The sequence below is a fragment of the Aphis gossypii genome, unplaced genomic scaffold, assembly GCF_020184175.1.
Source record: "Aphis gossypii isolate Hap1 unplaced genomic scaffold, ASM2018417v2 Contig00302, whole genome shotgun sequence".
Taxonomy (NCBI): domain Eukaryota; kingdom Metazoa; phylum Arthropoda; class Insecta; order Hemiptera; family Aphididae; genus Aphis; species Aphis gossypii.
The window spans coordinates 55,683-116,903 of record NW_026083059.1 but is presented as its reverse complement, the minus strand read 5'-3'; the positions used below and the strand labels follow the sequence as shown (position 1 = coordinate 116,903).

The 61,221-nt window shown below is 28.4% G+C and overlaps 3 protein-coding genes and 2 pseudogenes across 3 annotated transcripts; 2 read left to right on the top strand and 3 right to left on the bottom strand.

Annotated features, from left to right (window-relative positions):
• Window positions 1-33,736: 33,736 nt before the first annotated feature.
• On the top strand, window positions 33,737-36,162 carry LOC126553686 (putative nuclease HARBI1; annotated as a pseudogene).
• Window positions 36,163-36,698: 536 nt separating this feature from the next.
• On the bottom strand, window positions 36,699-38,187 carry LOC126553685 (uncharacterized). Its single transcript, XM_050208821.1, has 5 exons — window positions 37,981-38,187; window positions 37,687-37,892; window positions 37,334-37,429; window positions 37,138-37,260; window positions 36,699-37,023 (listed from the first exon to the last, which is right to left on the bottom strand). The coding sequence occupies exons 1-5, from the start codon at window positions 38,185-38,187 to the stop codon at window positions 36,801-36,803; spliced, it is 855 nt and encodes a 284-aa protein (XP_050064778.1). The 3' UTR covers window positions 36,699-36,800.
• Window positions 38,188-50,135: 11,948 nt separating this feature from the next.
• LOC126553684 (uncharacterized) lies at window positions 50,136-51,159 on the top strand (annotated as a pseudogene).
• Window positions 51,160-58,556: 7,397 nt separating this feature from the next.
• On the bottom strand, window positions 58,557-59,445 carry LOC126553679 (uncharacterized). The gene is made up of 3 exons (XM_050208817.1): window positions 59,277-59,445; window positions 59,112-59,216; window positions 58,557-59,050 (listed from the first exon to the last, which is right to left on the bottom strand). Exons 1-3 carry the CDS (start codon window positions 59,443-59,445, stop codon window positions 58,572-58,574), a joined length of 753 nt encoding a protein of 250 aa, XP_050064774.1. The 3' UTR covers window positions 58,557-58,571.
• Window positions 59,446-59,490: 45 nt separating this feature from the next.
• Window positions 59,491-60,181, bottom strand: LOC126553680 (uncharacterized). Its single transcript, XM_050208818.1, has 4 exons — window positions 60,173-60,181; window positions 60,005-60,115; window positions 59,640-59,950; window positions 59,491-59,586 (listed from the first exon to the last, which is right to left on the bottom strand). Exons 2-4 carry the CDS (start codon window positions 60,084-60,086, stop codon window positions 59,518-59,520), a joined length of 462 nt encoding a protein of 153 aa, XP_050064775.1. The 5' UTR covers window positions 60,087-60,115; window positions 60,173-60,181; the 3' UTR covers window positions 59,491-59,517.
• Window positions 60,182-61,221: the final 1,040 nt, after the last annotated feature.

The following is a 61,221-nucleotide window of genomic DNA, read 5'->3' as shown; positions in this document are numbered from 1 at the left end:
ATTAATCTCTATCTGAATAGCATCACTTAGTTATAAGTGATGTCATTGCGATACAGAAGACAACGGGAAACCACTGTATTATTTTTTCCAAACATTAAGCAATGAAGGACAACCATAAGAATAGGAAACAAGACGATGGGATTCGGAACCCGGAGTCCGGCAGGGGGAGACAGAGCATGGCTTCCCAGGTCGTCAACTAGCGAAATCCATGCCAAAAGATCAAAAGTAAAACAAATCCAACTGAAATTGGAACTTGGAACGTACGAACGTTGTTAAGGCCTGGAAGATTTGAAGAACTTAAACAGCAAATGAAACTATATCAGCTTGATATTCTAGGAGTGTGTGAAACTAGATGGGGTGATAATGGAGATTTCTGGAGTGACGACTTCAGAATGATACATAGCGGAGATAAACAGGGAAAAAACGGAGTTGGAATACTATTAAACAAAGAATGGGATTGCAAGTACAAAATACCTATCATGTGAATGATAGAATACTACTAATACAATTGATGACATCCACAGTAAACATGATAGTCATTCAAGTATACTTTCCAACCTCGAATAGCGAAGACGATGAAATCGAATAAGGGTATGACTTGCTAGATGAACTGCTAGGAATAACTCGAGATAACGATAATGTAATTATTATGGGCGATTTCAATGCAGTAGTAGGGGACAAGACAATCAAATAATAGGCAAATATGGTTTAGGAACAAGAAACAGCAGAGGAGAAAGATTAGTCAATTTTTGTAAGCAGAACAATTTTTCAGTTACTAACACAATGTTTGAAGTACCGAAAAGAAGACGCTATACAGTATACATGGGTAGCACCAGGGGATACTAATCGTTACCAAATTGATTATTTACTAATAAAGAGTCGTTTCAAGAAGCAAATAATGACAAGTCATAGTTATCCTGGTGCAGAAATAGATAGCGACCATAATCTGGTAACGATGAAGTACAAAATAGCACCCATGAAAATTACAAAGCGACCCAAACGTAACATATGGAGAACGTAGAAAAACTTAAAAATGAAAAATCCAGACAAGAGTTCCAAAACAAAGTTTATAACAGACTGATAGCTGCTGGTATTGTCACTTCATGGGATGAAGTAATTAGCAATATTCGACAATCTGCTGTGGAATCAATTGGATTTAGGAAATTGAATCCAAGGAAACCATGGATCACGAATGAGATAATGGATTTAATAAAATACCGCAATAAATTAAAGAAGACTGATGATGCGATGTATAGAATAGTAAAAAACCGTGTCACCAGAAGTGCAGAGATGAAAAGGAGAAATGGATGGATTTAACATGCGAAAATATTAAAATGAATATGACAGCAAATAGAATGGATAAAGCATATGGAATTATTAAAAAATTATCAAGACTACCGAAGCCAAGAAGCAAAATTGTTAAAGACAAGAATGGGAAATTGATTCTAGAAGAGGGTGAAATAACGTCAAGATGGAAGGAGTACATAGAGGATCTGTATAAAGGACTGAAAGGAGAAGATGACATGAATATTGAAAATATAATTGAAACAAACAAAGAGGACGTAGGGCCATTTATAACAAAAGACGAATTCGTTAAGGCTCTAAGGGAATTAAAACAAGGAAAAGCGGCAGGAGTAGATAACATCCCAGCAGAATTATTAAAAAATGTTGGGAATGATACCGAACATAAGCTATATGAAATTACTGAGAAAATGTATAGGGATGGCAACATTCCGAAGGACTTTGCCAAAAGCAAAATTGTACTAATCCCAAAAAAAGGAAATTCTACAGAATGCAACAATTACAGAACAATAAGTTTATTAACACACGCGTCAAAGATACTTCTTATCATAATAAAAAATAGAATCCAAATGAAGATCGAAAAAGAGCTAGATAAAGATCAATTTGGGTTTAGACAGGGAATTGGTACAAGAGAAGCAATTTTAGCTTTAAGGGTACTTACGGAAAAAAGGCTAAATGTAAACAGAAATACATTTATAACTTTCATTGACTTAGAAAAAGCTTTTGACACTGTCAACTGGGCAATATTGATGAACTCTATGAAGAAAACACGAATAGACTGGAGGGATAGACGAATAATAATGTTACTATACAAAGAACAAGAGACCTTAATAGAGGTAGGAGAACATGGTACTACAGCAAAAATTAAAAGAGGGGTAAGACAAGACTATTCCTTATCTCCCTACTTATTCAATATATTCGTGGAAGAAATCATAGACAAGTACCTATAAAAGAAACTCTAATGGAATAAGCATAAATGGAGAAAAGATCCGCTGCATACGATTTGCTGACGATATTGCTTTAGTATCTGAATCAGAAAAAGACATGCAAAAATCTTTAACCACACTGGCAAAAATACTACAAGAATACCAAATGAAAATTAATGCGAAAAAAACAAAAACAATGGTGGTGACTAAAGCAAAAGAAATCCCAGTAGTGAAGTTGGAAGTGAATTATAACTTAGTAGAACAAGTCCAACAATTTAAGTATCTAGGAAGTACGATTACAAGCGACGGTAAATGCTCAATAGAAATCAGACAAAGAATAGCTATGGCAAAGAGAGCATTTACACAAAAACGGCAGTTACTTACAAACAAAAAACTAAATATAAATATGAGGAAAAACTTTGTCAAATGTTATGTGTGGAGTGTACGGGTGTGAAACTTGGACTATTAATGGACAAGACAAAAAGAAGTTAGAAGCCATAGAAATGTGGATATGGAGAAGATTGTTAAAAATCAGTTGGACAGAAAGGAAAAGTAACGTAGATGTATTAGACCAAGTAGGAGAAAAAAGAATCTTATTAAACACCATAAAAGAAAGAAGTGGAAAAATGTTCGGTCATCTACTTAGACATAATTTGTTTATGACAAACATATTTGAGGGACGAATAAATGGCTATAAAGGAAGAGGCAGACCGAGGAAAGCATACATAGAAGAAATGATAAATAAGCTGGTTGTAGTCGATATACAGAATTGAAAAGATTGGCTTCTAATAGAGAAGAATGGAAAGCCAGATTTGCAACGACAAGGCAAGGCCTTTAGTAAAGAAGAAGAAAAAGTTTTATTTATTTTAGACAAATATAATAATTGTATATAATTTACTTAATTGTTAATATGTAAATCTTATTTACTTATTATGTAGGTACTGGCCGAATAATTAAGATCTGGTAAATAAACACACTCATATATATTATCATTTATTGTACCTATATATTATAACAAAATAAATAAATAAATAAAATATTATGCAATAAATAAACAATGTACCTAAGATATAATTGAATAATAATTCAAGCTATAAGGTAAACTCTTATTGTGCCTACTTTACTTAAATTGTGTAAATGTATGTATAAATATCAATATTAATGTAAATAGTTAATCATAATTAAATATTTTAAAAACTTGCAAATTTTATAGATTTTTATTTATTTTAAAAGAATAATAATAATAATAATTTATTAGGATGGACTTAAATAATATAATTCTTATATTATAATTGGCTAGAATTAATAACTGAAAATAAACACCAGTTTAAGATAACAAGAATTTCTCAATTTCTCACCCGGGTCAAACAATATTGATTTAAATTATTTTAAAAAATTAACACGTTTATGCATCATTTATGTATAAAACAATTGGGTAGTAGATAATAATAATTTATTAATTATTTGATATTCGGTAGGTTTATCAATGATGTGATTTTTCTTAAGTCAATTATTTTACAACTTATCTTTTAGTTTAAAATATTTTTCATATACATTATTTGTATAGATTAAATCTATAGGGTTCTTGATATTGATTATATAACTAATAATATGTCTACTCTGTTGTAACTATGTATTTATGTTACCTTTATCATTTATAAATTAAAATAATTCATGTTTTAATAAAAGATTCTGTGTTGAATTGAATGTAAGAATCTTTTGTTAATTAGAGTATTTTAGAAAAATTTAGATAATATTATTTGATATTAGTTTATGTACAAAGTGTTTATTTCTTTATTTAAAAATGTAAAATACTATACAATTAAATTACTTAATTGAAAAATTATAAAAAATATACACATTCAATATTGATTGAGATCTAAAGGGCCACAAAAAAAGAAAAATTTTCATTCAGTATACACAAGAATTTCTACTTTAATTTTTTTCTGGAAATATGATCTTTCGTATCATCAAAACATTTCCAAACATAATTCATTATTAGATATCAAACAGAACGCTGTATAATGGCCACTGGGTTATCTTATTTTTTTTTTGTTAGAACCACTAAGTGCTATAGCGCCTCTTAATTTAAAAATTCTATTCCGTATTGTTATTCCCTTTGGAATATTTTTAAGTTACCATGTTATTTTCTCTGCATAGTTCTGTTTGACTTTTTGTACTTCAGCATTGACATTGCTTGAACTAGTTGATGCTGTAAGATAATTTTGTTGAAGGCATAAAAAAAATATCTATTTCTTGTTGTAAGTTAATATCCCCATCAATAACAGGAAATAAAATGATAGTGCCTTCAGATTTTCTTTCCTGATCAAAACATAAATTATTTTAACAGCGGTCTAACCTTAGAAATGAAGGTAGATTTTCTAGTTATTTTTGACACATGAAGCTGCTGTGTCTTCTACATCAATCAAAGTAATATCTCCAATCAACTGTTTTGATCGTGTTATGTAATGCAGAGCAAACAAATAGATCCTATTTCTGTAGGTTTCTTTAGTAGGTTTGTTAACAATCATTGTTAATATAAATTGAGCAGTTGCATTTGTTATTTTAATTTTTAAAATTGATGATAGAGTTTAATTTCTGCTGCTGCAATAGAACTTTATCATGACCTGGTACAAATAAAGGTTTATTATTGAAACTGGGACCATTTTTCAGTAACGCTATTTCATAAATAGGTCCTTTTTAATTTAAATTAATATTGTCAAATCCTGGTTGCTTTTCTAAAAATGATTTTGATGAACGAGACGACTTTGGTGCCAATTCTTGGTTTTTCCAATGTTCAATCGCTGTTATTTCTTCATTTGATTCTACATTACTACATGGTAAACATATTTCGGATTGTTGATAATCGTCATTTTGGACATATTTGTCTATGGCCACACATGAAACTAAACCACTTTGCATTTCATACTTTGAATTGTCTTCATAACTTGTTGTTGGGACATATTTTTGTGACTGTATAATAAGATGATCGCCCCTATAATAATCAACTAATTTTTCAACAAAGTTATCTACTCTAATCGGCATGACTTCATTCTTAAATACTCTATTTTTGACATTATTAAAATTGCTTTCAATTCTACTACTTGAAATGGTTTTTTCCCCGTAATCAAATATTCCAACCAAAACACCTGACCAGTATGGGAAAAGTTTCATAGAGTTAATCACAAGAGGTACTAACTTTGGAATGTATTGTGCATTATCAAATTCTCCTTTGAGAAACCATTTGAGTTTCACATTTGGCTGAAATAGCCTTTGCCCAGTCTTTGAATGAACTCAATAAATCAGAATTATTTAACAAATCATCAGCTTCTAATAAATCTTCTTTAACATTGTGGTTTTCTAACTCATAACTTAATGCATCTAAAGTGGTATTACTACTGATTAAAGACTGTAGAAATTGTTTGATTTTGGCACATGGTGTAATTTCTTTTAATCCCTTTTATGAGTTACTTATGATTAGGCCATCATACTTGCTTAAAGCTATTATAAAAAAAGCTTCTAAAATTTTTTCTGCTTCTTGCATTGATGTACAAGTAATAAGAAGCCTCATTGGTCTACTAAATAATTGTTTAGTGCGTTTGTGTTTTGAAGTCTTTAAATGTTTCCACTGCGTTATTAGGTGCATAAAGTGGTTTACGTCACTTCTTATGAAACATGATGGTATTTCTATGATTTTTCCACACGCTAACAAAAAACACACTTGAATATACTTTTCTAGCGAACCATACTGTGTAAATGCCTGGACGGTCGCTGACATTAAGGTCAATGACTGATCAGTTACTGATGTTATAGGGGGTTTTACTTCACAGCGTAGCCACCTTTTCAACCACATATAAATAGAGACATTGTCATGTTCCTCAGACAACATTGACATTACTGTAAAGCTTTGGTCCTGAACTCGCATTATGCCTTCTTATAAAAATATTGAATTGCTGTAAAAATTATCATCAATTTTTATTTTTTTTACATACACCTCCTGTTGCATCAAAACTGATAGTGGTCTGGGTTGTTTGAATATTGTTCTCAGTATATCTTTAACTGTAAATTTGTCCAGAAATGGACAAAAAATTTGTCAAAGCCAATATTTCTAATTGCATTATCTTATCTGTCACTGTGTTTTATTATTTTTAGAGCAATTATAGGATCTTTATGATGTCTTAATGATGCTAGTGCTTTGCTTTTTGTTTGTCTAAGAAAAGCCAAGCTTGGTATTTGAGCAGCCATAGAATTACCTGAAAATATTAAAAAAAAAATAATAATGATTTAAATTACTTTGTTTAATTAGGTAGGTGCTATAACGTTTAATTTAATTTTTATTGACTAAATCAGCATTTCCCAACCCATGAGCCCAGTTTAGCGTGGAACTAAGCCGTGGACCATATAATATTGACATTACTAACATATTAATTTAAAATAATATTATTAAATACATAATATTATTTCTGATTATTGATAAATAATCAATAATAACTACAATAATGTACTATAGTTATTCTAAAAAATAAATATAGGAACAAAATAAATGGTGATAGTGATTCAAGGCTAATGCCTCAGTTTTATAAAAAATACTAAAATATTAATAATAGTATTTGAATAAAAAAGTAGGTATTGAAAATACTTTTAAAATACTAGGTATTATAAAAATGTATTTTATGAATACTTAAAATGTATTAGAACACAAACACAAGTATTTTTGTTTTAATTGTATACTATATCATAAAAATTATATGTATAATGTATATTGTAGATGGTATATTGGTATAGGTATCTATTATGTTACTTCTTACTATAGATTTTAATAAATTCACAAATATGTTAACATGTCTCACTGTTTAGAAGTAAATTCATGTTTATACAATTAATTTACATATATTTCAACTAATATTGATAAAATTATTAGATTTTTTGTTTTAGTACTTGAAAAATTCCAATACGAATCCCTTATAAAATAGGATGTGGCATTTTTTTTTATTTTAAACATTTTTGTCAAATTTTTGTGAAAAATAATAGAAAGATTAATAGAAAACATAAAAAAAATATGCAAAACATGCGACATATGTAAGAGAAATAAATCTAGAGGCTAAGCAAAATATGGACTGATGTCACAATTAGGACCAGCAACAAAACCATTTGAGATAGTGTCAATTGATACAATCGGTGGGTTTGGTGGTCAAAGATCAACGAAAAGATACCTCCATCTTCTAGTTGATCACTATACAAGATATGCATTCATACATACTTCAAAAACTCAAGCTGCAAATGATTTTATAAAAATAGTTCAAAATACACTAGAAATAAACAAAATAGATACAATATTAACAGACCAATATCCAGGACTCAACTCTAAGGAATTCAAAAATTTTTTGGAAGGACAAAATATCAGACTTATTTATACAGCCTTAAATGCACCTTTTTCAAATGGCCTAAATGAAAGATTAAACCAAACAATAGTCAATAAAATAAGATGCAGAATTAATGAATCTACAAAAAAGAAAGCTTGGACAACAATAGCAAGAGAATGTGTTGACAAATATAACATAACAGAACACTCAGTAACAGGTTTTACACCAAAATATCTATTAGATGGGACTAACACAAATTTGCTACCTGAGGAACTAAAAGAACATGAAAATTCAGAAGATTGGAAGAAAGATAGGAAAATAGCTTTAGATAACACTATTAAATCTCACAAATACAATAAAAAACTCTTTGAAAAAAACAGAAAAGAAAATGAATTCAATACAGGTGATTTTGTATATATTGAAAATGGAAATAAATTAAATAGAAAAAAATTGGATGAACTCAGGATTGGACCATTCAAAATAATAGAAAAAATATCAAATACCATATTTAAAATTGAAATAGGAAAAAGAAATGAAGAAACAGACTATTCCACATAACAAAATTAATACCAGAATAAGCAATGACTAATAAAAATTCTCATAAGAATTTTCACAGTGGTTGGGGGAGATGTAAAGAAAATACATTACTAATATTATTATAATTATAATTTATTATCATTATTATATTATTATTATTATATTATAACCAAACCGGGATAAGATGATAAAATTGTAAAATTGATAATAATAATAGATAAGGATTTTTTTTTATTGTTATTCAAGCAAATTGATTTTAATATTGTTTTTTTGTTAATTGTTAATAATAATTAAGAGTGACAATAGTAACATAAATTGTTGTTTTTTTTGTTTTCACAGGTAAGTTTGTAATTTTGTAAATAATGTAAATAATAACCAATAAATAACTTGTTTTCATAGAGAAACCAAGTGTTACTACTATCTGATAAAGAATTTAACATCATTATATATATATATATGTATTTTAAAGATTAAAAATATGTATTTAAATAATTGGTTATAGTAAACATGAAATAGAAACGTATAGTCGAATTTCCTGTTTACCATGACACGTACGTATATTTTGGGGGACTACACCCAAATAGTTTAATATAAAATGGGTTTTGGTAGTAACTAGTATTAAGAAATAGACATAGTTAAGCCTCACTCACGCATAGACCGATGATATTGTTCTATATTTAACAATACATCGGGCTTGCTTTTATTATATACATTGTCTCAGTGAATAAATAACTTTTAATTCAAACTTCCTACACATACGACAAAGTGGACTTCGTCGTTAAATCGTGCTGAACCATCTTCACCAAGACCGGTTCACTACAACTAGAAGCCAGTATATTTTTTTTCAAGCATCTCCACGCTAACAGAAATGTAAGTACTATTACTTTACTACTATTAACTAGCTTTAAATTAAATATTTACTATTATAATTTTCCACTATAAAAATGATTCCATTTAATAATGGTATTTTACATAATTTGCACCACAAATAGGTTCATTTAAATACATATGTAATTTGTATCAAAAATATAACATGTATTTGCGTTACATAAATAAATAAATTTTTTTTTTTTTTTTTTTACACCACGTTAAAAAACGAAATGAAATATGTAATTTGTACCAGCCCTAAAATTGAGTATAGTACGAAACATTTTGAATAGTTCAAAAAGATTAGTGTGTAGTACAACATTTAAAAGTATGTCATTTATTTTTATAATAATATGTATAATTTTATATCTTCACATTTTTTTTTTCCAAACCACATATACACAGATACATCGTAAACAATATTTTGTGTTGTTACGTCTTATACACTTAATTATAGTTATTATTATTTTTTGTTATAATCAGCTTAGTTATAGTAAATGTACGGTATATACACGGAATATATTCTGTGGTATATATATATATATATATATAAACAAAAAATAATTACTAGCTTTTTCTTACAGAGTTTAGTTGATATAAATAGTTATAAATTATTATTTTTTTTAAAAAAATAGTATAATATACTAAACAAGAATTTACTTATTTAATAGAGTTTGTTTTACTTATTTATAATTAAAGTATGATTGATTTTATATATTTTATGAATTATTGCTAAACAAAAATTTACTTACAGTCCGGCTCACGAAAAGTGAACGTTGATATCAGCGATCCCCGTGGCCGTTTTCAACAAGTGATTATCAAACCCGTTTGCCGCGTTTTTTTAAATTGTTCATACCACTATACAACATATACATTACAATAATATTAAACACATTTATGGATGTTACAATTAGGAAAAGATGCATAAACTATTTTAAATACCGATATTAAACATTTAAATTCCAAAAAGAATCAAAATTTAATCATACAAAAATTTTTTAAGAAACACAAATATAATATAATTTAAATTAAAGTAGGTATATACATATTACACAAATAAATTATATGTCGTCTTCCTCATCGTCGTCATCACTACTGCTGTCACCTGGTCGTATTGTGAGAATAATAGGTTCTAAAATTACTTCTCTATGTTTTTCCTTTTGATAATCTTCGTCCTGTATTCTTTCGGCATGACGAACGCAATTTACCCAATTTTCTTTTTTAACCGAATCTATTGCTTCGTGCATTAATTTTTCAACATCAGCCATCTTAAATGTTGTATTTTTAGATGCAACTTGTCCCTTAACTTGTACCCATATCATTTCGATTGGATTGTACTGACAATGATAAGGTGGTAACCGTACAACTTCATGTCCCATTTTAAGGGCCAATTCATCTAACTCGTATTTTTTTTCGGTTGGTATTAAGACATTAACTCTTTCACGAAGCTCAGAAACTGTTTCAAGTGGAGAAAAATCAATATTTTTTTTTGGTTAACCATTCTTGTATATCGGCTTTTCGGGCATTGCTTTTTGGAAAATTATCTTCCAACATTGAGTGGTATGGAGCGTTGTCCATGACGATGATACATGATTCTTCAAGGGATTGCAACATTTGTACGAACCAAGATCTAAAAACTTCAGCATTCATTTGATTATGGTAGTCTTCTGTATTGCCTGATTTGCTACGAAAAATTAATTTTGCTTCCTTAATAAAACCATAATGACTTGAACCTGCATGGCAAACAATGAGCCGACCTCCCTTACCGGTAGGTACTTTTAAACCTTCAGTTTCATCTTCATTTTGCCATATATACGTTTTAGAGTGGTTTTGATTCACCCAGGTCTCGTCTAAGTAAATTACAGGACGGGAATCGTTATTTTTTCGGAGTGTACACATCGTACGCAAAAATTTACACCTCAAGGCAACAATGTCGTTTCGCTCCATTAAAAATTTACGTCCGTCGTTACATTTTTTATACGTAAATTTTAATTTTGTCAACAATATTTTCATGGAAGCAAGACTACCTTTATAATCAAATTTTTGTTGGATAGAATTTAAAATTAATCTTGATGTAGGATATTCACCTTTTTCATAAAATTCATGCACAGTTCGTCGAACAACATCGTTATCGAAATCGTCAAGTTCTGTGGCATACTTTTTCCGTTTATACATTTTTCGCGGTGAGATAAATGACGGTCCAGGTTGTGACGAGTCTGAGACATCGTCAGCAGTAGATGATCCTTCTGCACACACTCGTCTTACTGTCATAAGAGATACACCACACGCGTCCGCAGTAATTTTTTGAGTCTGTTTAAAATATTGTTTTAAGACCTCGTCATCTGAAGTAGCCAGATTTTTTAAATAATTGTATACATTAAAAATAATTTTTTTGGTTTGACTACGAGTGTCATTGTTTTTAAAAGGCATTTTAACGTTAAATAATTAAAAATTAGTATTAATTGAACAAACTATGTATAAATGGTTATAACACCAAAAGCAGACCGAAAATTGTATCACTGTTAACTAAACACAAGCGTTCACTAAGTCGAGCTCACGAGGAATGACAATTGTAATGTTAAACAAAATACCTAGGTTAGCCTTTAAAAAAAGGTAAAGTAGCAGCTGCTAACATAAAAGGAATGTCTATTGAATATTTGAATATGGTTCCGCCAAAACGAATCATGGATCATGAGACGGCCAGCGATAGGTACAAAACGGAGAACCCCTGGATTCAACAACATTTGGGCACCACCCATCGACCTTGAACGTTCACTTTTCGTGAGCCGGACTTTATATATATATACATTTTATTATAATTATAATTTTAATAATGTGAACAATGTTACAAATTATAATTTTAGTAAGAACAGATTAGATAATGCCCCTTTTTTAAATTTTATTTGGTGTGAATTATAAACTTGAAAAGTGGTACAAATTATTTTTTTTAGATGTGGTGTAAATGAGATAAAGTTTTTACATTACCTTTTAGATTCTGAACGAAGTGATGAATGTATTGATTTTACAATGATGGGTGTTTTTTTTTTTTTTTGTGTGTCTGTGTACAGCATAACTAGTCGAAATAATGCTCCAATTTCAAACTATGGGGGTGGTTTCCGATGTAAAAGTGAATATCCTTGGTGCATTATAGAGGTAAAAAGTTAACATTTTCCAACAGTTTTCAAAAAAATCGAGAAAAACAAAAAAAAAATGACGGAAAAACGGCAATTTTTACGCAAAACCAGTTTTCGACCAAATCGATTTTTTTTTATGGTTGTAATTCAAAAACTAATCACTGAAAATACTTGAAATTTTCACCAAATGTTAATGTCAGCGGTATCTGTATATAGTTAAATTTTCAAAAAATTTTGACTTTTTTTGAGTTATTTATAGACCACTGAAATTTTCGATTTTTTTGAGAAATTTTTTTTAAAGTGTCGATAAAAAATTTTTGGATGACCAAAAAGTTTTGAAAATTTAATACAAGGTTCCTTATGAGATGTTTTTATTGTAGCTAAAAAAAATTAAAAATCGTTAGTCATAATTTTTTTTTATAAGAGTTTATAGTTCAAATTTTTACGAAATCTGTAGAAAACGCAAAAATTTGCAAGTAATTTTGAAGTTGAAAAATCATAAAATTTTTTTCTTTTATAACTAAGTTTTGAAAATTTAGTACAAGGTTCTCCATACATTTTTCTTCAAATATCTGTAAAAAAAACTCTACCGGATTCAGACAAAAAATTTTTATGAGTGTTTGAAATTTAAAGTTTTACAAAACCGCGTTAAATAACGGTTTAGCCTCAAACGATTTTGATATTTGTTGTTTTTCAAATAGTATTAGTCGTAAATACTTAAAAATTTTACCAGTTATTTAGATTGGCATTTTATTTACTTGATTTAATTTTCAAAATATTTTGAGTTTTTTTGAGCTATTTATAGACAACTGAAATTTTCAATTTTTCTGAAAAATTTTTTTTGAAGTGTCGATAAAATTTTTTTGGCCCAATCAAAATACTTGAAAATTTAATACAAAGTTCCTCATAAGTTATTCTTATAGTGATTAAAAAATTATAAGAATACATAGGCACAATTTTATTAGCATTTGAAGTTCAAATATTGACGAAAATTCGTCAAAACTATGAATACATGCAAATTATTTTGCAGGTATATTTCATAAAAATTTTTGTATAAGTAGCTAAGAGTTGAAAATTTAATACAAGTTTTTTCATAAGTTTAACTTACAATTATTATAAAAGAACTTAAATTTTGTTGTATTCAGGCCATTAAATCATAAACCACCTTTTTCACCAACCACTAGAAATTATATCCTAGGCTGACAAATCATCTTCGTTCAGAATCGTTTTTCGTATACAATGATACCTATCATTGTATTCAAATTTAACCTACCCTAGTCCGAGGTCAACCCCACCTCCTAATGTACAGCAGAACGGTACCCACTTTCCCGCTTTTTTTTTATATTTAAAATAAAAAAATAAACGAATAAATATTTACCTATAATTTCAGATTTTTTTTTTTTTAAAAAAAAATGGAATCTCCTCAAATCGTATACCTCCGATCTTTGATAGAAGATTACATTTGAAAGTTTTAGAAAATGAAAAAAATGTTGATCAAGATGAAGAAAGAAAAAAAATAGATATAAGAGCTTTAAATAAAAAGATTCATAATTTATATAAACAAAAAATAATAAATCTAGTCGATATAGACAAGTTGAGAAATGAAAAAAGAAACGTTTTAGATGATTATAATTTTTCTTATTATATTGGTGAAAATGTAATAGACGTATACGTTATCGTTCTTTAATTTTGAATAATCAACTAGAAGAGAAGATTTAATAAATAAATTTGTTAAATAAATCTATTTTTTTTTTTAACCTAATTAAAGCTAGTTTATTTATTATTATTTCTTTAATCTATTTTCCATTTTTTTTTTTTTATACACCTACTTGTATAGAAGTATTAGTTTGTTCACAATAGCTTTCCAAAACATAAAACAAATGGATTTACTTAACCATATCTTAATTGAAATTCATCGATTGGATGAAGAATCGATGATAATGATGAGAAGGAAGTACAAAGTAAACATGAACAAAGAAAAACTATAATTTTAATCAAAAGAAAAATTAAAATATTAAGATATGAAAAATACTTAGCTAAAACACTTTTACAAGATATAAAAAAAATAAAAATCTTAAAAGAGAATATAATAATTTGAGAAATGAAATATTACTTGTTAATAAATATTATGATTTGTATGGTTATGTTAGATTTCGAAAACAGACGTTAGCTTATCATCTGCATAGCGATTATTGTACATTATTGGATGATCTAAATTTATTAACAGAATCTTTTTGTTTAATCTAAAATGACTTTTTTTTTTAAAAAACAAAAACGAAGTACTCATTGTTTATTTAAGAATTTTATTATTGTTATTTTTTTTAAAAAATGTAAAACAAAAAAAAAAAACATACATTTATATATTTATATATATAAATTTAATGTGTTTTTTTTTATTATTTCAGTCTCATTATGAACAGAAAATAAATAACAAAAAAAAACAGCGTATGAACACGATTGGAAGTGGACTTATTGAAATAGAAAGATTTAGAAAAGGTTCAAAAACTTTCATAATTAAGAACTGTGAAAATTATATAGATTACAAATTATTTTTTAACTATATTTTACATGAGTTAATTTTAAAGTTAAGACAATCGTGTATTAAAACGTCGATCAAATTTAATTTACACGTTGACGCTACTTACACACGTCCTATAACACATGATAAACAAGATGTGGCTTTTAAAACTTCGAATGTTATGTATTTAGCATGTAATTCATCCGATTTCGCTAGTTTGTTAAACATAAAGTTTGATAAAATATTAGCTGAAGAATCTGAATTTATTGCTAAAGGTTCAGGATGGACACTTGTTTCAATAGATGGGTTACAGTTGAGAATCAATTTAGTAAATCCATTAAAAGGAGGTGCATATTTAGATTTACCTAAATTTATACGAGAAAAAAAGGCTATTATAAACGTTAAAAATAAAGATAAATACTGTTTTAAATATTCTATACTAACCAAATATGATAAGCGTTCTAATAAATCACGATTTAACCAAAAAATATTTTAATTTTCTTGAAAAAAAGAGGGTTAGATTTTAATGTATTGATTTCCCAACACCAATAAATCAAATAAAAAATTTGAACGTTTAAATAAAGTTTCAGTTAATGTTTATAGTTTAAATAATAAAGGTACTATTTTCCCTCTATTTATAAATAATAAAGAAGAAAAAAATCATTTTGATTTATTTTTTGTCAATAATTATAAAACATCACATTATTGTTATATTAAAGATTTTTCAAGATTTATTAGAAGTCAGAAAACTAAAATTGTTCTAAATTAATTATTTGTAAGAGGTGTTTTACAACTTTTGGAAATAAACCATGTAAAAGTAAACTTTGGGGTGAAACAGGATTAACTGAACATAAAAAAATGTGTAGTAAGAATAAATTAGGAAGACCGATAATGTTTGAAGAAGGAAAAGAAAATAAATTCATATTTTTTAAAAGTTATAAAAAAACTTCTAGAATACAGTTTAAAATTCCAACAAACATAATAATTTATAGAGGTATTGATGCGGCAAAAAATTTTATGGAAAATATGATTGATATTTCAAAAAAAATAAATGATATTTATCAAATTAATGTACCAATGATTACGTTAACTGAAAAGGAGGAAAAAGAATTTCAAATAGCAAAGGTTTGTAAAATATGTTTATTATCTTTTGAAGAAAATGAATATATATAAGTTAGAGATCACTGTCATATTACTGGTAAATATAGACAATGTATTGGTTTAAATGTAATTTTGAAATAACCAACCCATCATTTGTTCCAATTTTTTTTCATAACTTATCTTACGATAGTCACTTTATAATTCGAGAACTTGGTTTTGATGATAAGAATATACATGTTATTCCAAATTCTGTAGAAAAATGTATATCTTTTAGTAAAGAGGTTGCTCCGAGATTTAGTATAAAATTCGTTGATACATTCCGTTTTATGGCCTCCTCATTAAGCGAGTTGCAAAAATTTACTTGAAGATAAATCAAGTTTAAAGAAACTTTAAAATTATTTTCTAATAAAACATTTGATTTAGTCACACGAAAAGGGGTTTTCCCTTATGAGTATATTGATAGTTGGAGTAAATGAAACGAAACTCGATTACCTTCAAAATCTGCATTTTATAACTCTTTAAAAAATGAAGAAATTAATAATAATGATTATTCTCATGCTAAAAAAAATTGGAAAGTATTTAATATTAAACTTTGGGTGAGTATAGTGATCTTTATTTGAAAACTGATGTCCCATACTAACGGATGTGTTCGAAAATTTTAGAGATTTATGTTTATCTACTCTTAGTCTAGATCCTGCTCATTATATGACTGCTCCAGGATTTGCTTTCGATTGTATGCTTAAATATACTAAGGTTAAATTAGAAAAATTGACTGATTATAACATGCTTTTATATTTTGAATCCTCAATCAGAGGGGGTATCTGTCAATCAGTTAAAAGATATGCTAAAGCAAACATACCAATCATAAAGGTTGAACTATAATCCTAATGAATCAATTTCATGGATTACATATCTTGATTGTGTAAATTTATATGGAAAGTTGATGTTAACTGAGCTACCTTTCAAAGATTTCGAATGGGTTGATGACTTGAACATAGATGTTACTAAATTCCTGATGATTCAAAAGTCGGATATATATAGAAGTTGATATTGATTATCCTGAATATTTACATGAAAAACATAATGATTTCCGTTTTTTTTTACCTTTAAACGAATGTCCTCCAAATTCAAAAGTTAAAAAATTATTAACTACTTTATCATCAAAAAAAAATATATATTACACTATAAAAATTTAAAACAAGCAATTGCTAATGGTCTTAAATTAGTAAAAATTCATCGAGCAATCAAATTTTCACAGAGTAAATGGATGGCCTCATATATCGAACTATGTACGAGAATGAGGAGAGAAGCTAAAAATAGATTTGAAAAAGATTTTTGGAAGTTATTAATTAATAGCGTTTTTGGTAAATATATGGAGAATGTTCGAACTAGAGTTTCTTTAAAACTGGTTACTTCAGATAAACAAGCAAATAAATTGATGATGAAAAATACTTTTAAAGATAGAACTATATTCTCTGAAAATCTTATGGCTATTCACCAACATAAGGAAACTATCAAATTCGATAAAGCAATTTATGTAGGGTCTGCAATTTTAGTTGTCTCGAAAACATTTATGTATGATTTTCATTATAATGTAATGAAAAATAAATATAATAATAAAATACGATTATTGTACTCGGATACAGATTCTTTGGTATATAATATTCGAACATTTAATTTTTTTGATGATATTAGATATGATTTATTTCCGTATTTTGATCATCAAACTATCCAAAAGATCATTATTGTTTTAGCGAAAAATATAAAAATCAACCTGGTTATTTTAAAGATGAAATGGGAGGAAAAATTTTAAAGAATTTGTTTCATTAAGACCGAAATTATATGCTTACAAGACTGAAAACAACGATGAGGTTAAAAAAGCTAAAGGTGTAAAAAAATATGTAATAATCACATATGTATTTTAAAAATATATAGAAGTATTAAATGAGTACATAAACCATATCCTCTTGATAATAAACAAACTTGTAGAAACATGAATTTTATTCAATCGAATAAACATGTTGTTCATTCTAAAACAATGAATAAGCTTGTACTAAGTGGTAACGATGATAAACGTTTTATAACAAACGATGGGATTAATTCACTAGCATACGAATTTATAAATTAAAAAAATAATTATTCTAATATTCACTATGTTTAAGAAAATCGATATTAAGTATTTCTAAAAAAATTAATTTATCATCAGTAGGTGTTTTTTCCACGCTATCCAGTGATAATAATTATTTCTAAATTAAATTATTATCATCAGTAGTGTTTTTTTCCACGCTATCTAGTGATAATAATTATTTCTAAATTAAATTATTATCATCAGTAGGTGTTTTTTCCACGCTATCTAGTGATAATAATTATTTCTAAATTAAATTATTATCATCAGTAGGTGTCGTTCAAAGTGAAAGGAAAACATTATATGAATAACTAAAATAATTAATTTAATACTGTTTTTTTTTTATTTTTTTATAAAAAGTAAAATATATATAAAAAAAAAATTATTTAATAATATCTTTCGATAATATCCATGAATTATGACTGGAATCAAAACCCATCCATTTAACAAGCATTTTATCTTTAACTTTTTTTATAATACGTTCAATTAGAAATGTGTTCGGAAAATCAGTCAATTTAATTTCTTGCTCATAAAAACCACCTAGAATTATATTGTTTGATCCATCCTTTAGCTGATAAGTTATTGGTTCTGTATGTAAAACTTTTGAAACTGTGAAAATTTCTGTTGTCCAATTTGGTGTATATCCTTTACTAAATATATGCTTATATTTTGATATTCTTACTTTATCATTAATTTTAAATTTTGGTTTATAATGTTTTATTTGTTTGTATATTTGATTTGATTTTACTTGTATTTATTCTAGCTTCATATGGTGTACATTTAATTGATCTATGTTTTGTATGATTATAATTATAAATAATTTTTGATATTTTGTTATACCAATTCCATGTACCTGTTGCAGTAAAATGTTTGTATATATTATTTTTTAGAGTTTGTATAACACGTTCTCCAATTGAACACTTGATAACGCTATACGTACTATTATGTCTAATTTTATTTTTTTTCATTAACTGTTGAAATTGATTATTATAAAATTCTGTACCATTATCTGTTTGTAATAATTTTGGATTAGCTTGTTTTAATATATTAAACATACCTTTGTACATTCTTTTCCTGTTTTATTATTTTCAATGATTCTACCCATACATATTTCGTGTATGTATCTATAACAACTAAATATACTTAAAACCAAGATTTTGTTTAGAATGAGATTGCATATCCATTAAATCAGCTTGCCAAAGGTCATCTTTAAATCGTGTTATTATACTACGTCTTGGAAATACTTTTCTTGCAGGTCGATGTAGCTCATTAGCTAAACCCTCTAATGTAGACATTAAACTATAATATTCCTCTCACGTAATTCTTCTATAATAGATATGATTTCATTATTACACCCAGTATTACCAGCATTTTGGGACGATGTTAAAAGATTTAATCTAACAACTAATTCATTTGGATCATCATAATACTAATTGTGTATGAGGTATTACATCTTTATATAAACCAGATCCTTTCTTAACTGACGGTGATAAACTAAAGTTAAATAGCTGATCAGTTGGAGGTTCTTCAAATTTAGAATTAATCACTGAAGAAGAAAAATCAAATGGTTCATTTGATATGGCTGTATCATTAATAATGTTTCTTCGTTTGCGCCTGAGCTAGATAAAAAGTTATCAAATTCTTTTAATTTTAATTGAGAAGGAGTTTTAACTTTTGTGTTATTTATTTTCAATACTTCCTCATTTAATTGTTTTTCATCAATTTTCATTCGATCATATAGAGGTTTTACAACGTTCATCCATTTGAAATATCTTGAGGTTTTAGGTTTCCCGTCTGCCTTTAAATAAACTTTACTTGTTTTTAGAATATTATAATATGATTCCATATCTTCTATCGTCATATTTTTTGGTACTTTCTCACATAATAAAGACCAAAGTCCTTTAGTCCAAGGGTAGTAATTATCAAGCAAGCGTAAGTTACCATGATCAAAAGTGACAGGAATATCTGATATTTTAAGTTGATCATTAACCGAATCATAATGCATGCCATACGATTTATCATATCGCTGTAATTTAGGATTAGAAATTAAAAAATTATCGAACGATGAATTTGATTCGTTTTCGCTATCTCCATCACTAGTGATCAAGGTATTTTTTTTTTAGTAGTGTCAGAAATAAATGAGTGTTTTTTTCTGGAATTGAAGTCAATGGTTTGAGTAAAGGTATAAATGTTTCGCGAAAATAGTTATCAGAATCTATAACACCACGCTTCATGTTCATTATTTTACGTCTGATATTTTTTTTTGATAATATCAAATTTTTTAACAAAACTTTATCTTTATTCATTGAAAATAATGAACTTAATATATCTGTTTCCTTCAACTAAAGATAATACTATGTAGATTTTGTCTATATTACAACTATATTATATACTTATTTTTTTTATAAAAGTATGAAACCCATCTATATCTACCTTCATTCATTTCACGTGTTTTATCAATAACCATAAATCCGTAATCACTATGATTCCAGCAGAAATGAGAAATTTTCCGAAATTCTGAGAAATCCATATCTGCTGATGAATGATCATTGAATATATGTTTTAAATTTGTATCATCCTGTTTTAGAATTATTAATAAATTTGAATTATCTCTTACCAGTTGCTTCGGAATTTTAGAATATGTTTGTGCTAAATAGAATACAGAGCTAGCACCTGAATGTCTACACATCCGAAATATTCTCTTATTATCGACTGCGGACCACATAAAACATCATCGAAAATTATTACAGAATTCTTTTTAGTTAAATTCGGTTTTATAACTTTATCAGCGTCTGAAAATATAAAAATGTTAGCACCTTTTATATCATCTATTATTTTTTTTAATAAAACATATTTTTCTTGATTAGAAGTTTTTGAGTATAAATAAATATTTTCAAATCTTATTCCGTTTTCATGAGTGATTAGATTATACATTATATTTGTTTTACCTGAACCACTAGGACCGACTATAATAGCACGTATAGTATCAGGTAATAACGGTCCATGTCTTGACGTTTTTTTATTATTTGAGTATCAACGTTCGAAATATCTAATTTATCTTTCTGTTCAATCAAATCCATTTTTTTTTCTTATAAATACTCTGGATCTTTTAAATTTATAACCAGTGAAAGATAGTGTGCTCAACCTGTAAGTAGAAATCAAATAAGACTGGTGAAGGTTTTATAAACTTCTTTATAAATACTGAAATAAAGTATGATGAAGGTTAAACAGAAAATAGGTATGAGTTATAAAGGTAAACATAAAAGTAATAAAAAAATAAAAAAGAGAACACTAGCTGCAAAAATGGAAAGGTTAAGAAAAATCCTAATGGTAAAAGATTGATTTAACACCAGGTCAGACAGGAGGTGCGATTCCTCTAATTCCTATTTTCGCAGGGTTATTAGCTCTCGGAGTTTAATGTCTGGGAGTGCTAGTGTTTATAATGCAATTCAAAATTCGAAAAAAAAGAAAGGTAGCGGATTGAATTTAATCAATAATGGATCAAGGAAAAAAAACTGATAAAAACGTTACCTGACAGACCACTCACATCTAGAGACATTATAAAATACATTGTAAAGTTTAATATCAATCATTTCAGAGGAGTCTTTTCACGAGATGACTTACCTAAAAAACCACGAACAATTGAATGTGGTATATTAAACTTAGACGTATCTTCAGGTGATGGAAGTCATTGGGTAGCGTTTTACAAAATTAAAGATAGGTTGTATATTTTGATAGCTTCGGTGATTTCCTCCACCATTGAATTACAAACTATTTCAAAGGAAACACGATTATATATAACTATTCAAATTATCAAGATTTTAATTCATTTAATTGTGGACATTTATGTCTTGAATTTTACAATGTATGAATCAATTACATCAAGTTTAACTGGTAATACGACTACATTATCTGTACATTATTTTCCAGCAATTGATGTGTACGATGACTCGGAAATTGCTTTGTTAAATTTACAAACATATAACACATTTCCAAACATAAATGAAACTAATAACCAGTTTGAAATACATTTAGAAAACCCCGATCGTTTACTAAATAATAATAAATTTCCAACCTGTTATATCACACTGAATAAGGGGTGTTACGGTATTAAGGATATTAAAAATCAAATTTTGACACAAATAGATGACTTTTATAATGATAACGAATACATTGGAATAAAACCAACAGAAAAAATAACTTTTGATATCGGGATTGATAAGTAGATTTTAGGACAACCATATTCAGTAATGGTACAATACGTTGTAACGTAAAAATAGTATAGGACCTTAATTGGGATTTGAAAAAAAAAATTATGAACCACACTTGCAATAATACATTGATGGCCATCATTCACAGAAAGGGTAAATTTGAACAGTGTTAATTCAATAAAAGTAATGTGCAATATAGCTCAAGGTTCATTCAATAACCATATGCCTAGTCGTTCAATTTATGAGTTTTCCCCTACTGAGAACATAGGGACGAAGCTGATTCAATTTCCAACTAACCTAATATATTATAAATTAAATAAAACAAATATCGATTTAATAACTATACAATTAGTTGATCAAGATCATAATCCGATAAACAATTTAGGTGAAAAATTAGTAATCAATCTACATATTAAACGTTACGGATCTTAAGATGGGATTAAAATTTAATATAAGCCCATTACAAAAGATAAATCTTGCTAGTCATATAACTAAAGCGTTACCGGTAACATCGAATAAAGTAAAAAAAATAACAACGAAAAATAAAACAATTTTAAAGGCTTTAGGTTATAAATTAAAGCAGAATGCCAGAAAGTGATATTTTAGATATAAGTTCACCGTTTGAAACCGATTCTAATATTACGAAAATCGAATATCATTCATATACACCGTATACAACTTCATTTAATAATAATGATGAAATACGTATATCAATCCAACAAACAGATGTTTATCCGTATCTGAATGAAAGCTTTATATATTTAGAAGGTCAAGTATCAGATGCTGGAAAAGTAAAACTTACTAATAACGGTTTTTCCTATCTCTTTGAACAAATACGACTTGAAATCAATGGAATAGAAGTAGATAGTACACGTGTACTTGGTATTATCAGTTCGTTAAAAGGTTATCTATCAGGTACACCTGATAATTATAATTGTTATGAAAATGCTGGTTGGATATTTAAAAATAGTTCAAACCCAGCAAATAGTAATGGAGAATTTAGTGCATGCATTCCGTTAAAATATTGGTTAGGTCTATTTGAAGACTTTAAAAAGATATTAGTTAATTCTAGATTAGAACTAATATTAACTCGAAGTCATAGCGATTTAAACGCTCTAAAAGTAATTACTAGTGGAAGTACAAATTCTGGAAAAGTTGTTTTGAAAAAAATAGTTTGGAAGGTTCCACATATTACTGTTGATGATGAAGAAAGGTTAAAATTATTAAAACTTATTGAAAAAGAAAAAAGTTTGTTTATCCCGTTCAGATCTTTTGAAACTTTTGAATATCCTGAACTCGGAACCACAAAAAAAGTTGTATGGAACCTAAAAACTGCTTCAAAATTAGAAAAACCTCGATTCATTATAATCGGATTACAAAAGGGACGTAAAAATTCGTTAGAAAAAGATTGTGGTGTATTCGATCATTGTAATATAACTAATGTATAAGTATTTTTAAACTCAATAGCATATCCTTATGATAATTTAAATTTGGATTTTGCTAAAAATAATTTTACCTTATTATATGATATGTATACATCGTTTCAAGAATCGTACTATGAAAAAAGTATTCGGAACCCGATATTAAGCCCATCTACATTTCTAACGCAAGCTCCAATTATTGTTATCGATACGTCAAAACAGAATGATTCAGCTACAGCTTCATCAGTAATGTTCAATTAGAAATTGAAGCATCAGAATCTCTTTCAGGTGTAACTGCTTATTGTTTATTAATTCATGATCGCATTGTAGAATATGTACCTTTTACTAGGGAAGTAATAAAACTAGTTTAATCAATTTAAAATTAATTTAGAATAATGAGACAATACATATAAATATATTTTTTTATTTTGAACCAAAACGTATTATTTTTTATTTTTTAAAAAAAACATGACTAAAAAATATAATTATGAAGTGTGTATATACACTGCTTAAACTTTATGTGTAACATAGAAAAAAATTTATTGGTTGTAGCGGAATACTCCGTCTGTGTTACACGGGAAATAAATAGTGTATACACTGTTTAAACTTTATGTGTAACGGGGGAAAAAATAATTGGTTTTAAATTTTTTTAAATCAGTGTTTTTTACTAGTACAGCGGAGAAAAAAAAGTTTGAGAGGGAAAATCCCCCTTAAAATTTAACAATCTCCGCAGTCAAAAGTGCGCAGAAAATACATTATGGTTTTTGAAAATCAGTGTTTTTTTACTGGTACAGCGGAGAAAAAAAAGTTTGAGGGGGAAAATCCACCTAAAAATTTTAAAATCACCGCAGTCTGGTAGAGCGGAGAAAAAAAAAGTTTGAGGGGAAAAATCCCCCTTAAAAATTTGCAATCTCCGCAGTCAAAAGTGCGCAGAACATACAAATGTATACTACTTATACATTACGATTTAATGAAAATAATGCATTATTGCATAGTGGTTATTTATGTTATAATGCTAAATTATTGAAATATTAAATATTAAATAACAACCAGCCTTCGATGCTTGTGGTGCCCCCTGTGGATATTATTTAAACTAAAAAATTGCCGTTGAAAAATCATAGATATTAAATATTCTTTAATATATATGCGAAAAATAAGCCACTAAATAATCACACCATAATGATATGATATTCCTGATTGGTATACAATCAAAATAAACTATTTTAGTCAGCAGTTAACAATAAACTAATGTTACCATACATCGTATTTACATATAAATATTGACATTGTCATTTGTCGGACGTCCATCACTATGGAACCATTGTATCAGCCACCTACAAAAAAAACTCGTCTCTCAGGTGGGGCGAGAAGAATTATGAAAGAAAAAGAAAAATCTGTAAAAGGAAATAAAAGTATTCCATCCTTTGTTCAATCATCTAAAAAACAAGGTAGTATTCTATTTATTATATATTATTAAGTACTACCTACCTATTGAGTAGTTAATATTTAACAATAATTTTTCATTACCCATCAAGGATTTTTTGTTTTAAACAATATGAGGACCAAGATGAGTCTTAGAAACTTAGAAACTAAAATTAATTCAGTAATTTAAGTTAATCATTGGTTATTTATTATTATTAGATATAATATTTGATTATAAAATAATAATTTAAACAATAATTAAATAACATAAATAATAACTAGATATTGTTTTTTTACCAGCACCTTTAATTTATAGGTGTCATATTATAATAAATTGATTTATCTATATTTTAGATCAATCTACCACCTTAAATACTGAAAAAAATACAGTATCAAAATATCAAGTCCGAGTAGTTATAACAAATTTAGACCAAGTTGTTGCTAATGTTCCTAATGAAATTGAAGGTAAATAAAATATAATATTATAAATTTATCACAAAATAAATAACATTTAATATAATTTTAAATTATATATATATATATATATGAAATATTATTTCTTTTGTATTTTCATTCCCTGTATCCAATTATTTTTTTTATATAACATTCAAGTATTGAAGTATTTAATGCTTAAATAATATAAAATAAATGATATTATATATTTTAATAAAAGTACACTATAGCATATACATTATATTCCTAATAGTGAACATTATTTTTTTGATTGTTTTAGAACAATTAGTGATATCACAGCACTTAAACTCAACCGACACAGCTTATGATTCAGCACAGTCAATTTTGATAGACAAATCTGTAGAATATCCTTCAGATCCTGATTTATTTCGAGAAACGATACTTTCAACACCCTTAATAAGAGCTCTTATAGAAATAGGGCCTTGCCAGCCAGGTATTGATGGAAAACATTTTATTTTTCCAAAAAATGAAAATGGTCAAAGTTTTCTTTTAAAGTGGTATGATAAAATAACCAAGTCAAATTTTCCTTGTAAACGTAACTGGTTAGTTTATTCTCCAAGAAGCAATAAAATGTTCTGCTTTCCATGTTTTTTATTTCGTACTATTTCTCAACATCATTATCAGTGGTCTGATCCATCTAAAGGAGTTTCAAATTTTCGTAAAGGTCATGAAAAAATTGTTAAGCATGAGCAGTCAAATGAACACAAAACTGCTGAGAGAGAATATTTAATATTGAGAACACGAATTAAAAATGATAGTACTGTTGTGCATAATATAATTCTAGCAGGAAAAAAAGAAAAAGAACATAATCGCAACGTTTTAAAAAGATTAATTGATTTATCATTATTTCTTGCCAAAAATGGTCTTCCATTTAGAGGTCATCGAGAAAATTTTAGTTACAAAACACCAAACCAAGGACTTTTTATAGAACTTGTTAAGTTAGTTTCAAAGTATGATGCTGTTTTAGCAAAACATCTTGCAGAATCAAATAAAAATGAAACTTATTTAAGTCATATGATTCAAAATGATATAATTAAATCTATGGCACACGAAACTGTTCAATTAATATTAAATGAAATAAAATTGGCCAAATATTTTACTATTATCATTGATTCAACTATAGATATAAATAAGAATGATCAATTTTCTCTTAGCTTAAGATTTGTTGACAAAGAAGGAAAGATAAGGGAACATTTCATTTGTTTTGAAGAATTACCAGGTGCTTCTGCTAATAATTACTTTAATATTCTTAATAAATGTATTGAAAAGTATGATTTGGATTTTTCCATGTGCCGTGGCCAAGCTTATGATGGAGCAAGTACAATGTCTGGCCGATTTAGTGGTTTACAATCAAGAGTAAAAGAGTTAAATCCTCTTGCAATGTATATTCATTGCTGCGCTCACAATTTAAATTTGGTCTTAATTGATTCAATTAGATCTTCTGTTGTTGCAATTTCATTTTTTGGTACATTACAAACTTTATATACATTTCTTACAGGCAGTTTACCCAGACTTCATATTTTAAAAGAAGAACAAGCAAAGCAAGTAGAAGGTGTAATATTGACATTAAAAAAGTTATCTGATACAAGATGGGCAAGTCATAAGCGAGCAGTAGATTCGGTATATAATAGTTTACCTGCTATTGTCAAAACATTAAAACAAATAAGCAAAGGCAAAATATCAAACACTAAATCAAAAACAGTTTCTGAAGCACAAGGTTTGCTTTTTCATGTAATGAAACTTAAATTTAGTTTTATGTTAGTTATGTGGAAAAATATATTAGGAAAAGCTTATACATTATCTAATTATTTACAGAATACATCAATTGATTTAACAACTGCCTTTAAGGCCCCCGGTATTTATTAAGGAGCAAATTATTGGCAACCTAATTCTCATATTGTCCCATATTCCTACGATATTGTGTGTATGTAGTAGTATAAATGGTTATTAGTGTGAGTGAAACCCTTTTACTACCCATCTACCTGCATAACCGAACAGGTTTATTACGATCACGACGCGCTGTGCCGGAAGTTGTATTTATTAACATCATGTATATTTTACCAAAAGTCAAAACACTAAAAATTATTATTATTATCTTGATAATATTATATTTACAACATGAACATGTTATTATTGTCATTTGTCAATGAGTACGCGGTGCCATACGGATTGCTATTTGTTGATTGCACCTACACCGTTTTGTGTCTTGTTCTAACTAATTTTTACGATAAAATTTATTATTGCCAAATACAATGAACAAAAAATATGGAGTAAAATCTAAAACAGTAGCAGCTTATAGAAAAAAAAAGGTGGAAAAATCAAACGGTAAGTAAAAACTGAAAATACCTATTGTATTATAGATATTTAGACGTAATCAATAAAGTTTGAAGTATTGTATCAAAATAAACTATAAAGTAGGTAATTTATTTTATTTATGATTGTATAACATTATACTTTTGTTGTATATAATAAATTAGTAAGTTAATAACAATTAACTCATCTGAAGAAGCGTGTTGCTCAAATAAGGACACTTCTGTTCAAGAAACTCCAAAATTAAATAAATTATTAGATAATGTTACACCTTCGACGAGTCACGAAGTAATAGGACAATTATTATACGAAGTTAACTCCAACATAGAAGAAGAAAAGTAAATATTTATTTTTCGTTGAAAATTACAGTTATTGATATACTTGTATCACTTTGGAAGTTAATTTTTATGTTTAGATCAGTTTTAGATGGCCGACGTATAATAAATATTGCCTATTTTTTTGAAAAAATATCAAAAATTAATCATCAACCATTTGGCTGTACGTTTAAAAATTTGGTTTTTGTCGGGGAGAAGAGAAATGGTTTTTATAGTGAATATTTATTCGATTGTTCTATGTGCCAGAAAAAAGAAGTAGTTGAATCTGAAGATCCTAATACGTCATTAATGGACGTCAATACAGCAGCTGTAACAGCATCAGTAAATGCAGGACAAGGTTTTGTACAATTAGAAATATTCTCTGCTTTATTGAATATGCCAAATATGAGCAATAAATTATACCAAAAATTACATCAAAAAGTTGATCAATTTACACATAATACTGCTTGGGAATCAATGTCTTCTGCAGCCAAAGAGGAGGCTAAATTAGCTATAGATAACGGCGATGTAAATGAAAATGGAATTCCTATGATCACAGTTATAGCCGATGGAGCTTGGTCCAAAAGGAGTTATAGGACAAACTATAATGCCTTATCTGGTGTAGTAAGTACAAATAATATTATACCTAAACTTCTATATTATTAGGAATAGGATATTTGTGACTTTGCATTTTTTTTTTTTTTGGCTGTCCAATAGCTCCCATTCTTACATAAATATGTGTTTCATGATATCAAAATTTTATTTTGCATATAATTAAAACATTAATGAACATTATTTTGCATATTTCACTATTTTTTATTACAAGTTCATTGTTTGTGTTTTTAAACGCTTATACGCATTAGCATTTAGCACCAAATAGATGAAGATTTACAATGGAACATATAAAAAAAAAAAAAAAAAACAAAAACTATTGAATGCAACTCTTTTTACTCTTTTTTAAATATATTATTTTTATATTTAATTAAATTTTTTATAGGTAGTAAATAGAGAGTATAGTTATAACGAGCACATAAAAGTAGTACCGACCCAATTTTTTAATAATTAATAATTAAATTTGTCTTTACGTAGAATTGTTTTTGTCCACATTTCTTTATTTTTAATGCATAATATTTATTTTTGTTTGAAATTGGTCATTTTTTAATTTAGGGCTGTATTGTTGGAGCTAAAACTAAAAAAGTTTTATTTTTGGGAATTCCAAACAAATATTGCTCAATTTGTATAAAACCTAAAAAAGACCCTAATGAACCTACTTTTAATCAATGCTACAAAAATTGGGATGGTACATCGACTGGTATGGAATCAGATATAATTCTTGAAGGGTTCAAACAAAGTATTGCCATGCACAATATAATATACCATAAACTAATTGGTGATGGTGATAGTTCCGTTACAAAAAATTGAGTATGGCAAATCCTTATGGTCCAAACTGTCCAATAAAAAAAATTGAATGTAAAAATCATATATTGCGAAACTACATGAATAGAATTACTGACATAACGGGAAAAAGAAAATGTTCCAGTGGTATAGTTGTACTGGGAGCTCTGAGAAAATTATTAAAAGACAATAAACTTATTATACTATATACTATATTATACAATTATATACTTATAAATTTCTAATAAAAATAGATTTATCGTGTTCATCTTATTAATTTTATTTAGGTATGGAATAACTAAAGCTATTGAGCATTGGAAAAATTTTGAAAACCTAACTATTGTTTAAAAATCTAAATTTTTAAAAAGAGATATAGATAATGGACCGTATCATGTATTCGGTTGTCATGACAAGTGCGACCCGTCAGTAAAAAATATATTAATAATGTATAAACATTAAAATAATTTTAATAAAAAAATGGTTTTCAGATATTTTTGTACAGCTGATGCTAATGTCCAAAACCATGTTCCGGAAATGGAGAAATGTGGCCTATGGCAAGACATTTCTGCAGCCAAAAATTTAGTAGCATACCATGCAGATAGTCTAATCTACGATGTAAACAACAATTATGTAGAATCGTATAATAGTGTAGTTGCTAAATTCGTGGGGGGGAAAAGAATCAACTATTCTTTAAGAGGTAATAATTAAAAAAATGTTGTACATAGTGTAGATACCTACTCTGTAAACTGTATTTGATATATTTTTAACCAAATGTATAGGTTCTTATAATACAAGATGTATGACAGCAGTGTCCTCTTTTAATTTTGGTCCTGACTACATACGTAAACTTCATAAAACTGCCACTAAAGAAAGTCCAGGAAAGTTTACAAAATTATACATACGAAAATTGCAAAAAGACAAACAAAACAGGCTGCAGAACAGTAAAAAATCTAAACTAACTCATCTTTGGACCATCCACCGGTTAATTATAATTTAAAAAATATTTTCTTTACATTTAAATATTTCTCTTGTTTATGATGTTTATGATGATATTTTTTTAGTTCACAAACTAATAAATTGAAACCATTTTCTGGACCCGATAAAGACTACGGAGATCTATGTAATGAGTTGGGTTGCGGTGAACTGCCGATTTCACAGGACGATTTGGAACAAAGTCAAAATAATATTTTAAATAACTTAAAGCTGAGTGTTCAAGATATTAATTTGTTAGAAAGAAGAACAGTAGATCAAGCTAAAAGCGACGATTGGCATAGAGAACGAAAATACCGCCTTACTGCTTCAAATTTCGGCCGAGTATGTAAATTGAGAAACAATACTCCAAGAATAAATACAATTAAATATATTTTATACGGTGAAATATTTACACCAAAAACAGCAGCAATGACGTAAGACTATAATATATTCCTTAAATTAATAAATTGTTAATATGTCTAATTGTTTTTTTTTTATTAGTTATGGAATTCAGTATGAACCAATGGCAAAAAACGAATTTGAAAAAAAATATAATTTAAAAGTTTTACCAGTGGGTCTATTTGTAGATGTAGAATACAATTTTTTGGCGGGTTCTCCTGATGGATTAGTGGGAGATAATGATATCGTAGAAATTAAATGTCCGCATAGTATTAGAAACATGACTCCCAAAGAAGGATTATTAGCTAAAAAAATAAAATTTCTTATAAATGATCAATATGGAAACATGAAATTGAAAAAAATGATAATTATTACTATCAAATCCAGGGTCAACTTAGGGTAGCCAATAAAAGTTCGTGTTATTTTATAGTATGGACCCCGAAAGGTAATATTATAATTTGTAATCAATAATCAATACTTACAAATAATTAAAAAATATATAATAGTAATAATACCTACACATTTTACAGATATTTTTGTTGAAAAAATAGAACGTGATACTGAGTTTTGGAAAAATAAAATGGAAACTCAACTTGTTGATTTTTATAAAAATCATTTTTTGAAAGAAATAATGAATCCTGAAATACTACATTAAAAGCAGTTTATGTACCTACTTTAAATTATTATTTGTTTTTTAGCTAGGTATTCGATTAATATTTTTATTTTTTAAATCATGTAGGCAATAATGTCATATGTATAGGTAACATCGAACTAAGTTTAAAAATAATATAAATATATATTATACATGTTTTTTTTTTAAAATTATAATTAAATGTAAAAACTTATACCTAAACAATACGTATTTTTAAATAATTAATGCAAGTTATTATACGCAGTACTTAGTACTCATGGCAGAAAACGAATTCGAATATCTATGGCCCAACCAGTTGACCGCTGAATGCCGCTGACAATAATAACAATAATATTCCGTAGTAATAAATAATAATAATAAGTTATTTTTATACGCGGTAAATATGCAGGTACGTGGTGAGTAGAGCGGGGTATACGAACAACGCGCACGCACTCGCAGGTACATGTCATCAAATAATTAATAATGAAATATTTAGTTGTCCGTTTTGGCGTTTCGGCGCACAAAAATGACTTCACGGGAATATGGATAACTCGTTGACAAATGAATATTTTCAGATAATTTTTTTTTTAATTGATAAACAACAATATTCTACACCCCGCATCGAACTCAGATTTTTTATTTGATTTTAAATAATAACATAAAATAATTGATAAAAAAAGATAAAAATTGTCTTTTTTTTATGACTTATTATGAGGTTTGAGATCAAAATATTGAAAAACGGAAATCGATGCGGCCTGTAAAATATTACCCTCTATTAGTTAAAAAAAAAAATTATCAAATTGGTTGATTCTACAGCATAAGATCCCTATTCCCGTAGAGCGTATTTTTGTGTACAAAATCGCATTGGCACCGGGCGCCTTAATATGATAACTGCTTGTTCAGAAAATATTAAATCTATGAGGACAACTGAACATTTTTTAGAAATTCAAAAAAATGATAGGGGTAAACCACTATAGGAAATCGGTGTACAAATCATGGGAAATCATGGGAAATCATAGGAAATCATGGGAAATCATGGGAAATCATGGGAAATCCTGGGAAATCATAGGAAATCATGGGAAATCCTGGGAAATCACGGGAAATCATAGGAAATCGTGGGGAATCTTTTGAAAAAAGTTTAAATATAAATGTTTAAAATATGCATTACATAATATTATTATATACTATTTTGTGAATTAATAGTTAAACACAATTTTGTTTTACAATATTTAAGTAACTGGGAGCAAATTTTTTTTATAATTATTAAAATTATTTTAAGTATGGTAATTTAAAATTTACGATTATAGTTATGACTAATATTTTCTATTTAAAACAAAAATTTGAGAATACCTATTTCTTTGATTGTTTTAACAGACATAATCATAATCTGAATAATAATAATGGTATTATTTACCAAACCAATTATTATACTACCTATATACTCCGCTATATACATAATTGCTTACCTATTTTTTAACTTTCTTTAAATTTGGTTCATAATTTATATTATCTTATAAGATTAAGTAATTATGTATAGGTACACTTGTCTTATAAGCTGCTAGGTTGCAATACATAAGAATCAGTCTATGAACCAATACTTGTTTTATAATAATTTATTTGTTAGAAACTGTTAGAATTATATTAAAATTAAAATTAAAAAATATTTGTCTCATGTTTCTTTGGTTTATTGAGAATCAGTGGAGTAATATGTGATTAGTTCACGTTAGTTCATTATTGGATTCATTATACATATTTATTGAACCTTAAAATATATTAAATTGTTATTCCTACCTACCCGGACATATACCGTATTTTTTCTATGAAAAAAATCAAAAGACCATATGACAAATGTATACTAAAACATTGATTTAATATATTTTTGTTATAAATTATAATTGTAATGTGTTATCTTTGTTTTTTTTTAATCTATGGTGATAAATGGTTATAATAAAAAACTCCTGGGGGTCTATTCTCGAATGTAACGTAAGAAAAGTGAACGACCAAAGCGTACGTAAACCACCATTTTTACGTAGTATATTAAAAAACCGTATTCTTGAATTTTTATCGTACATACGTATACGTAATTATTCGTAGTTCTCTTACGGTTACTTATCCACCATACGAATAGAGTGTTCGTACGTTTTATTATCATTATTTATCTGATTTTATTGTTTTAATCAAAACGTATTTACACCTACCAAACAATAAACGTTAATTAAAAGTTTAAAAGTTTAAATTTGAATCATTTTTTTCAATTCAATTATTTATTCGTTATTTATTTACCTACTTGTAGTGTAAACCCCCAATTTAAACGATGGCTTTTCAAGAATTTGAACAAATGTTAATGTTACAGCAATTAGAATTTGTAGAGTTAGACGCAGTAAATAATCATCCTCGTCGATTTTACCAAGCTCAAAATGTTTTTGAAGGTTCGTTCAATATATTATGTCCTTTTTACAAAAATTATAATTAATTTTAAAGAATATTTAAAATTTATTTCATATTGAATATGGTACCTATTGACTATATTCATTAAATAAATTATATATATATTACGGCAGTAAAATAAATATAATATTTTAGCGGCTAGATTTTTGACGTTATTTCCCGGGAAAAGTTAAGAATTTAAATAATATCAGCATTGTAACTACGGTTGTTTGGGACCCCAAACACAGCCTTTATTTAATTGTTAATTATTATTGCTCTTATTTAATTTTAGAACTATCTGATAAACAGTTTATTAAAAAATTCCGCCTAAGTAAAGGGTTGGCTGGTGAACTCATTGAAGTATTAACGCCTTATATGTCTGAACCAACAAGAAAATCGTCAATTTCAATAGAAAGAAAGGTATAATTTAATAAGTAATTTTTCTACGTTTAAAGTAGGTGTAGGTATAGTACCTAATAAAAATTGTCAATCAATTTGATGTACAATTTTAAATTATTAATAGGTTTTGACAGCATTGCGATTTTTGCAAGTGGATCTTATCAACTTGATATAGGAGATAACAGGTCTTCAGGCTTAAGCCAAGCTTCTGTGAGTCGATGCATAGCTGAGGTCACTGATGCAATGAATATATCTGATGTTGTCAAGCGTTATATCCATTTCCCAGATAGTTTTGAAAAACTTAATACTATCAGGAGAGGGTGAATATTATACCTAAATTATTTAAATATCAAGATTTAAGGCATTAGGTACTGGCATGGGGGGGGGTCTACATAAATACTTTATTATTTTAATACCTATATAGGCTATAACTGTAATTAAATAATCACAAAAAAAAAATCAATTTAAATGATTTAATACTTAAATATGGGTACCTAATATAATATCGGTCTTCACTCATACGACACACCTTATGTCCTATATCCATAATAACTGAATATCAATTACCTATACAGTTATACTAAAAATGTATAACTGTTTAATAATAATATTTAGATTTTACGAAAAAACTGGTGTACCGGGAGTTATAGGTTGCATAGATTGCACCCATATAGCAATTTTTCCACCTAATTCTAATGGACTATATCCGGAACATATTTACGTGAACAGGAAAGGATATCACAGTATAAACACTCAACTAGTAAGTAATAAAAATAGGCACTAAAGTAACCTTATAATTAATACAGTAATAAATTTAGTTTAAATCATAAACAAATAACAATAAATATAAGTTATGAAAAGCTTGAATCTTATTAAAATAAAACAGATACCTTTATTTTTGTACATTCAAAAATAACTTTTTATATACATGGGAAATTCATAAAATTATTATTTGTATGTTGTAACTGAAATAATTACACAAAACACTATTTTTTATTAACTAAATTTATTAATTGACGTGTAAGTGTAATACTTACCTACTACTTACCTAATACTTACCTGGTAGTTAATACTTTCTTGAATACTATATACTATTACTTTAACATTTCATTAAATTATACAATTCAAGGTTTGTGATTCAGATGCTAGAATTTTAAACGTAAATGCAAATTTTCCTGGTAGTACTCATGACTCCTATATATGGCGTCAAAGTTGTGTATCAACGTATATGGAAAATTTACATAGTAATGGTCATTCATCATATTTTCTCTTAGGTATAAATTATCAATCTTCTCTGTAATTGGTATAAGATACATTTTATATATTCAGTAAAATATCTTCTGTAGGTGATTCAGGATATCCACTAAGATCTTGGCTTTTAACGCCACTAAGTGACCCAGTGCCAGATTCTCCTGATGCTGGTTATAATAATTGGCATACAAGTACAAGGTCTACAATTGAAAGATGTAATGGTATTCTGAAAATGCGCTTTAGGTACATATTCTCTTTAGGCTAAATAAATAATATATAAATAATTCAAACATTTATTTTATTAAATTATAATTAGATGTTTACTGAAGCATAGAGTTTTGCACTACCACCCAGAGAGAGCATCAAAAATTATTATAGCTTGTACCATTCTCCATAACATGTGCATTAATGAAAACATACCTGTTCCAATAAATGAACCTGATGATCCTGCAAATGTCGATTTTGGAATGTATGATGCACAAATTAATCCTGACCCTGAAGTAGGTCAACATTTAACAATTGGTCGTCGTATGCAACAACTGGTCATACGTTCATATTTTACAAGACATTAAAATAAAATCTAACATTAATAAAAATCTATTAAAAATGTCATTATTTTTTGTTATATTATGTATTAATACATTTTATAACAAGCATGCAGTGTCTAATACTGTTAAAAACAAGTAAGCCCCTTTCCCCTTAGTTAGTAATAAACAATGTTTCTTCAAATTTGTGTTTGGTATTCTAATTATTTGTTTTTATACATATTATGTTATTATTAGTATTATAAAATATAATTTATTAATATATTATTAACATTTAACCAGTGTTGGGTAAATTACTTTAGAAAACTATTAAAATTATGTTACTTTTACATTCAAAAGACAAAAAATAAGGCATTATAAATTAAGTTACTTTTTTAAAAATGAATTTTAAAATCAGTCCATAATGACTAATAATATATAGTAGGTATATTATTATTTGTATTACCCAACACTGTATTTAACATATATTAATATATAATTTGAACTGTTAATTCAAAAATAGTTAAAATCATCATTAAATTATCTTAAATATTCTTTTCAAGCATACAATTTAGACATTCAAAGCATACCAACCCTAAAAACATATAAACTCAATATTTTTATACTCAAGCACCCAATAATAATTAACATTAGATAAAAACCAAAAAGAGAAGGTAAGAAGATTTTAATAAAAAAAAACATATAAAGCATAAAAGTTAAGCAAAGAAGAGAAGAAGAAAACAAATAAACAATTTTAAATAAGCGCTTAACAAGCAGTTAAATTTTATATCTACTTTCCAGACTTTGAGCAATACTCGTTAAAGCTTCAGCTTTTTTTTCCTCAGCTGCAGCAATTCTTTCCAGCAATATTAATTTTTTTTCATAATAATTGGCCTTAATTTTTGTTTTTTTTTGACTTATAGCAGCAAATGATTTTGTGGCAGCAACAGTATTCTGCAAGTTGTTCATTTTTGATTTTTTTTTACCACTATATACATTTCTATGAACAAATTAATTTAATTAATTAGAAAATATGTACACGTTTAATATTTAATATACATTTTTAAGTAAGTATGTAAGAACATTTTATTCCAAATATTAGAACTATACAAACCTAATTGATGGTTGTGATACGGTTGGGCCATTTGTTATAGGGTCATTAGCACAATTATCATCAACCACTTTATTTATTTCTTCTACACTAGATAAAAGATCTTCAAGTCCTTGAGTCAAGCAACTGAGATTAAAGAAATAATTTTAAAAATTACACTTATACGACATACATTTATATATTTTTAAATATAACAAACCCATCATTCCACATATTATCATCTGAGACATCATTTATCATAGCAGGCATATCATTGACCAATTCTACATTTGACTCATTTAAGCTTTGTGTTGATCTTTTGTACATTATAAAATTGAATAGTTAATATTAAAATTAATTAATAATATACAATTTAATCTAATAATTAAATAAATGTTATTTGTTACCAAATAATTTAATATTGTTTGTTCTTTTAAAACACCTATGGAAATTTAGCATTTTGTCTCAACAAGAATCTAACTAAATTACAATTTACTATAATACACAAGATTAGTATTTAACGTAACATTAGCAACTACATTAATACATTATTAGCCTACATAATAAACTTACAAATGTGGTACAAAAAACGAAATATCAGCAGTGCTTTCTTGCACTGAACTATGTCCTTCAACTATTGTCGGACCGATCAGTTCCAATATCTTATTTTCAAACTCACTAAACACTTCTAAATCTACTTCTCCACCACCAGTTTTATTCCTTTCCTTTCTGTTACACCCTGCCTTACTCTTAACATTTGTTTTTAAATCACACCATGTCTGAGTAAGCAAAAAAAAAAAAATAATAAAACTATTAAAAATCATTACACAACTATATAATACAATTACAATATATTATTATACATACCTTTCTCCACTCACTCCAAGATTTATTTGGACCAACTTCAGAGTTTAAAACTTCTGAAATTCTTTCCCACAGCTTTTGTCTCTGTTTTACTGTAGACTTCGAGGTATTTTTCCCAGACACCAGTTCTGGATGTAATACCATGAAGTCTACTAGTAATTTTTTTTGTTTATCTGTAGTATTCGGCTTTCTGTATTTTTTCGTATCCATTGTAGAAAAAACGAGTAAAACAATCAAATAGTACAGTAAAACCAAAAAATGTAATAAAAAAATAATAGTAAAACAAGGAACAATTTACGATGAGTTAAAGTTTTACTGCTTAGTAATCGTCAATCAGTAATCATTAATAATTATCAAAGATAAAAAATATTTAGCCAATAATTCATAATTATAGCTATTATCATTACCATTTACCACATTTATTCTAAAATGCTGTGCCATAACTACGCCGGTCGGCTGTGATAACGTACAAAATATTTCAAAAACCCGCCAAAACTTTGATAAGATTGACATTTTACAGAGTTACCAACTACACTTTTAATGATTTGTACGTTCGATTTATTCGTATACGAATTGGTCGTTTAGATTACTCGTATGCTGTTCAAGAATACGAGATAATGAACGTAGACGAGCAAAGGTTACGAATTGCTCGTATACGAGTAATTACGTATACGTTTATTCGATCTTTTCGAGAATAGACCCCCTGATAATTTATGATATGCACTATGATATGCATATGAGTTACTATTTAAGCTATTTTTAGCATTTTTTTATGATTTTCCAATATGTAATTTTTTTAGCTAAAAACTGATAATATTTAATAAGATTAGACCACAAATTAAGATTATCAATACAGTATTATTATTCGTGGATTAGACATTAAGTACTTCCTTAACCATACAATAAAAAATGTACAGTGACAAAAGTAACCAGTAGTTATTATACTTATGCTTTTAGTGCTTTTACATTATTAAAAAAACCTATTTAAGTAATATCTCCGGTAATATTAGAGTATTGTATACAAAGTTTTATACATATGTAGTATTATGTTCAATGAGATTTCAGAGTTGTCTTGCTTCTTCAAAACATTGGTATGTATTTATTATTGTTGTTATTAACATTATTATATTATGAAAGATTGTTTAAATCCATCTGACTTTGTTTTTTAATTATTTTTAATACTTCCAAAAAATGTTAAGTATACCTGTACCTATTAACTCATAAGATTATAATATTATCAATATAAATTAATTAAACCAAGTTTGAAAAAAAATCATTTCCTGTCACTACTTTATTGGGTTATATTATTATAAATATAGACATTTTATAGTAACCTATAAAGTTACTTAATAGGTAACCTATTTATAAAATTTATTTTTAAAAAACATACTTATTTTAAAACAAAGTGTTTTATCTATTGTATTTAATGCCATGTTTTAATAAATATGTCAATTATTTAAATTTAATTAATTTTTAACAAAAAGAGATTTAAATTGATTTAAATTAATTTTTAGTTGAGCATTTAATTTTATATAAAAAAGCTTTTATCTATTTATTTTTGATTTACTTCAGGATTGTACATTCAATTTAAAATTTTTTTATCTATTGTTTTATAATAAGTATGATTGGGTACCTATAGGATCCTAATAATACAAGTAATAATATAATACAATCTACATAATATAATAAATAATAATATACATAGTAATATACTTAATTTTAATTTTTTTAATTTTTTATCAAAGGTAGGTAACTGACTTATTTACTAACGTATTAGTATTAAAAACTTAAAAGTACACATACAAAAAAAATATGGAAAATATGTGCTCAGATGTGGTGTTTGATCCTTTTATGGAAGCAGAAAAATGTATAAATTTAACATTACCTTCTTGGTTAAAAAAAATGTTGGTGATAAATGGATACAATAATTCAACGGTTATTGGAAGTATTGATGACAAAGATATTGTTAACATTGAAGAATTTGGTCGTACAACTTTGCCTGATATCATTGAATGTAGTGAATATGGAGAATATTATGGTGTTTTTAAAAATAATATAACTAAGTTCAAAATTCTTGATGGTTTTAAAAAACAATTAATGTTGGTAGTAAATTATTATAAGAAAATAAATATGAATAAAGTAGAGGATGAAGTAAAAGATAAACGCAAATATTCAGATATTAATAAAAATAATGAAGCTAAGCGTGTAAAAAAAAATAGTTTGCCAAATTCTAAATCTAATACTATTACAGAATTAAATTATGTTGATCAGAATGTTGGTTTAGAAATTGATTTACATGAAGAAAAAAAAGCAGTTTTAAATACTGCTAGTGAGTGTTTAAAGGGACATTATTATTCTACTAATGAAGAATTAGTAGAGCATATGATTTCATCACAAACTGTGACTGTTGCTCTTTCTTCAAACAATGATTTTGAAAATGAAAATATTAATGATAAAGTTTTGGCCAAGATCACTTGTTTTTGTGGAACATCATCACAAGTATTCAAGACTGTGTCTCATGGCCATACAAAAAAAAGATGGATTCTTAGTAACTATTACAGGCATCTCAACAAGCATTTTTTAAATAATGACTTAAAACCTAAAAAAGTAAAAGGAAAACTTGTTTCCAATACCATATCAACTGGAATATCAACCAATAGTATTCAGCACTATTTTTCATCTGTTCAGCAGTGTCCAAATAATAATGAAAATTCTGGTATTCGGATAAAATCCCGCAACCAAAATCCCGCTGGACGAAATACCGCCACCAAAATCGCGTCTGGACAAAATCCCGTCCGGATGAAATCCCGCCGGGTAAAATCCCGCAAAAAAAACGTATTGTACGTAAATGCATTATAACGTAATTCGTTAAACTGTTTCAAAAGTTGTCTACTGCTTATCTGTATTGGTTATAAAAGTATATTATAATAATATATATGTGAAACTAGTAATGCGTTATCGCTTATCGCTTGAACGATAATTAGGAAATCCGTATACGGTATAGCCATATAGGTATATATATATAAACAATTAACTGAAGCGCGTGTACGATCTATTGTACTTTATCTCCAAATTTACGATATTAGTATATGACATTCATAACATCAAATTAATATATCAGTATACAGTATACAAGCACACGCATTTCACGTCACACGTGTCTCTCGTCATAAGTTTAAAGTTTTAATATGGAATTTGTAAAAAGTGCTAAAGGTAATAATTTATTAGTGTATAGAGGTTTCCTATACTCTAGAGAGAAACCACCTAAAAATGATAAAACAATATGGAAATGCGTGGAAAGCAAAAATGTTATGTGTCGCGCGAGAGTCCACACTAATGGTGAAGAAATTACGAAAGTTATGAATGTGCATTCCCACCCTCCTGATCCAGCCAAAATTAGTGGTAAGCAAATTTTTTCTAAATTAAAACAATTATCTATGGATGTAGGATTATCAACTCATACTGTAGTCGCAAATGTTTGCCAAGACATTACACCAGGAGTTTCTAGTGTATTACCCAGCATTAGTTCTTTAAAACGCAATGTACGGCGATATAGGGTATGCTTAGAAACTTCCCCCTCTAATCCGTTTTCCCTAGAAGACTTAATAATACCTGAAAAATACTTACTGACAACGGGGAAAAAGCCGTTTATGTTGTATGACAGTGGAAAGGAAGATCCTCAAAGATTACTGATTTTTTCTACCAAAGAAAATTTAGAACTCCTCGCAACTTGTGATCATTGGTATGCTGACGGAACATTCTCCTCTTCCCCGCCACTATTCTCACAAATTTATACTATTCATGGAGCTAAATTTTCCACCTGTTTACCCCTTGTCTATGCACTTCTGCCTGATAAGACCCAAGCTACCTACACAAAATTTCTGACAGCATTGAAAGTATTAAACTCATCATTAAAACCTAGTACATTGATGATAGACTTCGAGAAAGCAGTTCAAAAATCGGTCAATGAAGTTTTTCCAGAATGTCTGGTGAGAGGCTGTTACTTTCATTTTTCCCAGTCAATATGGCGTCATATTCAGTCTTCGTCTTTACAACAGCGCTATGTGAACGATGCAGAATTTGCTCTAGAAATTCGTCAAATAGCAGCTCTTGCGTTTATTCCAGAGGAGGCCGTGGAGAATGCGTTCAAAACATTGATTGAGAGTGAATTTTACGAAAATAATGAGCCAGAACTTGCTCCTCTCCTCAATTACTTTGAAGATACTTGGCTGGGGCGACTAGATAGGCGTGGAAGGCGGCGCAGTCCTCTTTTTCCTCTTTCTATGTGGAATTGTTTCACTAATGTATCTGCAGATCTCCCTCGAACCAATAATGGAGTTGAAGGATGGCACAATACTTTATACTCACTCCTACATGCTGCACATCCTTCTATTTGGAAAGTAATTAATGCATTCAAACAAGACGAAAATCTGACAAAGGTGAAGATAGAAGGTTTTATTCAGGGGAAGGAAAATGCGCCTCAAAAGAAACGTTATCGACTCTTAAATGCAAGAATAGAGTCTATTTGTCTTAAATTTGAAGAGACACCAACTCTTGACTATCTACGTGGTATTGCTCATAATTTGCAATTTAATGTTTAAAATAGTAAATAGTGTTAGAAATTAGTAAAATTAGTAAATTTGCCAAATGACAAGGACCATATTATATGGAACTACAATAATAAATAAATAATAAATCTTAAACAACTTTTTAAACACGCCCATTTAATGAATTTTATGAATCTTTAAAATTCGCTATTGGCCAGTCCTAAGCCTGGTAAAGTGTGAAGGAAAAGTTGATAACAAAACAATTTAATGAACTTTTTGCGGGATTTCGTCCGGCGGAATATTTGCTGGCGGGATTTTGTCCGAACGCGATTTAGGCGGCGGGATTTCGTCCGGCGGAATATTGCTGGCGGGATTTTGTCCTAGACTCGAAAATTCTAAAACATCATCTACATTAACCCAAGAAAACAGTGAAGTATCTCCTACTGAATCTGATATTGAAACAACAGCAAGTTCTTCTATTATTTCTAAGTGGAAAGATCCAAAATATAATCGTTCAAGCAGGGAAAAACGTCGATATGAAAAAAGTTTACTTTCAGATGATAAAAAACAATTACTTATTACTGACTTCTATGAAATTGTAGATTGTGTAAAGGCAGTCATGGTAAAAAGTAATATTCTAAAAGATTCACTTGAAGATTTAAAACAAAGTTCAACACTATGGAATCAAACAGATGCTGAAAAATTACTAGAAAATGCTATGCCTAGTACATTTTTAAATGCACTAATAAAATCATCAATCAACAATTCAAGTTCAACATGTAAAAATAGTAATCGTTATAAGAAATCTATTAAGCAATTTTCAGTATTTTTGTATTTTGTGGGTGGTAGACTTCTATACGAGACATTACAAGCTAATTTAAAAGATTCTTTGCCATCAATAACAACTTTATACCGATTTATATCAACTCAAAAATCTAATATTGTTGAAGGTGAATACAGATTTGATGCTTTAAAAATATTTTTGGAGGAAAGAAATTTACCTATGTGTGTTTGGATAAGCGAAGATGGAACTCGTATAAGTAGCAAAATCGAATATGATATGTTAAGCAATAAAATAGTTGGCTTTGTGTTACCATTCAAAGACGGAAGAGCAATTGTTGATACATTTTTGGCCACTTCAACTAAAACAATTGCACAATATTTTGAAAACTACATAAAAGCTGAATATGCCTACGTTGTAATGGCTAAGCCTTTAGTTGATAAAGCTCCTTCTTTTTGTATATGCATTTATGGTACAGATAATAGATTCAAATATAGTGATGTTATTGCTAGGTGGAATGTTATGACATAATTGGCTGCAAACGTAGGAATAAAAATTTTAGGATTTTCGTCAGATGGTGATACAAGGTTATTAAAAGCAATGAAAATTAAAAACTCTATACCTAATAGTCCACAGTCTTATGTTCAAGATGTTGTTCATATTGCTACTAAACTCCGGACTAGAATTTTGAAAGCTGGCATAATTCTGCCAATGGGTAATTATATGGTATCTATAAGTCATTTAAAGTCAATGACAGAAATGTTTTCGAAGGATAAACACTTCTTAACTAACACAGACCTCAATCCTGTAGACAAAATGAATTTTCGGTCTGCAGAAAAAATGTGCTCACAGAAAGTCACAGAGTTATTAAATAATATTGAAGGTAGTGAAGCAACAATTTTATTTCTTAAGACAATGAATGATGTTTGTCTTCATTTTTGGATAAGACTATTTCAGTTGAGAGAGAATATACCGCATTTGGCGTAGTGTATATTTTTTACGTATGTGGAGATATTCTATTCTAAAAAATAAGACATTTACATTAAAAAATAATTTTCTTTCGAGTAATGTCTACACGTGTATTGAATTAAATGCTGAATCTTTAATTACACTTGTAAAAAAATTCAGGGATAATAATTATACACTGAGGGCTGACATGTTTATGCCATGGAATTTTAGTAGCCAGCCATGTGAGGAATTATTCAGAACTACTAGATCTATGACTTCTACATACAATACAGTTGTTAATTTTAGCATGAATGATTTACTTAAAAGATTAAATAGAATTGAGTTATTGAACTATATACAAAATGATCTTGGAGCTGATCCTGATTCTGACAATTTAATACAGAACATAAAAAAAGAAAAATGCTTATCAAAACCAGATAAATTTATATTTCCACGTCAACAAAATCACAGTCGAAATTTCATCAATAAATCTACTCCTTTGATTAAAGCAGAATTTGAAGAATAGATATAATGTAATAATGAATGATATATCAAAGTATTCTTGATAAAAGATTAGCATATGCAAAAGAGTTGACTTCCAGCATAGGTGAGTGCTATTCTGCTATAATTGGAATAATTAATAATTATTATATTTTTAATCAAGTTTTTTATATTCGCAGGGATAATATTTGATGAAAATTCTGTAGCACAACCAGAGTATTTGTCTAATAAACAAAATAGCGAAGAAAATGAAGAAAACAGTGATGAAGGTGGCTTTGAAAAAATTGAAACTACTACAGAAAATTTTGATAATTGTGTGGATGATACTATTTTGGAAGATTTGAGTGAAATAGCAGAGTTCGGTAAATTTGGTGAAAATTTAAATTTAAAAGATTTTTCAAATAATTATAAAGTTTTAAATTCAATTGCAAATACAATTATTAAAACCAGTCACAAAAGCTCATCAGAATCTGCTGGAGAATCTATTGATTTTTCTTCAGAATTTGTTTCAGTAACCTTAAATGAAGACAGTAAAATTATAGTTAAAAAATCAAGTTTATGTTGGCTTTTTGATAACAAAACACAACGAATTAGTAATGACCGTCTGATGCGTTTTATCAACAAAAAAAAAATTATGATAATTCAGAAAATGAAACTTCGTCGCCAAATTTACCATCAACAGCATCTTACCAAAGACATCAAAAACCATTAAAATTAAAAATGAACAAAAACTCAGATAAAAACAAAATCAAAAAAAAGTCGCAAGTTGTTAATTTTACTGAAATGACTTCTTCTGCAATCTCTCCTGAGATTTTAGTCAATACTTCAGTTCAAATAGGAGATTTTGTATTGGTAAAATATGAAGGAAAAAAATCTTTTCAGTTTTTTGTTGGATGTGTTGAGGGTTTAGATGTAGATATTGAAGTGTTATTTTTAAAGAGAAACATAGGAAATACATTTTATTACCCTTCAAATCCAGAAGTTGACACTGTACCTAAACATTTTATTGAGAAAATATTACCTAAGCCAAAGCCTACTGGAAACAGCGAGAGAAGTGCATTTTTACTTAAACTTGAGGATGTAGATTTTTCTATATACAAAATGGGATAATTAATTATTATTACTTATATTTTTATATAATTTTTATTATTACTTATTATTATTATTATACCTAATTATTATTTTATTATATCAATAGAACTTGCACAACATTATAACAGTTAATATTTCTAATATTATATTTATAAATATATAATTAAATATTTTTTGTATATCAAAATTGTTTTTAACATTTATTTTAATTGTATAGTGGGTATAAGTCTATGTATAAGTTTACTGTGATCCAGATTGTTTTTTTTTTTTAAAAATATTATGTTCAAGTAATAGTAGTTTGATACATTTTTAAGTTTTATAGATTTATATCTAGTTTTATATTTATATTTATAATCAATTTATTCAATTTAATTATTTTATTTACATTACATTATATTACACAAATGTTAATAGTATCTCATAATTGTTTATAAGTATTACCTACAAAATAAGTAAATAGTCGGATAAATAGTGGTGTCTAAGGTAGGGACATAAGAACATTAACCCTTAACAAGGTAATGTATCTTTTGGGATACATTGTATTTGCTATTTTCTGAAAAATCAGTGTTTTGAGATATTTAACATTTTTCTGGATGAGAACACTGTTTATTATGTTATCAATGTATAGAATAATAAGGAGCGTCTAAACACAGAACTGAACCGTGACCTTTCTGCGCATGCTCGAGTACCATATCAAAGTACCATATCAAGAATTGAAACCTCTTATCACTTTATCAATATCATAGAATTGATATTTAACTTTATTACTTTTAAAACTTAATTACTTTTTTAATATGAATTATGAATATGTTTACAAATAAATTTAAGTTAATAATTCCATTAATGAGTGCCAGTGAACAATACTTATGGTAATGTAATATGATGTAGTTTGTATATTATTTTATTTTAATGCCAAAATTATTTATAGTAGATTCTTGAATATCTAAACTTTTTAAGACTACCAAGTACCAATCTAGTTTGGATGGTTGGAACTTAATACATATGAAATATATGTATGTGCACTCATATTGATGTCGGGATAGCAGAGCATTTAAGCATTTGGATACATAAATTAATGCATATTGATGTTTAGATATAGAACTAATTCTTGATTTTTTTTTTTTTTTTAATCGTTTGTATTTTTAGTAGTTAATTACATAAATTATGATCTCTCAATACAGAAATGTTTTAAGTAAAGCACATAATAAAATATTTATTATTTTATGTAAGACTTACTTTGTATTTTTTTTAACCTTTCATTTCCTTTCTACTTTCTAGATATCTATCTATAAGAATATCTATAAAAATAATTAGCCATCATTAATATAGAAATTATGGAAATTGATATTGTAAAATAATATTAGCTTGTTTACAATTCTCATAACATCATAGTAATCCTAAACATATTATTGCATGCAATATTTTTATTGGATCTTGTATTTATCTTATATGTACAGTAATAAAATTTTCCTAATAAATGTTGTAAAAATAGCTCTTCATAATTACATGAAAGATACAGTCACAATGGTATGCAACTTTGATAAAGTGTACAAAAAACGAGTTTCCACTTAAGAATTTCCACTAATTTTAACTTTATTACTATAACTTTATTTTCAAAATGTCAATTATTTGTGATATATGCAAAGTAGAATTTGCAACTAAGTCTTCATTGACAAGACATCTTTTAAATAAACACAATGTTACTAGTGAAGCAAAAAAAAAAAATGTTATCTAAATGTATCACATGTATTGACAAAACTTTTTCAAAAAAAAAATTGCTTATTGATCATTTAAATACAGAACATGGAATGAGTATTCAAGAAGAAATTATAAACTTTTCTAGTGTATCAGGTACTACTATGACATAATATTTTTATTTTTTTAATAAATATACACTTTTTATAAACTAAAAAAAATCATACATTAAATTATAGATTTTCAAAATTGGTTAATAAATTATGAACTAAAAAATAACTGTCAATATTCACACCAAACTGGAAAAAGAATAAGCAATGATGGTCGTAGAACTTACTATGAATGTAATCCATTCATGGGCCCAGTTCCACATCGCATTTTTTGTTCATGGCATGTCGATAAAGCCTGGAGACAAAATTTAAATAAAATTATTGGACCTCAGTGTAAGGAAAAACAATCAACAGTTTACAAATCATTAAAAATGCTTCAAACAATAACCAGTGAAACTGATTTTAAAAAAATTTTAAACAAATTTGTTATTGAAATGATGAATGATCCTGAAACTAAAGACTTTGGGTTATATTTTGAACGAATGTATGCAAATAGAGCAACATTATGGGCATATTGTTACAGAAAAGGATTGGGAATAAACTGCAATATGCATCTGGAATCAATGCATAAAACTATAAAATATCATTACTTAAATGGATGTAAGATTGGAAGATTGGATAAAAGTATAATGACAATAAGACGATTCACACGTGATAAAAAAGTAGAAAGAATGATCAAATTAACAAAGGGTAAATCAACAACAAGAATACAGGAGATTAAAAAAAGACATTTAACTAGTATTTCACTTAATTTAAATATTACTAAGAACGATGCAAATAGCTGGAATGTAGATAGTGAACATACACCAAATCAAATGTATGTAGTTAAAAAAATAATGAAGAAATATGTTGTGTAATAGTTTGTAGTACGTGTAAAATATGCATTCATACATTTGAATGCACTTGTCTAGATTACTCGATAAAATCAATTATTTGTAAACACATTCATACTATTGCTCTAAGTCAAGAAAATGACACGAATAAATGGTCAGTCAGTTCAGAATTAAATGATACAAATAAACATGTAAAAGATACAACGATACAAAAGAAATAGAAATACATATGAACTCTTTAAATAACAAAAATGAAAATGAAAATGAAAATTTATATGAAATATTTAAAAAAAAAACTATGAGCACATTAAATAAAATACATTTAATTGAAGATTCTGATCACCTTAAAGAAGCTATTAAAAAGATAGATGCTCTCAATGCATTTATAGACGCAACATCAAAACAGTCTGCACCAAGTAAGGAGTTTGTCAAAGTAAATAACGATCCACCTAATAAAAAAATAACCATACAAAAAAACTTTTTTTCGACAAAATCGAAACGAAAAAAACCCGAAAACGATTTGTTTAAACCTTCGGAACTTGAAAGCAATGATTTACGAGATACCTTTTTAAATAAAAAATTTAAAATATTGCAGGAGAAAGATGTAGAACATTCATATTTTAAAAAACAATAATTAAAATTATTTTATACTTTCTAGACACATTACTTTATATTTTATTTGATGAAGTTTAAAGACTGATTACTATTATTTAATTATTTTTTTGTGAATTACAGTATTATAATGTTAATGTTTTTATTAATTTTCATTATATACTATTAAACTATTTATATTAACTTCAGTAAATAATACGTACCATGAAAATGTATGATTTACTTTTCAGTTTCCAGTTTTTTTGTAAACACATTCATATTATGCATGAATGCATGATACAATATATTAGGTATATTATATTATATTATTAACTTATTATTGGGTTTAATTTTAAATATTTATGCTTAATGCTTATTTCTCTGTAAGTTATTACATAATTCTATGATATTGATAAAGTGATAAGAGGTTTCAATTCTTGATATGGTACTCGCGCATGCGCAGAAAGGTCACTGTTCAGTTCTGTGTTTAGACGCTCCATTATATTATAGTCCGGCCAGCGATACTAGAAGCTTGATGGCCACGCTCCCGGTGGCCGTTTTTTACTAGGGGTACGAAGAATCCTTCATTTCGAAAAAAAGATCGCTCTGCTCTACAAGCAACCAAAATATTTAGAACTCCTGGTTTTTACGAAAACGCCCACCGGTAACGTGACCGTCAAGCTTCTAGTTTCGCTGGCCGCACTATATCATATTTTTTTCTAGTAGGTGTAAAATGAGAGTTCTGGAACCTGAGCTTCTGAGCCGCTGAGCCTTGCTGAGCCGTCTAACCAGCCGCCGCCGTAGCTGAGCTGCCGCCGTAGCTGAGCCGCCGCCGTCGTCCCCGCCCCCGCTTCCACCACCGCCCCCGCCGCAACCGCCGCCGCTACCATGGTTATCATATTATTGTACACGTACTATATTACCGTACTATATTACCATACTATATTACCGTACACATATTAATGTATATTCAACAGTTATCATCCACAGAACTATTTTATCATATATTCAACAGATAACGCTATCTATCCCTGTTGTTGTTACCGGCATATTACCATTTGAAAAATTATAGTATAACAAGCATGTAGAGTCTTGTCTGCATTACAAACAATAGTATTATTCAATAATCTAACATGTTCTGACATGCATACTTTAAACCTGTAGAAGAAATCCCTACCATAAAATATACATGTGAGGGTTTCAAAATCTGAAATGAAATCAGTCTATCTCCACTCTTCGTTCGATTAAGTGCGTTGTTTTGTGATTAAATTTTTGAATATGGCTGGTTCGATTGAAAACATGCGTGCTGTTTACAAGAAGAATGTTTTTACATATGTGCCTCCGTCACCACCGGCTAACCTAATCGATTGCAGTAATTTTTTCCTTGATTTTTCATCTCGCAAGTTTTTAAACATCGGACTCGATCCGACAGATGAATTCAACACCGTGATTCACATTATAACACCATCACGTTTTGTAAATATTTCCGCCGATTTTCTCAAACGTATTTTCCGACTTATGGGGAACATTTTATCATTTATACTTGAACAACCACAAAAGTATAAGCGTAATTTATTTTTGGATTCCGATTCAATTACAATATCTAGTATGGTGTGTACCAAGGAGAGAATATGCTCATTATAGAGTCTAAAATTCAAGACGGATGTCGCATACTGTTAAATCGTAACGACTTATTAAAGTTACAAGATTTAGAGTGGTCAATTTTCGAGATCATCGAGAGAAAAACCAAAATCGTTAAACCGCTCGTAATACAGCAAATTAATCAAATCGCATCATACTTAAAAACAAATACCAAGGTTGAAACTAGAACGCTTGAAGATATGACAATTCGCGTGAAAAGCATTAACAACATTTGCATTGCAACACATGTAAATGACTACAATTTCACAAGTCAGCTTCAATTACATGCAGCTGAACATATCGCACAAAGATGGTTGGACGAATTAGAAAAAGATGAGGTAAGAAAAAAAAATTTTTTTATTTTTCTCATACCAATATTAATATATTATATTTTATAGGGATACGAGAAACCTTTTTCACCGCCATCATTTTACACTATTTAATGAGGTAATATAACAAAACCTACTTTATAAAAAAAACAAATATTTTAATATTTCATGTTTTAGGAAATTCTTTCTGATATCTCCCCTCCATCACAGACAAGCTGTACAGACGAAAACGATGGACCATACGGCCCGCAATACAATACTTATACAGACGAAAACGATGGACCATACGGACCGCAATACAATACTTATACAGACGAAAACGATGGACCATACGGACCGCAATACAATACTACCAACTCACTACCCAAAAGACGACACACTGTTTAATGTACTTTTGTGTAAAAATTTTTTGTATAAAATTTGTATAGTATTGTGTAAAATAAAAACAACTCAGTTATTTTAAAAAAAAAGTTTTCTTTTTATTTATTAATAATAAGGTAATAAAAATATTTACAAAGTAAAAATAATATATTTACAGGTATAAAAAAATAATTACAAATAGAAATAATATACATATTTATGTATAAAAATTACAGTTTTCTAACATCACCGCTAAACGGGTTATAAGTTATAATCTGATCATGTAAAATTAAACAATAAGCTGCAGTTTTCTCAGGAATAACCGTATCCGTTTCAAATTCTACTCGTAGGTCTATGGTCGATGCTTTTACGTTATCATTCTGATGCGATAAATCGACAACGACGATTGGAACATATGTTTGAAAAACATTTTTTGATAACAATGTTCAGAATAATCTCTCTCGTAATACGATTTTTGAAAGTCTGTATAGGCTTTATACAGTAAGCTGATGGTATTATTTTTAAAATCAGCACGAAAGTCTTCATATGGAAACACTTCAGAATTTAAGTGTACCTTAAGATTTTTTAGTTGGCAGTGGTCAAAGCGCCCAGCGTCGTTTTCTATATTTTTTTTCTATCTGTTTGTAATCCAAACAAAATAAATCTAGGTTTTTCAAGCAAGCTGCTAGACTTTATCGTCCATGAATGTGAAGTATTTCTAGGTAGTACAGGATATTCACATAGATCCCAGGTTCTGAACGCACATGATAACGTTTTACGTGAATCTATCACTTTCAACAGTTTTAATTTTTCTTTATCATTAACTCTGATTATAGGCATCTTCCATATCACTTTAATCAATTCAATCGTAATTTTTTATTTTTTTCAACGTTTTCGGGGGTTACGATTTGCGTCATACGTAATGCGTCTAAATCGGTAGACGAGCGATTTAAAATCAGTTGTTGATTGCAATTTAGTAATATTTTTTTATAATCTTCGCAAAATCCGAATAAATTTTTTAGAGGTATACAACCGGTAAATACATCATTGCTCATAAAATTTTTATTATCTTCGCCGTCCAAGCCCGAGTCCCAAGCACAATTGTCTAACGTATTCAAGTCACTTGGTGTATATGAACAGTATGCTTTCAGGCAAGACGACACTCCGGGTGATTTCAATTTTTGTATTTATTCCATTTATTTCATATCGCATTTCGGAGAATAAAAATGCCAAACCATTATTCGAAAAACGTACGTCTCCTTCAGAATCTAAAGGTTTTCTTAGCTTTCCTTCAATGTAAATATAACTTTCACACGGTAGAGTGTAAGATTCCATATTTTGAATATTTATTCTAATTTCATCATTGTATGAAAAAGACGTGTTTGAATACGGCGTGAACGAATGATATTGCATTTGAGTTATTTTACAATCGTCGACATAACCGGCCGTTACATCTAAATATGTGTCATCCATTATTGTAGTGAACGAAGAAAATCCAAGTTATTTTTCGTGAGCTTGAACTCGTTGTTTTTCGGTTTAGATATAGGTGTTGACTTCTTAACTGCAGTCACTTTAATGACGGGTTTTTTTATTACAGTAGTATTTATATTAAACTTGAGCGCCATTTATCCGTCGTGTGTTATTTGTAATCGAATCGTAATTGGTTCACCACGTAAATTTATCAATCGATCTTTATGATCTTTTAGTATGATTTCAACTTTACTTATAGAAGTAGTATTAAGACCATAAAAAACTAAATGTCTAGGCACTTCAACAATTTTATAGCCCACAGCAACAGTCGGATAAAATTCATGTATAATCTGACTCGGCGATCCGTCACAAAATGAGTCGGTTATTAAGTTGCACTCTATTTTTATACAGTTTATTTTCATTATGTTGACTGTATTTTCAGATTCGTGTGTAGTACCAGTAGTATATACAACATTTCTAAATCCTAATAATGTTGCTATACTGTTTTCGATTGAAAAGTCAATCTCATGGCTACAGGATATCATACACTTTAACGTGTTACCATCTGATTTTAATTCGAAAAAAGTTATATAGTCGGGCTTCAACTTGTTTATAACAAACTCTAAATCTTCCAACTCATACGTTCCAGTAGGTATAATTACGTTTTCAACTTGTCCAATCATATTCCGAAAACCTATGGTATTGCAACCAGGTTCTATGTTTGGAATTGAATTATTTGTTAGCAAGCTCAAAAGACATATTTGTGCTGTATTTTCTACCTCTATGGGCGGAAAAATATCGCATGACAGTTCACTCGAGTTCCCGTTTAACGTTATCGTGTACATGATAAAAATTGTATACACAAGTGTCCACAGTTTGATGTATTAAATCTCTGCTCTGTGTTGTAATTGTAATTAATATCGCATCCTTGAAAATATTTCTGTACTTCTAGCGGAGGTGCTAAATTTCCAAAGCTGTCGTAATATTTTACTTTTTTTCCGATTTTTTTATACGCTACCCAATGCGTACCTGTACCGTTTTCAGTGTCCAAGTTAACAATCGCCGATTCAAATCGTTTAGGACGAACGGGCAACTTATCTCTAGTAAACACGCCGATGAAATGTGGTATTTTCAACAAACGTGCGATTTTTATAAGTTCGAAATCGTACAACGCTCTCTTGGGTAACGTAGATATTAGTTTTTTTCGTCTTTACTCTCCCACCACCATTTTTATATGGTGTGATATATAGACCATCGCCTTTTGTACGAGTTGCCTTTATATGGCGTCAGGTATAAACCATTTCCCAAATGTGATGGAACGTTCCTCTTAAATTCATTAGCCACCTTAACAACGTTGGCAACTCCACCAGTCAGAGCGCCTAGAGCTGATAAGCCAGCGAAAATCGGAATAAGTGGTAATGCACCGCCTTTTTTCGGAATGTTAACTATTCTCGGAACTTTTGTCTTTGTAGATTTGAATGTTTTTCGTGCGACGGCTACACACTTTTTTGTTAATTTCATTAAATTTTTTTCACCGACATTTTTCTTTAAAACGTTTTTAGTTGCTTTAACCGCTGCTTTAAACCCACAATCACAACCACCACCAACTTTACGTTTTGCCTTCATGGCGGTAGTCACACCCCAAGCTACAGCTTTTTCTTTTAAACCAGAATTTTTCGATTTGAACCTTTCCCAGGCTCGCTGTTCTAATAATATATGATCAGCTTCGTTACGATCGGCGATAGAGTTACTACGTTCGTATGCGATATCGTGGTCTCTACACGCAGCGTCTAACGGGTTTATACCTTTATCACCACGAACTAAACGTTTTTTCAATTTTGTACCAGGTCCACAGTATTGATAACCTACAAAAAAATTAAAATATTATTATTATTATGATAATATCGGATTTAATAAACTTACCAGGCACGTGAAGTTCGACCGGTAATTTGTTTATAAGCGTGTTAATAAGCCCGCCACCTTTATTCTTGTTGCTTCTTCGAGCGAGTGACATTGTGTACTGATGACATTCTCATCACAACATAGATATTTATATCAAAATGAAATTCATTAAACAAGAAACCGAGCTTACAGTTGAGAACGTAGATCCACCTACTTCGTTTCAAAATTATAGACACGGTCCGCTTCTACCCAATACGATACGTGCGCTTATTGTGGGTCCGTCCGGCTGTGGAAAAACGAATTTAATGTTTGCATTATTAACTAATATAAATGGAATAAGATTTCACAACGTTTACATATATTCGAAAACTCTGGATCAACCGAAATATAAAATGTTGAGTAATATCTTATCAGATATCGAAGGAGTACAATTATTTACGTTCTACGAAAACGAACAAGTTATTGAACCTGAAAAAGCCCTACCAAACTCTGTGTATATTCTAGACGATATTTTGACAGAGGGGCAAGGAGTATGTAGATCAATCTTTGCAAGGGGAAGGCATAACCTTATAGATGTGTGCTATCTAGCTCAGAGTTATTCAAGAAACCAAAACTTTTGCGTGATAACGCTAACCTTATCGTTTTATTTAAACAAGATGAAACTAATTTAAAACATGTTTACATGGAGCATTGCTCTGGTGACATGTCGTATACAGAATTTAAAGATTTCTGTACATCGTGTTGGCGTAGGGGAGGTTCAACTTTATCGTAATAAACAAAGAGTGTGAACGCGATAATGGGCGTTATCGTCACGGCTTCGACACGTTTGTTATTATATAAACTTACGTTTTTTAAAAAACATCTCATTCACGATCATGGACGCCAGTGGTAAAGTACTCGAAGAATTGATAAAAGCAAAAGAAAATATTAAACGAAAATATATTGCATTAAAACAAGGAAAAGCCGATATTCAATCGATAGTAACAGAAACATTTAAACCGATTATCGATCCGTTAAACGAAATACAAAAATCTACTTTGGATAAAACTATAGACAACACTGAAGATTTACATTTTTATCAAATAGATGAATTGTTAGATTCATACAGCATAGACAAGACGTATGGTCCTAAATTACAACCTAATAAAACGGTACGTTTAGGTAAAAAAGAAATCAAACTTGTTGAAAATACGATAATTGTTGATGATACTACATACCCGTTAACACAGGGTCTCTGTAGTTTAATATTTTCAAAAGCCCCGAAATTATATACCGAAAACGATTTAAAAACATATAAATCTATATTAATTCAAACATCAGCTCATTTAACGTCAAACAGCAAACAAATTAAAAAAGGTGGTAATAAATACAGAGATATAATCACAACATTATTTCCATCTGGTAGTGGACTATCTGTACAATTACAGAAACATACACTTCAATATTGGAACGATCCGAATGAATTGGTTTCCCGTTTAAAACTACTATTAGCATCAAAAGCTGCTGGCAATACAGGTGTTTCCAACGAAATACTATCAATTTTCGAAGAATTACGCGAAGCTGGTTACATAAAACGTATACCAAATGTCTAAGCGAGATATCGCATTTGAACTACACAAACCTGCTAGAAAAAATTACATAAGACGTATAGTTAATGTATACGGAAAAAATGATCTATGGCAAGCTGATCTGGTTGAAATGATACCATATTCGAAAAAAAATAAAGGTTACAAATATATTCTATGCGTCATAGACTGTTTTACGAAATTTGCATGGGCGATAGCATAAATATCAAAAACTGCTAAAGAAGTTTCAAATGCAATGTCGAAAATACTACTCAAACGTTCACCAAAACTACTACAGCTTGATAACGGCAAAGAATTTTATAATACAACATTCGATAAATTGATGAAAAAGTATAACATACACAAATATTCAACGTATAGCACCATGAAAGCATGTATTGTAGAACGCTTCAACCGTACATTAAAAGAAAAAATGTTTAGAGAGTTTACTGCACGAGGTTCATACAATTGGATTTCTATTTTACCTCATTGATTAATGAGTATAATAATACAAAACTTAGAACAATAAGGATGACTCCGACACAAGCTGATTTAGATCCAACATCAGTTGAAATAAAAACACGCAAAATTATTAATAGAAAAAATAGTTTAAAAATTGGTGATTACGTTCGTATAAGTACATATAAAAGTGTATTTACAAAAGGTTATTTACCAAGTTGGTCTGCGGAAATATTCAAAATTATCAAAATTAATCAAACCATGCCTATTACATATCAATTACAAGATTATACAGGAAAACCAATTGCTGGCTGTTTTTACTCTGAGGAAATATGTAAAACAAATTACCCAAACGAATATTTAATCGAAAAAATTATTCGTAGGAAGGGGACACAGATATTTGTAAAGTGGCTGGGGTTTGACAAAACACATAATAGTTGGATAAATATAAGTGACACTAGAAAATAACTTTAGTTGAGTTTCTACTATGAACATGTTCGGTAGTTCTCAGTCTGGTGAAATAAAAAAAATTAATTCAAATCTTGAACATTCGATTAAATCATATTCGGATAAATTAAATAAAATTGAACATTTAATTGAAGAAAATCATACATCTATTCAATTACAAGAAGAACAAACAGAAAAGTTGGAATTAACGTGTTTAGATATAACAGAGCATATGATAAAAGCTGAAGTTACATTACAAACTATTCTAGAAGCTGTAAACGATTTGAAAAAAACATTACCTGCTATACATAGTCAACTCAATACTATTGAAACTTATTTTAAAGACAAGTCATAATGTCTACAGGCATTATTGACATTCAATGCATTCTTGGAGCGAATAACAAATATATGATTAAAGAGATGTCTATTGTAGACACAGAAACATGGGCTACTCAACACTGGATTTTTAAAAATTCAAAATCTAATCAAGATAATAAACGTCGAAAAACTAACAAGTGGCTACAAAATTTTCATCAGCTATCTATAGATTATGGTGATATTGAGTATGAAGAACTTGGCAGAATATTGAATTCGTTAAAGTTTGACTGTATTTACACCAAAGGCGAACAGAAAAAACAACTACTTATAGAGTATATACCACACGTTGCAGTTATCAACATTGAAGACTTGGGTTGTCCTCGACTGGATCAAATATGTGATGAAGAAAATTTACCTTGTTGTATCTTTCATAAGGACTTAAATCCTAAATATTGTACATTTTATAAGGTGTTTGCTTTAAGAAAATGGTTTGTAAATAATTCATAAAAATTGTAATCATGTTTTTTTATTTCAAATAAACAACATATTTTTTTTTTCAAAATTGAGTTTTATTTCTATACCATACTAACTATCAAAGAAAATGGTTTAAAGTAAAATATACAAGTACAAAATATGATATAGGAAAAATTATACATACAGAATAATCTTTACAAATATATACTACTAACTATCAGAGAAAATGGTTTACAGTAAAATATACAAGTACAAAAATTAAACAAGTATAAAAAATTATACATATAGAAATAATCTTTACAAATATATACTACTAACTATCAAAGAAAATGGTTTAAAGTAAAATATACAAGTACAAAATATGACATAGAAAAAATATTTACAAAAATTAAACAAGTATAAAAAAATTATACATACAGAAATAATCATTACAAATATATAACTAACTATCTAGTTCTGCTTCGAGTTCCTCCCTATAAAATTCAAAATTATTAATTAAAAAATAATTAATATATATATATATTTATATACTCACACTATAGAATAGTGTCCATGAGCTAGGGTGTGTACTTTGTCTTCAAGTATAACCCTTTTATCATCAAAACTGTTATAAGTTAATTTATCGGATTTGATGGTCTTTAATTTGTGTTTGAATGAACGAATAGAGACGTTTGACGTTGTTACTTCCAAACTGGTATCACCAAACAAACACCGTTTATGATCTTGAAAGGTCATATGGTTTCTAACAACATGTCCACGGATTCCTTTTGCTTTGATTTTCTCATTATCTTCTAAAATGTAAGCGTAGGACTTTGCACGGAGAGCACAAAACTCTCTCATAATACGTCCATCGGTTTCATCAGAAAATAACCCAGGTATCTTCTTTCTCTCAGCAATGTAACACGGGTGGTCATGGGGTAGATTTGCAGTGTCCATTCGATTCAACAAGTTTGGATTGTTCAACAGATCATTGTAAAAATCATCAGTTTGAATATAGTACACCAATGAATCTAAAACAATAAATTAAATTAATACCAATGAAACTAAAATAATAAATTAATAATAATTTACCTGTATCTGTATACATGAGCTCAATTTTATCATCATAATGTTTCTGCATTACGTTATAGTGATAGTCATACATTAAATACTTGGAAATTTCCAGCACTGCAAAACCTGATAAAAAATTTAAAATATTAATATAACAATAAAAAATTTAAAATAAATGTAATTTACCTATATAAATAGGTTTACAAAAATCAATGATTTTGTTTTCTAATGCAACTGCATTTAGAGTTTCATTGTATGTGGTACAGTGTTTGAATGTTGACTGATTTATCAGTTTTTGTAAACGACGATCACTAGACACCAGTTCCATTCTTATTCTTTTCCTCATAGACTCCATGGTTTTCCCAAAAACCGCATTATTTAAAAGTTTGAAAAAGTCTTTCTCAAAGTCATTTGCTGCTTTTTTTCATCATCTCTGTGTTAGTGCTATGTATGGAGCCAGCCATGGTGATTGATTAAACTGAACTACTCTATGAACCTATAATAAAAAATAATTATTTATAAATGTAAAATAAAAACATTTACATTTACTTTTTCAACTATGAGTCCATTGGCTATAGCTTGTTGGAGGTTTCGGTAATGAATAATATAGTTTTTTTTCGACTGAAGTGTTGCCATGAGTTTTTTAACTTTTGAACCAGCTGGGATACCGTTTTGTGGTAGGAAAGGTAAGTCGTTGTGTTTATCATGGAGTTCTTTCGGATAAGTAATGTCAACTTCATATATCCGTCCGATGGGTGATGTATCGTTCAAATCATTCAGCCCTTCTAGTTTAGGTTCAACCCACTTAAAACCACCATAGGGCATGTGTTGTGACATTGCCCAACCGTATAGATTATTACCTAAAAAAATAATTAATATTAAAAAATAATTATAATATATATATGTATACTTACAATCTTGATAAATTAACCATGATTTGGACTTTGTTGGATCATAATCTGGGGTCTTTTCATTATTAGCTTTAGCATACCTCATACTTGCTTGTGTCAAACCGCCTCGAATTCCTATAAAAAAAATATATATTATAAATGTAAATTTTTATATATAATTATTATAATTACCCTTTTCAATCATCACAGCATATCATACTCTGTGAGTAACTCTAATTTGACTCTGGTATATTTTAACATACAATCAAAGGAGAATCCTGGTGCTGTATAGTAAAAAGATGGGTCCAAACAGTATGTGGTTAACATAGGTCTCTGAAGTTCTCAAACACGTCAGCCAACAATAAAACATCAATTTTCAGATATAGATCACTGTATTCACCCAAAGTCTTGCATCCAAAGTGACTCCAAACAGTTTTGCATGTTCATAATCTTCTTCTTGTATATTTGATTCTGTTAGTGTACTGTAGAAATCTGCTTTCTCTGGTAAATTGGTTTGCTCCAGCTTGTTCCAACCATCCGTATACTCATAAAGGTAAACACCTTTACGAGTAACGAGTGGCAAGTCTGCGGTATTAAAATGTTTAGCTGTTTCTCTAAACTTTTCGAACCCTGGTGTTAATAAATTGTCCGAGAGTGTTGATAAACTTGAAGCCATAAATCTTAATGTGTCGATGAACCGTATTGAAAAGTTGTTGGAAACGTGTTTTGAAAATGAGATGAATTTTTCTTCACTTTTGGTATTACAGAAATTCTTTTGACATCGAGACCGAGTTCAGTTACAATAAAATGTGCATCATAATTCGATAAATTGTGAAAAAAACATGGTACAACTTTTGGTGTTTGAAGCTTGAGGTTGCAGTTATTACACAATGTTTGTCGAAATTTACCCGATAAGTGACAGTGATCAGCAACTTTATGGTTTCCCACAGAGAAACCGTTTTTACATAAATTACACGTCTTACATAAATTATGTGCTTGTTGTTGTTCTGTAGTAAAGGTTATTGGTATGTTGGTTTGTAGTAATTTTTCAATGTTTTCAGCTATTTCAACGATACTCTTCACAAAATGTTCACCCACATCCTGATTATCTTCATTGCCACGAAAAATTATAGGTGAAGTTGGAATATTAAATTGTTCAAGCAGTTCTGCGGGAACGTCGTTATTTGCTTTAACCATAAAACCATAACTCATGGCCTCGTGTTTTTGAATAGCTTTTGTAT

Coding starts and splice junctions, on each gene's coding strand:
- LOC126553680 (XM_050208818.1), bottom strand. CDS start 60,086: ATGAGGTATGCTAAAGCTAATAATGAAAAGACCCCAGATTATGATCCA. Junction 59,951..60,004: donor ATGGTTAATTTATCAAGATT/GTAAGTATACAT, acceptor TTATTTTTTTAG/GTAATAATCTATACGGTTGG. Junction 59,587..59,639: donor ATGGACTCATAGTTGAAAAA/GTAAATGTAAAT, acceptor TTTTTATTATAG/GTTCATAGAGTAGTTCAGTT.
- LOC126553679 (XM_050208817.1), bottom strand. CDS start 59,445: ATGGAGTCTATGAGGAAAAGAATAAGAATGGAACTGGTGTCTAGTGAT. Junction 59,217..59,276: donor TTGTAAACCTATTTATATAG/GTAAATTACATT, acceptor ATTTTTTATCAG/GTTTTGCAGTGCTGGAAATT. Junction 59,051..59,111: donor GCTCATGTATACAGATACAG/GTAAATTATTAT, acceptor TTATTGTTTTAG/ATTCATTGGTGTACTATATT.
- LOC126553685 (XM_050208821.1), bottom strand. CDS start 38,187: ATGGATACGAAAAAATACAGAAAGCCGAATACTACAGATAAACAAAAA. Junction 37,893..37,980: donor CTTGGAGTGAGTGGAGAAAG/GTATGTATAATA, acceptor TTGCTTACTCAG/ACATGGTGTGATTTAAAAAC. Junction 37,024..37,137: donor GTATCACAACCATCAATTAG/GTTTGTATAGTT, acceptor ATTTGTTCATAG/AAATGTATATAGTGGTAAAA.